The 72,089-nt window shown below is 39.7% G+C and overlaps 3 protein-coding genes across 4 annotated transcripts; all 3 read right to left on the bottom strand.

Annotated features, from left to right (window-relative positions):
- Positions 1-27,067: 27,067 nt before the first annotated feature.
- LOC142365919 (protein LBH-like) lies at positions 27,068-49,142 on the bottom strand. 2 transcript variants are annotated; one of them, XM_075447671.1, is made up of 5 exons: positions 48,957-49,142; positions 33,642-33,717; positions 33,116-33,194; positions 31,004-31,178; positions 27,068-28,124 (listed from the first exon to the last, which is right to left on the bottom strand). In XM_075447671.1, the coding sequence occupies exons 2-5, from the start codon at positions 33,710-33,712 to the stop codon at positions 28,057-28,059; spliced, it is 393 nt and encodes a 130-aa protein (XP_075303786.1). In that variant the 5' UTR covers positions 33,713-33,717; positions 48,957-49,142; the 3' UTR covers positions 27,068-28,056. The 2 variants fall into 2 exon arrangements, with proteins under 2 accessions (XP_075303786.1, XP_075303787.1); XM_075447672.1 differs by lacking the exon at positions 33,642-33,717 and having other exon boundaries at positions 48,957-49,137.
- Positions 49,143-50,562: 1,420 nt separating this feature from the next.
- LOC142402516 (uncharacterized) lies at positions 50,563-57,996 on the bottom strand. Its single transcript, XM_075488049.1, has one exon. It carries the CDS (start codon positions 57,994-57,996, stop codon positions 51,472-51,474), a length of 6,525 nt encoding a protein of 2,174 aa, XP_075344164.1. The 3' UTR covers positions 50,563-51,471.
- A 4,288-nt stretch (positions 57,997-62,284) lies between these two features.
- LOC142402515 (protein AHNAK2-like) lies at positions 62,285-65,882 on the bottom strand. The gene is made up of 6 exons (XM_075488048.1): positions 65,772-65,882; positions 64,436-64,543; positions 64,159-64,312; positions 62,919-63,079; positions 62,553-62,829; positions 62,285-62,298 (listed from the first exon to the last, which is right to left on the bottom strand). Exons 1-6 carry the CDS (start codon positions 65,880-65,882, stop codon positions 62,285-62,287), a joined length of 825 nt encoding a protein of 274 aa, XP_075344163.1.
- Between the last annotated feature and the right edge of the window lie 6,207 nt (positions 65,883-72,089).

The following is a 72,089-nucleotide window of genomic DNA, read 5'->3' as shown; positions in this document are numbered from 1 at the left end:
AATTTGTGTTTTGGGAGAAAATGTTTTATTTTTTTGGGAGCACATGGACATTGAATTTGCTACATACAGGAACATTGTGTTGTGAAACTGTGTCTATCATCTTTAACAGGTAAAAAAAAATCTGTTTATCATTACCTAAGGGGTGGTGGAGTTGCACAAAGTTGTCAACCAGGACACCGAGGTTGACAAGATATTTGTTTTCAGGTCAAATATACTTGACCTAAGTTATTCAGAAAGGAAAGGACAAAGGAAATGGGATATAAACGACTGACAAACAGGCTCTGTACACTTCCCATGTTGTCAGCATAGCTTTGTTGTGAATGTGTTGAAGGCTAACCCTCTCCTAACATGCACACAAAGTGTACACACATCATGCACACAACAATCCCAGAGAAATCCAGGCCTTAGGCTCTCTTCACATAGCAAGGTCACAGGTTACTTCTAATGCCCCGATCACTAAAACCTCCACCGCCATCTTTATCCTCACCACTGCAATGGTCCCCAACACACATACACACTTATTACCAAACCCGCTATGACTCTGCCTTTTTCAGAGTATAAATTACCCTTAACATGAGCTTCTTCCTGACATGTGCTGCTCCCGTATTGCAGTGAAGTGTTGTCAATAAAAACAGATTCATACAGATGTATGAGGGAAAGAATATGCATTATATAACACTTTAGCAAGATGTCAGTCAGCCCAGTGGTTATTAGTGTCTGTTCTATGTGTTTATAATATGTGAGGGTTATTGGAGGGGAAAAAGTTTGATGAAGAGTTAGCTGAAATGACTTGGTTATTGAGTGCATGAATGTATATTATGTAATATGAATGCACCCACTTTGTTAGTAGCACATGTATATCTTATTCTATATATATTACCAACATCTATTGCAATTTAAAAACTTCTCCTGGTCAGGAACTCAGTGTTAACTCAAAGTTAGTGTTTATTTACTTTTACAGTAACTTTGACAGTGCATGTGATTGCAGCAACGCCTGATCTGATGAGGCTAAAGTTTTACAGAGTCTTCAAGTCTTTTAGGTCAGATTTGGCAGCATGAATAATGGAGAAAACCTGAACAACATCATTACTTCAGGCTGCTGCATGGGTTGATATTTTGTGTGCTGCTAAATAATTTGATTTCCCATGTATGAGCATCTAGGAAGCTCTAAAATCCAACATGATATGACAACCATGCTTTTTTTTACCTTCTGAGGCCTTGATATTTTAGCAAACATTTCGCTACTTGTGCATGGTTCATCCTCTTCCCACATGCTTTAACCAGCTGCAACAGAAAATAATCCCAAACAAATTGATGAGTCGCTTCTGTTTGATTCATTTTACTAAAATAAAAATATATTTTCTGAGCTGTTTTTAAAGATTTACATCCCTCACAGGGCCACAGACAGGATAGGGAAGCCAGAGAGAGCTCAGATGCTGTAACACTTTGCCGCTTTTGGTAATTGTCTTTAGATATTAATGGTATTTTTCTGACCAAATGAAAGATTCTGAACATCCACATGTAAGTGGCATATCCCAGCACCTTTTAATTTATAGGATAACACAGTTGTCCACATGAATTATCAAAATTTGAGTCAAGACAAAAGAGATGCTCCTGCTGAGCTTCACACCAATTTGCACAATCTATATGTCACAACTGTGATAATGAAAATCCCACTTTAACCAGACTTCTCTCATTTCCTTAATAGGTGAAATCAGCAAGGGACTTTGGATTTCTCACCTGCACACACCTGTTAAGTCTAATCCTTTTGAAACAAGGAATAAATAAAAGAAAAGAAAAAAGTGAACGTAAGAGAATATATATTTTTCTTTACTATCCAGAATGGAACGTTTCATTTGACATCACAAGCGTTCTTTTAAAGACCAATCCCCGCCTCGTTGCTGCATAGTCCAAACATCAAACACCAGTTTGGTCTTAGATGTATTTTTATCCCGTCAGCACCCCGGTCTCATCGCCACCACAGCCCCCCTCCCCCCTCCCCCAACCCTTCCACCCCACACACTCTCCTTGTCTACACTGAAAAGACCCTTTTTAAGGATTTTTGTCTGACCACTTTCTTTTTTCTCCCTGCTGATGGCTAATTGAGGTTGTGCAAATTAACAGAGGGAGCTGTCAGACAGCAGGAGGCGGGGGGAGGAGTGAAGAGGTGGGGGGCAATGAGGTGGGGTGGCGGGTTGGATGGCAGCAAAAATAAGCACTTCCTCCACAGTGGTTCCCAAAATAACCCACGCCCCCCGTGGTTTGATTGCCCCACTCCTGAGGGCTGGGTTCCCCAGCTGTGAGACGAGCTGTCAGAGTCACTTTCTTTAGAACATACTCACTGACACAATTCTTCTCTATTACTTATTTATTGCTTCCATCGTGTTCATTATCTTATTACATTCTAAAATGTTGCTTTCTTATTATGCTGCAACAACAGAGTCCACAGATACCTCTCCAAAACTATGTGGAGACTCAACAATAGCATCCACAAATTACAACTGGAACCTGGCTGCAGGGATTTGCTCCGATTCAAGAGATCTGACTGATAGTTGGTGTTTCAGTTTACATTAAAGGAGATAGTTGTGGTGGGCCAGTCTAGTTCCTCTATGCAAACTGTTGTAAGAGAACTAAACTTATTTTCATGAAACTAGCTGTTCCTTGTTTCTTTTTCAGATCTTGGTAAATGCCTGGTAAAACTTTATGTAATAATTGACGTTGTATGTTTTTCGTAGTACATGTGACATTGTAAACTGATTGTCTGACTCATTTCCAACTGAATTTGGAAATACCATAAAAGTGTAAAAAGCAGCGTGAAATGGCTTTTGGTTTTCTAAACAATACAATGGGTAATTGGAGAATATTTTTAGGAAGTAACACAAGAGATTTATGTCCTTTCTAAATGTCAATGCAGAAGGATCTCTAAGATAAAGGAGATAAGCAAATAATTTGTGTGATTAATGCACATTATATTGAGAGCACAGTTCTAATACATATGAAACATTTATTTTGATATATAAGAAACTCTATTAGTCAAGTAAACTAAATTGCTGCTCAAGTTTTAAAGTCTCTTTTTTAAATGTTAAATCCCCTTGTTACTGTATTTTATGAACTCCAAACAAACGTTCACTCTGAAGTGATAAATACACTTGCTATTAATTATACATTTACATGTGTATGTTGGCTGTATCTTTGGAAAGCTGGTTGTTTGACGCATTTGCAAGTTAACTGTTAGGGGACAGCGTAGGAGTAAATTATTGCATGTCCAATGTCCGTGATTTAAAAATGTAATACGTGACCTCATGAAACCACTGTGAATGGCACTTAAGTAGCAGTAACTCACCCCAAAACAGCCACAGTCAAATGGGAAACGTAAGGTCCAGCCTTTCAAACAGCACATACATTTTTATATTTTAGATAAAACAGACCAGTTTGGAGTCTGATTTCATCCTTATCTTTGTGGGAGACTTTTTAACGAAAGAATATGGTTTGGTAAAGACAGAATCCTACTTGCTCCAAGAGAAACCTATATGTACAAACATGTTCACTGCTTCCCTACTCCCTTCATATGAACGAAGAGTGTAAGAATCAGCATGGTGATGCTAAATAAATGCACTTTATTAACTGATCATCATCAAGTGTGACCCTCTCTATGAAATAGAACCTTTATAAAAGCAGATGATTTGGCAGTTTGTTGCTCAGGAGCATTCAGGTGTGTGTTAACACAATGCCGAGGAGGTGAGGCATCAGCAATTACCTTTGAGAAGCAATTGTTGCTGCCCATCAGTCTGGCAAAGCTTATAAGGCTATTTTAAAACTAGAGTGGAGTGCAGTGGACGTCCAAGCAAGTTAAACTTAAGGGTACAGCATGCAATGCTCAGAGAAACTTCAAACAGAGCTACATCTCAGACTCTACAGGTCTCAGTTAACATGTTGAATATTAAAGTTCATTCTCTCTAAAAAGTGGCAGCACAGCTTCGATTTGTAAAGTTGCATCTGAACAAGACACAAGACTTCTGGAATAATGTCCTTTGGACAGGCAAGACCATACCTGAAATGTTTGTTTTAATGCACAGCAGCGCGTTTGGTGACACCACACAGCTTATAAGCACAAACTCCTCATATCAACTGTCAAGCACAGGGGTGAAGGGCTGATGATTTGAGACTGTTGAGGTGACCACAAACTCTACATATATACTGAAGAATTCTACAGTCAAACGTGAGGTCATCTGTCCAACAGCTAAACCTTGGCTGAAACTGGATCATCAACAGGACAATGATCATAAACACAGCAGCAAATATTCAACAGCATGGCTAAAAAAAGAGAAGAATCAAGTTGTTGCAATGATCCAGTGAAAGTCCAGACATCAGCCTGATTGAAACACTGTGGCAGGACCTTAAGAGAGCTGTGCATAATGTAATGCCCACAAATCTAAATGAAGCTAATGAACCCTGGGTGTGATTACAGGTTAGATGTCTTCTTATCTCGCCTGCTTCTTGTTTGCTTGTACCTGAAAAATCTAGCAAACTCTGATTTAGAGAAGGTTACACACAAGTGTGGTCTCTGTTTTTGGTCAGAAAAAAGGAGCATTATAATTTTTTTATTTTTCAGCCTTAAGCATTTTCTAACCTTGTCATCCAGCTGTTTTTTTAAACACTATTTATTCAAGTATGGAGAAAATATAAGAAGTGCCGTAAAGATTGGATACATTTTAAGTTAAAATTAAACCTGAATACAGCAGCATACAACTACAACTACTGTGAAGATACAACAATGTGCCGATGTTCTTACCAGAGCGTGCAGCCTCTCTCACTCTGTGTGCTTTATATTTCCTTTTTAGTTTACGTTTGTCAGGCCAGCTCAGTGTGCTTCTCTTTCAGAGCAAGTGAAGTTGCAACTTTTCCTCCCTTAAAAAGTCACTTCAACTGGTAAAAAACTCCTACAAAGAGGAATGCAGTCTGAGACCAAATGTATCTAAGTTAGCTGAGCCACATGAAGTTTTGACCATAACACCATAAAGGTACATATATCTTCATTATGTTTAATTATTCAAGAAATACTAGAGTTTCACACTAACAACACAGGAACACAACTGTGATGGCTGTATTAAGCACTTAGTTAATCATCATCATTATGAATGAATGAATGAATGAATGAGTTCATGTAAAGGACAGCATGCAATACCATAAATCATTGCCATTTCATGAACAACAACAACAAGATGGTTACATCGGATTTAGCAAGAGTGCTATTTTCCATCCATAGTACTTAAAGGGGGATGGGGTAAGGAGTACAGTTATCAACATTTTTTTTCCTTTCTTTATTTAAAAAAAAAAAACCTAATAACCAGTGGATCTATTTTAATCATTTTAATTTAATCATTTCCGAATTGTACATTTTGATTAATATTTTATTTAATATTTTATTTTTAAAAGTCTTTAAGAAGCGTGATTTAAAAAACAAAAAAACTTATCAGTGGGAGCACGTCTGTTTTAATAGTAGTTGCATTTTAATTTGTTTGGTGAAATCTTTGATGTTTATGCAGGACTTTATGTGTTGGGGGAGTTCATTCCATTCTTTTATAGCTACATATGAGAAGCAGTTTTGTGCAAAAGCGCTTTTTCTTTTTGGGATGGTGCAATTTCCCTGAAGAACTGTTCTGGTTGTTCTTACTGTATGTTCTGAGGCAGGCTGGATGAACTGCTTGAGTGGGGGTGGTGCAGCTCTGTGTAGTATTTTGAATATGAGGGTCAGGTTTGATAGCTTTGATAGATGGCTAATGTCTAGTAGCTTGTACTGTTTTAGGAGGGGACAGATGTGATATGATTTGGGCTTCTTTGTCACTATTTTTATTGCTTGCTTGTAAACTGATTTTAGGGGTTTAATAGTTGTTATGCTAGCTTGGAACCAACTCGTTATACAGTAAATGAAGCAGGATAGAATCAATGCATGATAGAAAGTTATTGCTGCTTCCCGGGAGAGTGAGTTTCTGATGTGTTTAAAAGTGACCAGGCTGTATTTGACACTATTTATACGATGATACGTATAATATGATACGAAAGTTTAGGTTGGAATCTAGGATAACACTGAGGTATTTAGTCTCTTCTGTCACATTAATGGTCTCCCCCCGTACTGTGACTACCGGGTGGTGGCTTGGTCTTGTTTTCGAAAAGAAAACAGAGACTGTTTTTCCAATGTTTAGTGCTAGGCGGGAGGAGTCTAACCAGTTGGCGATGTTGTCCATCGCCTCAGTTAGGGTTTCTGGCACAGTAGTAGCATCTTTGCCGTGTGTGTATATAACTGTATCGTCCGCGTACATCTGGATGTAGGCATTGGTGCAGACTGAGGGTAGGTCATTAATGTATAGGCTGAATAGCAATGGCCCTAATATTGACCCCTGCGGGACGCCAGCATGGGTTTCTCCGAGTGCAGACTTGGCGTCATTAATTTATACACATTGCGTGCACATGGCTTATGTTATGTTGTTTCTTACGCAGTAAGCCAAATTTCATCAGGCTTGATCAAATTTCTTTGATCAAATACAAATTACATTATGACTTTCATTTTCATTGGTGGTGTTTTTTTCATGATTCTAGTAGTTCCACCTGTGTATGAAAAGCGAAAGAAAAATCTGTTTCATAGCACATGTTTCTCCCTGCTTTGAAAATATGGACATTGCGTCAAATCTATTTTGACAGTAAAATATACTGATGGCCTCAGCACTAAAATGAAATGTAGGATTTTGGTATCGGTTTTGCAGAAATGAAGATAGACTCCTTGTTTCCAGCATGATCATTTTGCACAAATAACAATAAAGTCAACTCCCAGAAAAAAAGAAAAAGAAAAAAAGGATCCTCACGGAGCACAGGAGAAAAATGATAAAGCATTTGAAGCAGCAGGTCACATCCCTCTATACATCATCAAATTCCCTTAGGACTGCATGCTCCTAGCCATCCTCAATAGCTGTGTTGCCATGCTGCTTGGGGAAGAATAAGTTGTGAGTTGTCTCCATCTCTGTATCGTGTTTCCCAAATAGAACATTGTGTTCTTGGAGAAATACAGTTAAAGTACTTCAAAAATGTATCGGGTAAGTCCCAAGACTATACCTCATGAGACCTGAGTTTACCACTCTGAGACCACTCTCATTTTTTTCCACTTTCATTTGGTGTGCTTTTCTGTTTTCTGTACACTGACTTTTAGTTCCATATGGTTGCATTTAAGAACCAAAACTACTCGTTCAAGTTTTGGCACAAAACAGGTCAGTCTTAGAAAAAAAAAAAAAAAGTAATGGGTACATTTGCCCACATTTTCAGAATGCAGTAGTATGACAAAAAGGCAGATACATTGGGAAATGAAAACCTTTTTTAATTCAAGGACTGTTCAGGAGACATGATGTGAACCTGTAACCATATATTCATTCAAATGAACACCTAACCAGGTGTGAACTTTTCCCCACTCCAAACCATATTTGTATTGATATCTAAACCTAACCATGTATATTTCGTCCCTGGTCCAGTGTACCTCACAGTGAATTTGAAAAGTGAAAAGATGTTGGAGAATATTGGCTTGGGTGGGACGAAATCAGTTCTCTTGCCTGTCAATTTGTGGAGTTATATCACCGTTCAACTCCCTCCTACCTTCCAATACTCATTTTGTTCATGTAATAGTTGTGCAGTAGCCCATTAGTGGCAGTTTCACATAATGCAAAACATGAGCATGTTACACTGTGTAACAAAGGCAGAGATGAGAATATAACAAGCCTAAAATGACTCTGCTAACTACTTTGTCAGGTATAGGAGAATAGTGTTTTAGTACACTGCTTTACAACATAAACCCAGAGATATGAATAAAGATAAGTTAGCTCCATGACAGCATATTGAAAACTGACGTAAAAGGATTCTCTCTGCGTTAATTTGTGATACCAAAAGGGTCCCGAAAAAATGGGAATCGCTTGAAATGCCATAAAATATGAATAAATTAATAAATGATTGAATGGATTTCTGTGTGGAGTTTGCAGGTTCTCCCTGTACATGCGTGGGTTCTTTCAGGGTACTCTTACCATCCAAAAACATTCATGTCAGGTTTATTGGTGATTCTAAATTGATCCTCGGAGTGAGTGTGAGCATGTGTGGTTGTTTCCCTCGTTTGTCTCTGTGTAGGCTCTGTGACAGCCGCTGGGACGGGCTCCAGCTCCTCCTCCCACCCCACCATCCCGAATTGGATTATGCAGGTACAGAAAACGGATGGATTATTAAATGGGCAAGTTTTGTGTATCAGTGCTGACACGAAGAACATCAGAGGCTGTTGAAAATGTCATTAGTTTAAAAAACATTTGTCGCATTTAAAAAGTTCTTTTTTTCTTTTCAACTAAACATCGTGGTGTTTTGTTTACCTCTGCCTGTCAGAATCAACAGGGCAAATGTAATGTAACCTCCCCAAAGGGGGTTATGAAAGGTTACAGATTAAAATGCTATGACAGTAGGAGTTGGATAGATAGTAAATAATGCATGCCGTGTCATCAGCTCTGTGTCATGTGGATGAGCCAAAGATGCAGCGAGCATGAGAGTCAACAAAACTCTCTGTGACCTGTTGGATCCGCAGGGCTTTGAGCTAGTCAACAAGCAAAATGAGGAACAATTCAGCTCTAATAAGGTGGTGTTTATGTGGTGACACATGGGAAAGTCTCTTTTCCTCCACCCGCATCTCCATCCCCTGCAAATGAAGATTTTACATCTAAAAGGGAGGTAGTACAGCGTTGAGCTTTAAGTTTCTTCTATTTCAGAAAGTTTTTCTACTCTTTAAAATCTGATGCTAAATTTATGGATATATTCAGATGTCACTATAAGAGTCTTCTCGGCCAACTTTTTAGTCCCTCACCAATTCCGTCTTTAAAGCGATTGATTTTATCTGTCTTAAAAACATCTGAAAGGAATTGCTCCTTTTAGGCATAGTATTCCTCTGTGATGACACGTACCTTGATATTATTATTTGATGATGCCACTCAAACAATTCAAATGCAAAATCATACAAGAGCAGTCAGAGACAGGAGGAAAAGGAAAAGTAATGACGTCGCACAAACACAGCTCTTTCACCGAGGAGACTGGGGTTTGTGATAATTATCTGAGGATAGTTTTCATTTTGGTTTTAGTCTCTCTGGTTAAGGTTATTCAACCAAATCTCTTTGTTTTGTATCAAAAAAGATCACTTTGTGAGCAGTCGGACCTCACCAGAAAAACAACTCTGTTTTAAGATAGACACTGGCAGTTGATTTTTACGATCTGTTTTTACAACCAGCATTGACATTTGAAAAATTTTGCAAACTCTACCAGTCCTGCAAACAAGTTAAAGTTAAGTTAGTTTGGTTATCAGCAACTCCTTTAAAAGAGTTAATATAATTTCTCCACGGCTCTCAACATGAGAAATCTGCATGTTCATGGTTTCAACAGGACTTAACTTGATCCCAGCCCCCTTTGGATCTTGTTTTAGTACAAACATACCTGACTGAGGGAAGCACAGAGATCTGGGTCAGCCCCATATCGAGGAGTGAAAGCTTCATCTGCTGGAGTTTGTTTTGTTTTCGTGGACCTGCTGCGACTCCCTGAAGAGAAAATAACCCTGCTAGTTCTTTGATTACGCTCTCCTGTTGACTGCATTTATGTGTTCGCCATTGAGGTGTAACTTGTGGGTGAGGTGTCGCGAATTTAGTAGATAGTATGCAACATCATATTGTAACCCAGCAGGACATCATCCAAAGGCAGATTTGGATTTCAATATATTTATTCACAGTGAGCCACAGGAGGACTGAGCATGATATTAAAGTAAAATCCCATTGTATTTTGTATCGTCTGTTTTTTTAATTATCTTTTTCTCAATCCAAGGTATAGTCAGGAATTTAATAAGCAGTAAAACAAGTTATCATTGTCTGACATTTTCTAAAGTGTTGCCTCAGTGTGACCAAAAAGTATGTATGGCAAGAATGCTGCACTTTCCATTTGTAATTGAAATGTATGCAATAAAAGGGTAATATAAGGTTTTCTTAGCAACAGAAGACTATTAGAGGCGGACTGTGATGAGCTGGCGACCCGTCCACGGTGTACTCTCACCCAGTGTCAGTTGGGATTAAGTAGCATAGAAAATGGATGGGTGGATGTTAGGGGCAGAGGTTGAGGGTTGGAATGAGAAAACTTCTTCTTCTTTATTGCATTAAATCAATTCATATTTTTTCCCTGTATGGCAGTGTTAATCAAAAGAAAAACAGTTTTGTTGTCCATCCATCCATCCATTTTCCATACCCGCTTAATCCAATTTAGGGTCGCAGGGGGCGGGGCCTGGAGCCTATCCCAGCTGTCATTGGGCGAGAGGTAGGATACACTCTGGACAGGTCGCCAGTCCATCACAGGGCCACACAGAGACAAACGAGACACACAACCATGCACAATCAGTTTTGTTGTACACAATGATATTAACATTGGAAGCAGAAAATCGGCTGGAAACTATGACCCCTGGCTTCTAATATTTGTACAGCTGTGGCTCGGAAGATAGAGTGGGTTGTACAGTATGTCAGATATCAGAGGTTTGACCTGCCACTCTACATTTCGAGGTCTCAAGATGAAGTTACAAAAATGGCTCCTCATGTATCATCAGTCTGTGGGTGCTGTTTTAGAGCACTGTATGAAAGTAATTGGGTGAATGTGGCATGTTACGTTTTGAGTTAGTGAGTTATTAACCATGCCCGTGTATTGTGTAGTGGAAAAAGAGTAAATACTACAACCAGTAAATCAACCTTGAAACCATAAGATAACTGTATTTGTACAAACAGTAAAGCTGGACAATATTCATATTTGTTTTCAGAAAAAAATCTTAACATGACCAAATTGGTAAACAATACAACTACTTTATGATGATTTTTTTTTTAACACAAAGATAATTAGTATTATTCTAATTACCTTGATAAGTCAAATCGGTGTTTTACTGTTATTGAGCAATACAAATGTGGGTTTTTATCACAACATTAGGGCAGAACATATCCCATCAAAAGGCATAAACCTGTGTGCTCTTGTGACTGAAAGTGGATCAATCCCTTTTTTCAGCCATCCACGCTGTTACAGTTATGGGAAAAACACTGTATTGTCTTTGAATTTAAGGGTTTGACATTTAGAAAGTGATTAAAAACTCATCTGCTCCTTCAGATCTGAAAATGAGATATTTACAATCCTAGATGGACAACAACATACAACACATTATTATTTCAACAAAAACTAAGCCAAACTTATTTTTAGCTTGTCCTTATTTATCTATACAAATATGAAATGTGAAAAAAAACTAAGCCAAAACGCAGAAGCAGTGTGTGAAAAACTAGGTACGGCATTAGTGCCCCCATAGGAATTATGAGAGTAAGTAGCAGCCAGGTGCTGCTGATCAAATACACTTGATTAGTTGATCATTAAGTGTGAGCACCTCACTTTATATCAACTGCTAAGCACAGTGGTGGAGGAGTGATGATTAGGGATTGTTTTGCAGTCACAGGACCTAGACACCTTGCAGTCACTGAGGTGAATACAAACTTTACATATACACTACAGTATTCTAGAGTCAAATGTGAGGCCATCTGTCTAACAGCTATTTTTTTTAATTGGGCCACAGGATAGTCTTGCAAGCACACTAGCAAATCACAGCAGAATAACAGAACAAGAAAAGAATCAAGGTGTTGTAATAACCCTGTGACTGACTTTGCAGTCAGTGAGTATATCAAAGTATTCTAGAGCTAACTTCAAAGCTGTTTGACAGCTAAATGACAATCCAAACTGAAGCAATGCTGTAAAGCAGTGTGGGACAAAATTCCTTCACAACGATGTGTGACTGTTAGTCCCATACAGAAAATAATGACTTCAAGTTGTTGCTTGTTCTACACCCCATGAGTTTTGCTTAGGTTTTCACACACTGCGTCTGTATTCTTACTTAGTTTTTGATAAATAGATAATGACAATGTAACATGTCATGCATTGTTGTTAATCTAAGGTTGTATTTACACAGGTCCTTGCAAGGACCACACAATTTTTTTATGAAGCTACACAAAGACTTTGAAACAAAAGAAGTTGTACTTTCTTTTTCACATGAGTGTATCCGGGTTTGTTCAGCAGCAGAGGACTGTTCACATCAAAAAGCCTTCATAAAGCCACCTTGCACGGTAGGCAGAAGCACAAGCACTCCTGCAGCTGTTCAATGCCAACCTCCTCTCCTCCTCCCTACCCATTCCAGGCTCCACCTGCAGAGCCGCCCCATCTAAAATTGATTATGGTGACATTTCCTATTCATAGAAAAGGTTACTAGAGTAACCCTGTGCTGTGCTGCATGTTGGAGTGGAACATTACTCCTGAACAAATAAAAAGATGCTCTTCAATGAACAACGGGTGTACCAGGGTTGAATTAGAAACTGGTTGTGTAATTATGAATAATATGCATGTCTGGGATAATGATGTTTTCCCCATTCTGATTATATTTTGAAAAGGAAAGCTGAATAAAAAGGCAACACAGACACAGAGTGTTTAAATTATCATGGTAAGATTAAAATTTTAGTATTTTGAACAAGCTCTTTTCACACAAAACATCCAGTATTCACAAAGAGTTGAATGTTTTAAAACCTTTCTGACTGATTTTAGAATGATTTCAGTTCTCTTAAATGCTGTAAGTACACAGTAAAAGGTGATGGCTCCTGATTACCAAAGCTTGAGTTTAAGCTGTGGATTGTATCTATTTACTTTGAGATTGAAGCAATTTGTCATCTTTTTCATTAAATTGTTAGGTTATAACTGATTATGAATTAATGTTTAATTATGGACACCACTCATACTTGTCACTCTGGGAGATGCTACCAGCATAGTAATGTGCTCTGTGGAGTCCTTCTTTGGAATATACGTTGATCATTCTAACCATTAAGTGCTATTACATGTGTATATTCAGAACAAATGTTCATGCGGTTTCAGAGCATTGCATCAAATTTAAGTTTGAGCTGTGTGTGTTTACATGAGTTTTCAGAGAAAAATTTCCATTCACAGTGCCACGCTGGGCAGCCATGAGTCTAATACAGAGGTGTTTTGCTGTGTGGGCGTTCAGGCTGAGAGGCCTCACAGGAGACAAAGTTCCTTGCTGGCTGCCATCCATACAGCAAAGAGCTCTTCATACAATCAAACACACTGCACCTCGCTGTTTTTAATTCAATCAGAACACATCAATTTTTTTTTCAAATTCCTTGCTGTCTTTCAACCGTTCTGCTTTTCATTAAACCTCCCCTCTGCATGTTTTGTATGGCACATCATCAACATTGGTTACATATGATATGGCCAAACCTTCAGCCTGTTTTAAGACAGATTTGTTCAAGGCAACACCTGAAGTCTGTAAGTAAAAAGAGGTATTTTTATAAAAGTGATGTTTTCACATACTTACAGATGAATAAAGCTAGATTAATCAAAGCTGTTGATGGAAACCCGACATAATAGGTTGTACAATTCAATTTCTCAAAAATTTTATTCAAAGTAGTTATGACAGGGGTATGTTTACCACTGTGCTGCATCACCCCTTCTTTTAATAACACTGTGGAAGTGTAAGGAGATTTGAGAGGACCCATTGCTGTAGTTTTGAAAGCTAAAGTTTTTCCCCATTCTTGCTAGATAAATTATTACAACTGTTCATTAGTTTTCTAGCTTAAATAAGCCCGACCATCCATGAAAAAGCTGTTGTCTGGACGGCAGCATATGTCGCCCCAAAACCTTTTTATGTTGTTCGGCATTAATGGTGCCCCCACAGACGTACAAGCATGCCCGTGCCATGTGTAGTCATGCAGCATCAAGGACGATGGCTTTTGAACTGCGTGGTGAACCTCCTCTTCATCGGATGTGTGTCCATGATTACCAAAGAGAATTTTGAACTTTGATTAGTTACACCACAGGAGACTTTTACACCTCCAGTTGGTCCATAAACAAGACCTGAGAAGAAGATTTTCTGCTTCTTATTTTCATAGTTTTTTAAGAAAGAAATTAGTGTCGGCAGGGGGGTGAATACTTTTAAGGCAGAAGTATATGAACTTCTTAAAAGGTGAAAAAAAAATTATATCTTTCAGGCAGTATTCTAAAAAACAGTTGCAGCATTCTTTTAGAAGACAATTTCCTGCTTTAGCAACACTTTAGGCTTTTATAGTGTTTTAAGAATTGAGCAGATTACATTACAACACACAAACAAGCTATAGAAAGTATGTCTTGGCTCAGATTTGATGCCGTCACTATTTGCCAGTCTTTGACACTCATGCATGCATTTTCTCAGACTGGTAGCAGTTCTTTTGTTTATTTGGTCATTGTCAGTGTTAAGTTTGTCTTGTTCTCTGGTAACTACTGTCAAATTCATTTAGTCATTCTCTAGCCTCATCTTAATCATTCCTGTGTTTTATTTGATTGTTCCTTTGCTTTCCTCTTTTTCAAACATCAGTCAGATATGGTAGTTTCATCTCTCTGTAAAGCAATTTGTTGGGGCTTTTAAATGTGCTCTATACATAAACTGACTGTCAGACATTAAATGAAGACCTTGCAGCCCAGTTGCAGTGTGTTATAAGAGGACAGCATTGGGCTGCTGCAGGCACAGGGCGGGTTCGGATAACCACGGCCTGTCATGGACCTGTTTGAAAACTTGTTTGAAGCCAGCAGGAGTGGGAGATGAAAGTACCGGCACAGCACACTTTGACATCATCAAACCACGACTCCCTCACAACACTCTGCTGCTCTAATGGTTGTGTTAAAAGGTAATTTTAAATACACAGATTTGCAAGTGGCCGCTGGCATCGTCTGTGTGGTCTTTGTACCAAATTGAACATGAATGGATTCTACATAATGAAAAAGGAGAGCAGCCGGAGGACATACAGCAGGGCAGAATAATGGTTATTTCCTGTGATTGAGGTAGACGATGTCCTTGGAAAATCATGGGTTTGTTTTTGAGATTTAGCCAAAAATAATCCTATTGAAACAAGTGAGCTGGTAAAAGAAAATCCAAAATCGTCTGACCTAAAAGTTGGCCTTTTATAAAGAAGAATTAAGATATGGAAAGAAGAAAAGCTGTGACAATTAAATGGCGAGAAAAATAGGGTAATGCTGAAAAGGCTGAAATTAAAAGAAGGAAAAATAAGGGCAGACGAGGGGAGGGAAAAAGGAATGAAGATAGATGAATTGTAATAAGGACAATTAAATTAAAGATGGAAGTGACACAGAAAAGAGGAATATAACTCGAGTAAATGGAGGAATGTGGGGAAATGATTGAAGGGCAGTAGAGAGAGATAGAGACTGACAAAAAAATCACATGTACAATATGCTTCAAAATTTACAGTACGAATAGCTCAGAAATGTTTTTATGGTAAAAAGATGTAAATGTAGTGGATCTTTTAGGCATTGATAACCTTAAGATTTTAATGATGTTTAGACAGTAACATCACTTGGCAAGTGTTTAAGAACAGTGTTAAAAAACCTCACAGTAAAGACTAAAAGACATTCTTTGTTCTCTGCTCCTGTCACATTAATAGATGCCGTTTTTACACTTAATATGCAGTTAATCTTGCAACCATTATAGGTCACATATTGTTTAAACACAATTATAGGTCATCATTACCTGCATGAACAAATGACCAATGGGGTGATTTTTGAGAGGAGAGTCTCGTCCATGGCTCTGATGGCTGAAAGCATCAATTGCACATCAGAATTTTTTGATGGTTAGCACAACATAGAAATTTCACAAGAAATGATGAGATTCCTACTCAGATGCCGACAGTGCAAGCATAAGACTGCAAACGGGACCATGAGGGAATCCTATGATAGACTTAGACAGCTTGTTAAACAGGGTATTATGGTGTCAATCCTTTTTTTTTTCTCTCCTTGGATGGTGGAGGAACCATGCTGCGTCGCACTCAGCAGATAATAAAAGTTGAGAATTGAATACCTTTTACACCCCCTCCCTCTCCTCTTTTATTCTTTTTTTTTCTTAAGCTCGAAGTGGCAAAAACCACCTGTCAAACCATTTGGTAATTTATACTCTACTTTAACTCACATTTTATCTCCACAATCACAAGTTTGTAAGCATTTTTATTGCCTTAGAATTTCTTTTTGTTGTTAAAGCTACTCTTACAGGCACTTTCTTGAAAATAATAAACAGCAGATTTTGTGATCCAAATGATAAATTACAAATTCAACAATGTGTAAATGATGAAACATGGTCCTGCTTTCATTGTATTACAGCTACCTTAATCAAATAGCATTGAAGCTCCTTAAATGACTTCATGATTAATCATTAACATCCATTTTTATGGCTTTTTTTTTTTTCTCAACATCATGGAGTCAATCTGCGATTACAAGTAGAGACTGGAGATAATGACACTTCCTAAATCCATGAAAGAAAAAGCTGTCAAGCTTTCTAAAATGCCAAACAGTCTACTTGCAAATCACTGTTGAAAAACAGTCATGTTGTCGGTTTAAAAGGCGACAGGTGACTAAATTCAAGACCCGATCTAAAGTGCCTAAAATTTTGGCACAGTAATGTAGTCAAACTGAACTTTTCAACACAGAAATGTTGATATCATCTGACATCTTGTTTGCGTGACTCTGTTACAATGTTTAACCGACTGCAGTCACAGCAGCAAATGTCCAAGCTTCCATCTCTGTGAGGACTATATATAAAATATGACACAATTTGTGTGTTCAGGCTGTCTTCAAGAAGGGAGGAAAGTGCAAGCCTTCCTTCTTCTAAAAAGCAGCTTGTGACATTTGAGAGATAATTGACGGTGCACTTTTTCCTCCTCGCAGCCTCTTTCCCTGCAGCACTTCATTCTCCCAGGAGTGACCCAGCCTGCTCCGCTGAAGTGCTCTTCACAAGGCTGTCATCTGAAAGGTCACATCAAGAAAGCGAACAGGGCATGAAAGAAATAAGATGGAGATCCTGCCATCCATCTCCCTGTCTGGATCAAGACACCAGTCTGACCTTTAACAGTGTATCAGCTTCAACAAGCTATCAAAGCGTATGTGGGAGCAGTGCTTGTGTTGCCTGTTCATCTGGGTGCGTATACAAGGTAGAAAAAAGAAAACGAGGAAAACAGTAACAAACATAGATGAAAAGCTTTCGAAGCTCGGCATTTGCAACTTTTATGTGATCATTTGTATTTGATCAACTTTCGTTCTTTTTGTCTCACTGCATTTTCAGAAAGGAAAACATATATTTAGGTGTGAAAATATTTGAACTCTGGCACATTTCTAATTCAGCGGTATGCCAAAGCATAATCAAGGGACAATCATTGAACTAACTTGAAGGCATTCAAAACAATATTGTAGGAATGTTCAGGAATAAACATTTGTTGGATTGTGTCTTTTTCAGGGGATCTAATGTATTTGGCAAAATACCAAGCATAAATAAAAAGTTTTGTTTGAATATTTTGACGAGAACCCTCGAGAACTGGAGCCCATGGGCATCACTGACAGGCCTGTTTTCAGATGTTGATGGTTTTTGTGGGATGTCTGCCTTTACTTTTGCTCTCAGCCGTTCACATTAGGTTCACATTAGGTGACTGACTCGGTCAGTGCAGATTTTTTAACTTCTTTACCCTCAAAACTCTTGGGTTGCTTTCACAGTGCGTTTTGGATTGTTTTCCATCTATACCGTGAGGTGCCCTCTTATTAACTTTGCTGAATTTGGCTTAGTCTGAGCATCAATAAAAGCTTAGTTTATGGTCATTGCTGGTGCCTCCTCAAAAGTGTCGCACAACCTGGTGACGTATGCTATGGTGTCATTTTGCCTCATTGTGCACCTGTTGTGTGCAATCCAAGTGGCATATTTGTAAAAAGTGTGAGTGTGAATCTGTGAGCTAATTGATCTCTACAGGCAACAGTACAAGCCATCCATGAGGAAGCGCAGGTATTAAAGGAATGGCACAGAACTTAAGCAGTTAGCCACAAATCAGATTTAGCTGTAAAACTGACTTGCTGCAAACAAGAAAAGCAGTCTCATCAGTGTCTGAGATGATGATGATTAATGACCACACGTGGGATTGTACCAGTCCCAATGGCGGTTCTACACGGGGGCCTGGGGTAGCCCGTGCCCCCGTAGACATGTCCCTGGCCACCCCTGTGGCCACCCCGTGCTGACCAAATAAAAAAAAAGAATTTATTATGATTTTACACCCGAGCGCCAAAAGCTGAACTAATGCGACGCAACGTTCTACACGGGTAAATTAAAGCGGGGCACCCAAGCACTGTAGTCTGTCACGTTTTTGGCTCGTGGTGAATGACAGCGCAGCAAGTAGCCTACTATTGGGGAGAGGAGCGACGATTTCTCCTGTTGCAAGAGTCAGTAAGGTAAGCAAAACGATTTCATCTCAAGTGACTTGATGTTCTTGCACTTAACCGTGTTACTGTTGTTCTTCACACTGATAACGAAATCAAGTTTCCAAATGTCTGGTCTCGATATGTTTAGAAACTTAATCATATTTTAGCAAACACATCAAAGCAGAAGCTAATATCCAAATGTCAGTAGCCTATCCTTGCTATGTCTGCACAATCTGCCCGTGTTAAGTAGGGAAGGATGGTTAGGCAACGAAATGTAATGCATGCCCCAACGGGTTTTTCTTCTAATAGTTATCATGAAACGAGGACGGGACATGTCTGACATGTTACAGTCACAAACTGTTGACCTGTCAAGAGCTGTTGACTTAGTAAATGCTTTAGTCCAGACATTGAAAGACCACAGGCATTCTTTGGTAAGTTGTGGGATGAAGCATTGAATGTTTGTGAGCAGTGTGATTCTGCAACGACGTCAGTGGGGAAACGTCAGAGAAGTCTGAGCTCTAGACTCAGTGGCTACTGCACACTAAGCACTGTTGGTCAGAGGGAGGTAGAACGTGACAAAGATATGTTTCGCACGTCATTTTTCTATCCTGTAATTGACAGCATGCGCAATGAGTTGGACAGGCGTTTCTCCAATACCAACTGTGAGCTCATGAGAAGCTTACAGTCTCTCAGCCCCCAGAGTGATTCCTTTTTAAAGGAGAGCAATGTTTTTTCATTTGGCCGTTTGTACAATGCAGACATTGATGATTTAGGGCATGAGCTCCATCAATTCAAGAGAGTTTTGGACAGAAAGGTACAGAGTGGTGAAGTTAAAAGGCCATGCAGTACAGTTGAGCTGGTTTGTTTTATGGAGCCATACAGTGAGGTTTTCTTTGAGCTTTTCAGATTGTGCAAGATTGCTGTAACCCTTCCTGTAAGCTCAGCCTCTTGCGAACGCAGTTTCTCCACACTGAAACTGATAAAAAACCTTCCTGCGGTCCACCACTACTGATGAGAGACTCAGTGATCTTGGTGCCCTGAGCATAGAGTCCAGAAGGGCCAAGGCTCTGGATCTTGATTTATTTGTGGACCATTTTGCCAGACAGCACAACCGCCGTATCCTGTTGCTGTAGTGTAGTGTATCAATATTTGTATTTATCTATATTTTGTTTATTGAATTGTCACCCTGGATTTGTACCCTGTACTGAATTTTTTCTTTTTTTATGGCCCTACCTCTCATGCACCTGCACTCACTGTTGTACAAAATAAATGTTTATATGTTTTTAAAGTAAAATAAAGTTCATTTGTTGCAAATAAAGATCATTTGTTGCGATTTTTTTATGTGCCCCTCTGGTTAAACACTGGCCCCTCCTTGGCCCCCCCTTGCAAAAATGGTCTAGAACCGCCACTGACCAGTCCTAAATAAATTGAAACAATTTTATGTCTAAACATGATAAACATCTGTCCATGATAAATTTGTTAATAAGATTACTTTGACTAAAGAAATTCCAATAAGTGGTGCTTGAAAAATCTACTTGTGTCTTCCACTGCGATGTGAATTGCAGCAGCAACGATGTTTGCAGATGTTGGGAGTAACTTCCTAAAATAACTCTGACGCAAGAATCATAAATCAGACTGAAATGAGAGCAGAGTTTAGATTCATGGAGCCGCTTCCAGCTCAGGGGAAGAAGAAACACACCTGAGCTTCTTTCACTGAAAAGGAACAAGAATGAAAAAATATTGTAGTTTTCACTGTTTCTTTTAACAAGGGAAACATATTGAGTAGAGTGATAAAATTATTAATGTAATTATTCGTAGTTTCAGCAGATTCTCTTTTAACCAAGTTTCTAACAAGGCATTGTAGACTGATGTACATAGTTGGGTGATATCATTACATGTAAATAGGACTGCTTCTAATCAAATTACAAAAAAAATTGGAATTATAAATAGCCCAGGATACATTTGGATAAGAAATAAGTATTATCTTTCTAATATTGTCAAGGATCATTGATTACGTTTCTGTTAGATCTTTAGAAAATGTGGCAATTCTAAATGCCTTCTGCATGACCCAGTTTTGACGAAGCTTTAGCTGTCAGACAGATGGCCTCACATTTGACTCAAGAATACTTTGGCATACAATATAGAGTTCATAGTCGACTCAATGAGTGCAAGGTGTCCGAGTCCTGTGGCTCCAATTAGTTTTCACTAAACATGCTGCTGTCCATTATGACCAAACATCTTCACTTTGGTGTCATCTGTCCAAAGGACATTGGGCCTCAACTGTTAATATAAACAGATTTGTTCTTAAGTCGTGCGTACGAGTGATTTTAGAGAATTTGCGCATTCACCAATTTTTTTGTATTTTAAGTTTTCTTTCAGTTACGAACAGGATTTACGAGAGATCCAAACCTCGTAGGAGTTTCTTAAAATAGTTTGCTGTTATTCGCAGCAAGTTTGCTTGACTAATGGATTGTATATTTAATTACTTTGAAGCAAACATCAATAAATATATATATTATACCCCATAATTATGCTGACATTATTCTGTTTGACTTAAATTATGCACTAACTGAAGGTTAATTTGACTCTATAAATAACAAGGTCAATGGGAAGTGTAACCAGCGGCTGACTTGATACTTTTGGATGCCTTAGCGCATCAGGATCTTGGAAGAGAGAGTATGCTCCGAGACCGTATAGATATCCTTGCGGAGACAGACGAATGGCTGACATCATGATTTAGATTGCCAAGGACTGTGCTGCTGCAAATATGCAGCTTGCTAGAGCCACAACTCCAGAGAGAAACACGCCGATCAAACCCTATTCCACCACACGTCCAGGTCCTCACCATTCTTGGATTGTTGGCCACGGGAACCTTTCAGAGGGAGATTGGAGTCAGAACGGGTGTGTCCCAGTCCTCTGTGAGTCGTGCACTCCCCTTGGTCATCAAAACTCTCATCTGTTTATCACCCATGGTACATCAAATTCCCATACACCGCTGTCCAACAAGTACAAATTAAGAGGGACTTTCATGCCTTGGCTGAACTGGCAAACATAATCGGAGCAATAGACTGAACACATATACGCATCAAAGCACCCGTGCCGTTGTGGAGCGCACTGAGCTGAAGGCCAGGTGGGTGTGTCTCAATACAGCGGGGGGCAAACTGCTCTATAGCCCAGAGAAGGCATGCCAGATTTGCACAATTTTGCCATGAACGAGGGTCATGGACCGTCCCATCAAAGAGCCATCATGATGAGGCAACAATTGATTGCACGGCTTTAGTTGCAGTCATCGAGCGCCTGGCCATTGCGAGACGTTTTTTGTTTTTTTTAAGCCATTTTCACTTCAAACCATTTCATCTTTATTTCGGTGACATTACGAACTACAGGTGACACGGAATTAATAGCACTAGTAATTGCTTCCCATTTCTTTGCTTTAGCAGGTCCCGTAATTCCACTGCTGACACTGCTAAAAATGACAGATTTTCCTTTCTGGATCTCTGAAAGCAGAACTTCAATCTCAGAGCCCTTAAAGTTGTTATTTTTGCGCCTTGATGCCGTTTTCATAACTCAACACTCAACACTCCCTGGCACAGGAGAGAGGAAGCGTAGCCTTATATGGTATCATTTTGGCCGTGGAGTATGCAAATCTACTATCCTCGTGCACGTGCACTTAAATACCCATGGGTGGCATTCATCATTTACGCAGGTCGTTTACACACATTTTCCGAAATTAATGGCGTGTTCGTACGAGACCTTCTTACGAAAAAAGTAAGAGAAATTTAGAATCAAAATACAAAAATGTTCTTGCATGAGGCCCATTGTTCAAGAATCCAATCCAATCCAATTTTATTTATAAAGCACTTTAAAACAACCTCAGTCGAACAAAGTTCTGTACAGAAAAATAAAAACAAAAATTTAGAGAATAAAATAAAAGAATACATTCAAAGATATAAAACAGCTATATAATTTAAAACAATAATAATACTAAAATAAATACGAATAATTATACATTCAACATCTCACATCGTGTTGAAAACCAAGGAGAAGAGATGTGTTTTAAGATAGGATTTAAAAGACAGAGAGGAAGCCTGTCTGACGTGGAGAGGCAGATCGTTTCACAGTTTAGGAGCTTAGACCGGGGGAGTATAGGGCTGTAGCAGCTCGGAGAGGTAGGATGGGGCGAGACCATTGAGGGATTTAAAAGTAAGTAAAAGAATTTTAAAACTGATCCTAAAATGTATGGGCTGTCATCCAGGCTGTCATCCGCATAACAGTGGAAGGAGATACCATGCTTTCTTAGTATGGAACCAAGCAGGTAAAGTGAGAAGAGGAGAGGGCCTAAAACTCAGCCCTGGGGGACCCCAAATGAGAGATGAGCAGAGGAGGACACAGAAGCCCCTTTCACACTGCGACCCGCTATCTTAGCGGGTCCAAATTGCACCTTCGACCCGCGTCGAGCAATGTGAACGCTTGGCGTGTCAGGGTGACCCGTGTCGCCTGAAGCCGAGTTCAGGGGGAGTTGCCTAGTGGCAGAGCGTCACACGAAACACATAAAATGCTGGGCGTGTACAATGACGTAGGCACAAGCCATGCGTCGGAGGGTTAAATACACCTGTCTGCATAAAATTTTTCAAACAAACGATGGCGGGACACCTTGAGATATCGTTTATGCAATTGTATATGCAGTTCATGGAGATGTTACTTTACGGTGCGTCTTGCTGCGTGGGAAACCGCGCTCTCCCATCTTTCTCGCCAGCCCTTCCAGCAGAGGTCCATCTTTCACCGTCCCCGAAATGTGGCGGAAAATAACGTCCTCTGTTCGGGGGCTGAGGAGCTCGCGGACCTCCTTGTCTCCCCAGTTGGCCATATTAAAAAATGTCTCCAACTTGATGTAGGCTAAAACAGAGTGAAACTTGTCCTCACCTGTCGCTGTTGTTCTGAATCAGCTGTCCATTCTGTCTTTTAAACTCCTCACGTCACGCCCAGGTCCGACCCGCGTCGATTGCGTTCACATCAAACTCGGCTCGGCAAAAAGACTAGGGTCCGACGCGGGTCGAAAGGCGAGTCGAGTTGACGCGGCAGCCCGGGTCGGCAGTGTGAACACAACAGCGGACACGCTAAATTCGCGAATTAAACGCGGGTTATTCGGCAGTGTGAAAGGGGCTAGAGTCACCAATGCTGACAAAGAATGTTCGATCAGCGAAGTATGACCTGAACCACTCCAGTGCTACACCACTGATGCCCATCCACTGTTTCAAACGGGAAACTAAAAGTTCATGGTCCACTGTGTCAAATGCAGCAGTTAAATCTAAAAACTCTTAAAAGAGCTGATTCTGTGCTGTGCAAGGTTTTAAAACCAGATTGGAAGACCTCAAGAATTTTGTGCTCTTCCAGAAAAAACATTAATTGGTTGCAAACTATCTTCTCGAGGATTTTTGCAATAAAAGGCAATTTAGAGATAGGTCTAAAATTTGCAAGAACATCAGTATCTAGGCCTGTTTTTTTAATCAAACATTGCACTACTGCATGTTTGAAATGTTCAGGGACCACGCCTGAGGACAAACTGCAATTAATAAGTGCCAGAACAGAGGACCCTATAGTGGGGAGAACCTCTTTAAATAGTCGAGGAGGGATCACATCATTTGGAGAACCTGAGGGCTTTAACTGACCAACAGTCTTCTGTAAAAAGGACAGAGTCACAGGCTCAAACCTGTCAAAAAGAGCAGAGCAGGCCACAGAGACTGAAGTGTACTGTGCAGAAGGTGAGATTAAAGCCCTAATGGATAAAATCCTTCCAAGCAAGCCATACTTGTTCAGTCTTTTTCCAATTGTACTTAACATGCTAACTGAAGCCTGAAGAATCTGAGATGCAGCTCTTGGGTTTTTTGCCATTTCTCTTCACACTGGATGAACTGACCTTGGGGTGAACTTGCTGGGACATCCACTCCAGGGAAGAAAAACACCTGACTTGAATGTTTTTCACTGTAAAATGATGGACTCCGAGTGTCTGTAAATGCCCTTATAACCCATCCCAGATTGACTGGCAGCAACGATTGCTTCTCAAAGTTAATTGCGGATGTCTTTTTTTTCTTGGCATTGTGTTGACACACACACCAATGCTCCAAACCAGCAAACTGTCAAAATTTCTACTTTATAGAGGGGTTCACACTTGCTGATGATCGGTTAATCAAGTGTATTTGATTAGCAGCAGCTGGCTGCTACTTACCGTCTTAATGCATGTGGAAGCTGTGAGGGTGAACTCTCAAGTTTTTCATACACTGTTGGCGCATTTTGGCATAGTTCTTGTTAGAATGCAATGTAATACGTCATGTTCTGCTGTTCCGTTAAGGTTTCTTTGGCTCATTTGGAGAGCTGGGATGGACCAGATCAATGGGCCTCATGCAAGAACATTTTTGTATTTTTATTCTTTTTTCGTAAGGTCTCGTACGAACACCCCAAATCAGATTCAACAAACACTCCCAACTTCGGAAAAAGTGTGTAAACAACCTGCGTAAATGATGAATGCCACCCGTGCGTATTTAAGTGCATGTGCACGTGGATAGTAGATTTGCATACTCTACGACCAAACTAATACCATGTAAGGGTATGCGTCCTCTCTCCTGTGCCAGGAAGTGTTGAGTCATGAGAATGGCATCAAGGCGCAAAGAGAACAACTTTAAGGGTCTGAGATTGAAGTTCTGCTTTCAGAGATCCAGAAAGGAAAACCTGTCATTTTTAGAATGTCAGCAGTGGAATTACGGGAACTACAAAAGCGAAGAAATGAGAAGCAATTACTAGTGCTGTTAATTCCGTGTCACCTGTAGTTCGTAATGTCACCGAAATAAAGAAGAAATGGTTTGAAATGAAAATGGCTTAAAAAAATGTATTTTACATACAAACATATTAAAATGTTTTTTTTTTTTATTGGGTATGTTTCTAAATCCTTTTCATTTTGGCTTTAATTATGCTAGTTTTTTAATATAAGGTGCACTATATTCTTATTGCAAATAAGCAGGATTGGAAACGGTTTCATTCAGTTATTCGGGTGATTCAATTATTAATTACAAACACTATGTCATTTATATTCAGTATCTGAGTCCCTTTCAATGTAATATGAGGCCTGCTGAGACAATTATGTTTGGAAATAGCAGTGCCCACTTTTGTAATTGTCTGGCCTCAGTTTTTCATCTCTTAAAACATGTGATATTTGGCACTGAGTGGATCATTCTTTTTTCTTTAAAGACTCACAAGGCGAGAAGGCTTCAAACAACTGCTCTTCTGTTATTCTAGTAATTCTAGTAAAACATTAATACGACAGTGTCCCCCGTTAAAACAACTGTTTATGATGCTGCTCTTTAGGAATGACATGTAGTGGATAGATTACATCTATTAATACAATATGCAATAATTCTTTATATAATGGTTAGATGTACCCATTTCAAGTATTAGTTTACTGCAGAACTGCTGTTTTATGTTTTCCCATAAACTGGCAGTTTTTCTCCTCTCCAAGAGATCATCTCTGACATCTTCCAAGTATGTCTGAATATACTTTGAACACTGGACATTATAATAAAGATTACATGAGAGATTTTTATCCTTTGGATTATGAAGTATCACAGAGTTCATTCAAATGGACCAAGGAATTTACATGAAATCTTTAGATTACTATTTCTTCTTATTTTAATCTTGAATGCAATAAGATCCTCTGTTACTACAGTAATGAACAGAAATGTGACACAACAGTGCAGCTCAATAGAAAATATAACACTCAGTGAAAGTTTGAAACAGGATGTATCTGCTACGTTTGATTGAGTTGTTATCCAAAGGATTGAATTTCTTCACCGGCCGCTGAGATGAGGGAGATTTTCTACTCTTACCTTTATTTCTTATTCTTTATATTTTATTTATCATTGATAGGCATTGCATACCTTTTCTTTCTCATGCCCAAAATAGCAAAACTTCAATTCAATGGAGTTGAGTTTTAAGTATGAAAATCCGCTATTGTAGGTTTAAAGTTCCAGTGTGAAAGATTCAGGCCAATTATAAGACATATAGACTATAAGAAATATAATATGATAATAACAACTTTGTTTTGTCTAGAATTGCATGAAAACAAGGATTGTTGTATCTTGCTTTTTAATCAGTTAATTAAATAACTCTGTCTGTACTTTCTGAGAACATTCCCAATGATCATCAAGAGACGGTGGTTTAAACCTCCTCCTGCTTGCTTTCCTCTTCAACCCCTCTCAGTTTAGGGTCTTATTCCAGGCATTTCTTAGGCTTTGGAAAGCTCAATCAGCTGCTGTCGCATGTACATCAAAAGAAGACCCACAATGTTCGCCTCACCCTACAGCAGGACATAAAGACACTGCATAATTTCTGCTTGATGAAGAGGTCCCAGACACACTCATATGGGACACAAATTAGTTGACGTTGTCCCAGGTAGATAGAAGGGGGGATAAACTTCTCTCAACAAATAGGAGCGAAAGTCACCAGCTGATAGAACATCAGGGTTCTATTATTTAAACTGTGTTTTTCTTTTATATAATGATCAAAAAGTAATTTAATTTGAGGTTGTGTTACACTGCAGTCATTGGCTGCAGATGTTTCTTGACGCACCACACAGACTTTCAGAGGACCGAGATCTCAACCAGTCAGAGTGCGTGTAACATTTGCAGTTCAAGCCACAATAAAGGAAATATTTCTTTAAGAATTTTCAAAATGTTTATTACTTGTGCAATAATTTAGGCTTCCAGTATTTTAAAAAATATGTCTGTGCCAAACAACACCCATCTAAAATATACTGGTTCTTTTCACGTCTGTAACAAAATCGACTGCCTTGAAATTCCAGTGAATATATTGCTCCAATATTGTAAGGAAAACAACACAATTACATTCCCTTTAACATCTACTGTATGAAGACAATGCTTACATATAATAATATATTAAGGAATGTTATATAACATCAAAATAAGAGACAGATTTGTTCTTAATCAAATACTTGTAGCTATTATTACAAAGTGAATAGTGAGACCAAGATCACCGAACTACAGCAGTCAACAGCTAACAGGGATGCCATTTACATCTAAAGTTCATGGAAAAACTGCACAAATACAGCAGCTACCATTAGTAGTAAGTAGTATGGCACACATGAGCTAAAAACTTCATACAGCATTTAGAAATATCTGTCAGGACCAGATGTGCAGATGTGCATGGGCATCTGGACGACGAGGGCTTGGAGCCAGAGGGACTAAATTAATTTTGTGAATTTATTTACAAAGCTGGAGGTGTGACAGCATCCATGTTGGAAGGGAAATCTTGACATCAAAACACATCTGCTGCCAAGTTACTGTATTATATCTTTTGTTCATTTCAAAGCAGCCAACTAGGGGGAAAAAAATGTTCAGAATAGATTAGAATATTAGTCCCTTACATTCATCTATATTCACTGATATGTGTAAGAGCAAGCTCCTTCATCAGCACAGATGTGCGCATGCAAAGAAAAACACCTTGTCTGTGTTTACTCTGAAGGTGTAAACACTGGCTCCAAGCCCATGAGCTGGGGTTTGGGAATCTGTTTCTCTACCCGCCTTCCTATGTCTCCCTTAATCTGTCTATCCTCACAAGGCGCTCTTTCATTAGGCTTGTTCTCATTCATCCCAGTCTGGACACACTCACAGTAACAGTGTATTTCACATGAGGAGAGTTGGTTCAGTTGGATTCCTGCATCTCCACCCCTGACGCCTCTTCGTCCACTCCGGCATTTGCCTCCTCCTCATCTGGAAAAACATGCAAATGATGGATTATGTTTCAGACGGGTCAGATGAATTGTTTTGTTCTCGTGAATGTGAAGCTTGGGAGTGAACTGGATTCAAAGCCAAATTTAAACCCTTTACTGTGTAGGACTTATTCAACTTTCAACAAGTGAGCAAAGGAAATAACGGTACGAAGGATGAGACGCTTTCGGCTATTTTTAACAATTTTTGTGTTTGCATATCTGGAGCCAGTGGAGTGACAACACTGTCAGCCTAATGCACTCAAACATTTATGAACACAATAAGTTTGCTCAGTTTACAAGACATTACATTAGAACTCCTAACTCCTAATATGTGCATCACACATGGTGCCAACAGCACAAAAATTACTGTTGCTAGCAGATACATTTCTGAAATACAAAAACAAGACGATACCATTTATATCAAAATAATCTGATGCAGCATTAGATAACTTGTTTTTCCTGCAGTATCAGAACTGTTTAGATCAGCGCTTGAGGTGTGCTGGAATAGCTGCAGTCTTCATCCTTCAACAGTAGGTGTCGCTGCTGAGAAAATGACATTGCTACGTGAGAGGAAGGAAGTAGTCGTAGAGGGAAATAACCACAAACTCAACCAAGCATTTTATTTTTTAAAGGTTTTGTAGCCATTGCTATAATTGTACCCTCTTGGTTTAGGTGGTACACAGTTGCACACACTTTCCTCCATTTTTCAAACGCAACATCCGTTAAGAAAACGAGAGCTGGATAACTGGCCAAAAGGACACCAAAGAGCCCTGAACGGCAGGCATTGTGACATTTTTGAATTTCCCCCATTGGGGGATGAATAAAGTATTTTTCTATTCTATTAACATTGGTGCACGTACTGGCGACCATTGACTTAGCTGAAAGTCCTGCCAATTTATCCTTCCTAACAGCACTTGGTGCCTCTGGGTGGCTTAGACAGCTGAAGATTTTCTCCTCTCTGTTAGCAATTTAGCAACTTTGTTTGCATACTTTCTTAAAAACAAAAAAGGGCAATTAGCATTAAGTATAGCTATGTGCTGGACAAATTGTAGCTCCTTTTTTAAAGGATTTGTTTGTAATTGAGAACCTTGAACAGGGTTTCAGAACTTCCTTTTCTTCCCATACCTCTGCAGATCAGCTGCAGCCTGGCAGCTCAGGCAAAGTCAGGCTATCACAGTGTAAAAACAAGCTATATTGGATGGACTGATTGTAAATTTGGATCTCTTTAAAAAAAAAAGTGTAATCTGTAAATTATGTTATTGAAAACATGGGATATTGTGGTGTGCTTAAATTACACATTATAAATTCTGAAATCTACATAGCTTTGTCTTTCAAAGCCTGCAAGACTTCATGCATTCAAGTACATCTCGTTAAATCTATGCTTAAATGCTCATAACGGCGGTAAACAGGAAAGTGTTTCTCGTTATTCTTCTTCATTGACTATAAATGCATCTGTCATTTATTTTTTGTTCCTTCCTCCATCTTTATTTGCATTCATGCAAATAAAAACAACCAGAGGCAAATCCACACTGGACGGCATAAACTGAGGTGCAATGTGAGCCTTCAAACAACCAACCACCTGGAAAACTGCATTTATGTTGACTTGTATAACTCCAATACCTGATACATTCATTGTTCAATTCATGGAAGCCTTCAATCACAAAAGGAGTACATGTCTACTAATGTCTACTCTTGAGTATTTCCTCAAGTGAGAATGAAAGTAACATGTGCCCATAGAATAAAGAACTATAACAGGAGGAAATTACAGGAAGTAACCTTTATAGACACAGCATGAATAAACAGATGTTAACTTCTGATGACCAGTCAGGAGTGAAATATGCAAATTCACTGACACAAATAGCAGCAGGTTGTGATCTCGACTGGTATGAACACCAGACAGGAAAGCTATAAGAAGATGTATTAACTTATAGTCATGAAATTCTTTACGCTGCTTTATACTCCAGTACATTCAAATACAAATATTGTTCTTTTTTCTGTACTGTGTATGCATGACAGCTATATTTATCAATGTTTTACAAAACAAGGTACCTTTATCTAGAATAATCTGTGCCTCGTTGTGAACAACAAAAGTTTAAAATTCAACCTCTCCTAAACTGTGTATGGTACTTTTGCTTTCTTTATTGTGAATGCATTACTGTGTTTATTGTGTTTAGTGTTCCAGGCTGCTATAAGAATAAAATTTCCCCCTGGGATTAATAAAGCCATCCATCCAGCTATCCATCCATCCATTCATTTCATCCTCACAATTTAAATAACGACAAGATCACACCAGCAATAGTTCCTTATGTCTCCTCTACAGCATTGGCCCATCAGAGCAGCGCATGTGTATTCACACCACCGACCTCTCTGCTGTGGCTCCGCTTGTTCCTGTTGTTCTCAGTATACTAGTCAACACTGCTTGATAAGAATTCAAACGAAATGCTTCAAGGTTTTAGTCTTTTTTCTTTGAAAATAAGTAGTAAATATAAATCATTTAAACAAGTTTAGACTGGTACAGCTACTCCACCACACAGTAAAGATAAGTAAAAGACAAACAAATGTGTACACAATAATGCACAAGAGCTTTTCTTCCTTTTTTTTTTTCTTTTTTCCTCAACTTTTCAACTCCAAACATATTTTGGGAGCCTTAAAAGGATCCCAAACCCAAGGTTGGAAACCACTGCGCTAAACTTTGTGACTGTGTAGAAATAAGTTAAATGTAACTGCACCTAAAACAGCAACAGACAATGTGGCTGATGAGTCCGTGTGATCTTTGTTTATTTCGTCTAGTTCACTTGTTATTGACTGGTTTGATTCTGCAATAATTGTAACTGAGCCAAATACAAAAGAGGAACAGGGCCAGCTTTTGTTCCTCTTCACCTGCAGTTTGTTTGTCTGCAGTCCGTCTCTCAGTTTGTGCTTCTGGGGTGCTGGGCTCATCTGGCGGCCAGCGGAGCTCACCACTCTCAACCTCCGCTGCATCTATTGGCTCCACCACGATAGAGGGAAGCCTCTTGGACAGCTTCGGATACCTTTCATGGGTATCTGGGAAGATCTGTTTAAAACTTATGTAAGGTTAACAGGGGAGTTATCATATTTGGAGGGATTAAAACATCCTGCATGTGAGAGTACAACGGTGTGCAAAAAAAAAGATTAGTTAAACTACAACTGTGTGCATCAGATGGATTAACTCATTATACTGATGGTTAACTTAAAGAATTTGATTGTGTTTCAGGCACTTTAGCTCAATATGTAATATTACATTTTCATTTTTGTTTAAGCTGTATGTAATCTAGAGATAAAATTTAGAATAAAAAACATATTTACAGAAATGAAAAACTTCTCAACCAACTTTAGCCCAAATTGTTACGAAGAAGCTTATGCCCCTTTTCCACCGAACATTTTTGTACCAACACAGCTCTACACGGTCCCACTCTACCCTGGTTGGGAGCTTTTCCACCGCGGGTTGAAGGTGGGACCCGTTACAATTTTGAGCCCCGGCAAGTACCTGCTTCAGAAGTGGGTCTAGTAGGTACTTGTCGGTGCTAAAACGTCACATGATCAGTGCTGTCCACTGATTGGTCAGGTGAAATTACGTCATACACGCAACGAAGCTCGGGGAGCTTTATGTATGAAACACCCGCCATGTATGAAAACACAACTGCGAGAGAACCAGAGAATAAACAGAATTGTGAAGATGGAAGACTAGAGAAAGAAAGCCAACCCATGGACAGTGAGCGAGGTGCAGACCTTTCTGTGTGTGGTGGCTGAGGACCGCGTGCAGAAGGAACTGGACGGAGCGACATGAAATGAGAAGGTGTTCCAGGATATAACCAAGCTGATGGCTAGCCATGCTATCACCGGAATTCTCAGCAGTGCCGAGACAAGCTGAAGAGCTATTACCGGCAGGTAAAGGACCACAACAGCCGGAGTGGGTCAAACCGAAAGACATGGAAGTGGTTCGACCAAATGGACGGCATTTACGGTCACAGCCCGGCGAACGGCATGGATACGGCGACGTCTTTGTTGGAGGCGATGAAAAATGGTAAGTTGTTCTTATCCCATTGGTGCAACGCATATGTCTTAACAAATGCATGTTTTATATCGTAACAAATACATGTTCAAGTTACACAGACGTCTCATAAGTTGTTCTGAGTGAGCTAGCAAACAACGCTGTTTTGGAAGGCTAGCACAGTGTCTCACCTATGCGGTTACGTGTATGCGTTTCGTATGTTCACACTTTTTATTTTTTTTCACTCAAGACTCGGTTTGTGCAACCGATGAGTGTTCGGTTGCTGAGGTCAGCGAAGATCCTCCAATCCCGCAGGCTTCAGAACCGACACTGGCATCGCAATCTGCAGCTGAGGCAACAGCTGATCTGCATTCCACCGGCACCAACACTGGCGTCGCCTGTATCTGAGAGAACTCCTGCTGTTTACTTTTGTGCTGTCTTTTTTAATAAAGAGCTTGGTTTAACTAAACAATATGGATTGTCAACTGCATTACACATTACACTCCATCTTGTGTTTACTTTTGACTAACCGCGGCGTGACACTTTGTAGTCACCTGAAACCGACGTCACGTTAGTGGTGAACGGGCCGACTCCGCCCACTTCCAGGCCACAGTTTGGGTGGAAAAGAAAATGTTACTGGTGCCGTGTCGTGTAGTGTAGTGTTGGGCTATATCGAACCGAGTAGAGTAGGGCTAGCTTGGCGGTGGAAAAGGGGCATTAGACACCACGTGAATTCAGACAGGGAAATGTGCAAAAAGTCTACAAAACAAAAAATTTCCAGTAGATATTGAACTTAAACGTTAACTCATCCAAAAACATGCAGGTGTTTGTGTAAATTAAATGCTTACATTATAATGTCTAGCTGCTCGCAACGATGCTACTATGTAAAGTCATTAGTTCTGGAAAACTAAAGTTGTTCCAGTGGCGGAGCCAGTTAAATCAGGCTCAAGTAAAACACACAGACATAGTAGGAAGGATACTGAATCCTGATCTCCTCCTGCTCCTCCCCCACTGAAGTCCTCCGTCCCTGGCTCCAGAGAGTTCATTCCCTCAGTCATCCTGGAAGAAAACACATGCTGACGATCACCAGTCACGAAATTGTCGACACTCTTCCTCTGCTCATTATCACTTAGTCTTTTTTTCCTCAAACTGGCTAAAGTGACACTCTGAACATTTAAGGTTCCCGATAAACTCATTACACTCACAGCTTATGGAATGGTGCAGAACATTGTTCAAGTTGTTCGAACTACGTTGTTCAGCGGGAATCATTTTTCACGCCATTCTTCACAGGTCTAATCAGTAAGGTTTGTAGAAATTAGCCTACAATATTGGCCAATTAGTGCAAATGATCCTAAACACACCACAAAAGCAGCAGGTGACGGTCAATCACAGACACTGAATGAACTAAGGAGCAACTACAACAGGCTGCCAGTTCAATATGCGAGCGCCTTAACATGCATTTAGCCACCATACCTGTCTCATGTAATTTCCATACTGTTTTAATACCTTGATTTGATGATGAAAACGCTGTCCATGGGAACAATTAACTGGAAAGGCAGTAACTTTGGAAGATGCATTTAGTCTGTCAAACACAATAAAATCAAGCTCATCCCCTTGGAAATGCAAAAAGTCAAACACATGATAAGTGAGAGTTCTGTGTGAAATGCAAATCATACAGAACACAGTGATTTGTTCACAAACACTTAAACCTAGTATTTAATTTAAAAAGTATAAATGGAAATACATGTTTTCATATTAGGGATGTCCCGATCCGATCACGTGATCGGAAATCGGGGCCGATCACGTGGTTTCAGACTTTATCGGAATCGGACGTTTCATCCCGATCAGGGATTGGATATATGGCCTATATCTATATAGGTATATTTATTCTCATAATTTTTTTTTTATCAGAACTTAGGGGTGGGCGATATGGAAAATTTTTTTTTGCATAAAATCATGATTTCGATTTTTTTATCACGATCTTCCATCAAAAAAAAAAGAAAGACCAATTACAGTAGAGTTAAGTCGACATGCTGAACCACAGAAGAGCTAAGGAGTAAAAGAAAGAATTTGGCAATCAACACATTGTAATTCAACTGTAACCCAATTCAAGATGAAAAATAATGATCTAATTGATGACATCTGACACAGTGAGAGTGAAGCAACCGGAAATAGAAAAACGAACCACTGATGACGACTTGACTCCACCTCATGATGCCATGAGGTGGAGTGAGCAATGCTGCATGTTCATTTACTGCAGCCACAGTCACGCACTGCCATCACCAGAGCGCCCTAAAGGAATACTTTTCAACTGTGTAATGTTTGTCACGGTCGCGGTGCATCCCTTTTCTCTTGCACCGTAGTTGGCTTACGAGCTAGCGGTTTCCTCATCCAACCCGAGAGTGCTGCTGCTGGCCGTGAGTTTCTCCCGTGCGCCGCTATGGATGTGCTGTGGATGGTGCCGCTGCTGCTGTTCCCATTCCTGATGTGGACCAGCAGCAGTGGGTTAGGGTAGAAGAAAACCCAAACCAATTCCAAATTACAGAGGTGGATTTCCTCTTCTTCACCAGCTCGTCGGCTTGCCTTTCAGCCATGGCTGTCCATGCGTTTTCTAAGTTTTTACAAACACAACATGGAGGCGTGTAAGAAAGTGTCACGACGCACAGTTCGCTATGATTGGTCGGTTAGGTTAAGGACGCCCTACGTCTGCCGCATTGGCGGGAACCAACATTGAAAAAAAAAAAAATCATTGCGCTGATTGGCAAAGGCGATCTATACGGTTTCTCTAATTTGGTAGATCGCCTGCGATTCTCCACTCTTCCTCGCCAGTCACGATTTTATATCGTCAGATCGCGCACCCCTATCAGAACTATAATATTTCAAAACAAATGGGAAAAAATAACAGCTTAGTATTACTGTTATGTGGTGGTACAGAGTCAGACCGTCTCAACCATAGACATAATATACGTAGACGCCTCATAGACTGACGGTTGGAGCTGACGTATCAGCGCGGCCGCCATCTTGGATGGGTCTCCAATGCCTCCACATTGCATTTAGTTTGACTGAGGAAGGTGTATATCCCCAACTACAATAATCATAACTCCCCGAATGTTTATGTCTTTGGTCTAAACTCCACACAGAAACAACGCATGCGCCATGATGTCACTTTGCTGCGTGCCGTAAAGCGAAGCAGAACACGGCAGCAGCTTGAAGCTGGGGGCACGAATGTTCCTTGGTGTGGAGCTATTTTAAAGTGGATGACAAAAACGTTGCGATTGCAAACTGTGAGTTATGCAAACTTGGGATTTCAAGAGGTGGCAAGGACATCGCTAACATCCTTGATGAGAACAGGAACAGGCTCAGACCTGACAAGGTAGAGATGTTGGTTTTCATCAAGAAAAACGTACATTTCCTTCTGTGAAGCCAGAGGAGGAGGGTAAGATATAGGAGTGCAGTTCCGAAAAAGCACATTACTGGCCTTTCTTTATAACACTGTGCCACTTTTATTTGCTTATTTGTTTACATGCCAGCCAGGTATTTCAAGTAGAGCTGCTGCTGGTTTTATATTAGACATTGTTGCACTAAACTCCAATGTGAAGAATTTGGTATTACTTGATTACTTGTTTTATTCTAGCTACCTCACAGAAGTGCTCTATTTATAAGTGTTAAATGATAAAATAAGTGAAGAAATAAATAAATCGGGGATCTGGATCTGTTTCTTCCCCGTTCTTCATTTTTTTAATGTACTGTAGAAGTATCGGATCGGGACTCGGTATCGGCAGATACTCAAAATCAAATGACTCAGACTCGAACTCTGGGGCAAAATAACCTGATCAGGACATTCCTAATTTCATATATATATATATATATATATATATACATATATGATTTCAGACAAGCTGAGCAGAAAGCTGCTAGCATGAGGATACCTTAAGAGACAGCTAATGTGACTATTGGCTAATTGCTGATAGTTACACTGCTAACATTAACGTATGCCACCAGCTGAGTTAACATTTTTGATAACTGTTGTTTAAACGGGAACTTTACTTAGATCTCAGGATTCACCATAAATACCAGAGTGTAGGGCCCATGTCCACATAGCTCTTTTCTCTGGCAGAAAAGTGCACAGAAGTGTGTCAGATTTTATTTCTGACAACAACATCATAACATCATACCTCCACTTTACCAATACAGCTCTAGCCCACCCTTTTAGCCTTGTAGTATTTTGTCCAAATACGTTTTGTGAAACACTGTTTAGTTTGCAATGAGCGGCAAACAAAGCACTCATACTGACAACTGAATGAGCTTTTCTCTACTCAGTCTGACAGCTGTGGTGTAAGAAGAAACTGGTGTCTTACACAATTTGTCAAACTCATCGGTATGATGAAAATCACAGTCTTGTGTAAGAACTATTATTACATATCATTATGAGAGGGAGCCCGATTCTGGGGCTTTTTTAAGGTTTATCAAAGGCCAATTTTAAGTGGGACTCCTTTCAGAAGGTTCTCGGTGCAGGAGCACATTCAAAGACGATTAGCTCCACAGAGCATCTCTGTCCTCCATTGTCACCCGAGAGACAGAATACTTTTCCTTTTCATTTCAACAAGTTTGGTTGCCATCACGTTATTGATTGGTTACTATTACCATCAAAATTCAATGTCGACTGATCTGCTCCCACAGATTTTTGTTTTTTTTTCAGATATTTATGTCTGACATGTCATAGCTTGGAATGAATAGACACTGTCTGCCTATTTGCAGCAGTGTTGTGTGAACCCACGTGTCAACTGGAGGAGACAGAGACAGCAGTATTGGTATCAATGCTGTTGAAAATGAGTATCTAATTCATCACTAATTTTTAACATTGATTAGTATCTAAGTACTAATTGTTTTAATAACCCTAAACGGGGCACACAAATGAGATACAAGTTGCATATCTATGCAGTCAGCAGTGATACTGAACAATATATACAGATTTTAGATTGGTAAACCATTTCACTCTCAGAAATACAAGAGTTTGTTCTTAAGAGAGGAGCTGGTATTCGTTAAGCTGTATTTCCTTTCCCTGCTCTCCCTTCGTCTCTCTGTCAGTCACACATCTCTCTCACATAGCCTACACACACACACACACACACACACACACAGCCCCTCCCCTCCGTGCACACCGCGTGTGTCTCCATCAGCGAGATCATCCCTGGAAGCGTGGAAGCTGTGCCTTAGTGCAGAGAAGACGGCTGGCGAAATTCACGAAAGGTTGGTATCACGTGCACCTTTATAAAATCACACATTAAAAAGTCCTATGAAAATATTTTATATTTTGAATACAATGTTGTCCCGTCCCGACCTATAGCAAACAAGCGATTACGCCTTCTTTATAAAGTTAACTAGTAGCAAGTTTGTTAATTAATTTGTTTACAATATTCAACCAGTGCTGCTCAAGCAGAAAGACAGGGTCAGGGGGAGAAAGAGATAGATTCGTTAGGCATTGAAGAAAGAGTAGGAGAGGAGGACAGCATCCAACATGCTGCTGTGACTGAGCCAGCTGAAACAACAGGTGAGGTGGACAAACAGATGTAGAAACAGGCAGGTAAGAAAGCAGGTCTCAGTTCAAGGGAACTCATTTCTATTGTTCTGTTTCTGTTTAGATGGGACTTTGGCAACATCCAAAAGCGCCAAACACAGGGCCACTGGATTCAACCCTGAGTGGTTGAACATGCCTCAGTTCAGTATGACCAATGAAGGAATAGGCTGTTAATACAAAATGTAGTATGGCATAGTATTTTGTAGAGGTAAAGACATTTGAAGATGTGAATATTAATACAATAAAGTTCTGTGTGACCAATTATTAACGAAGGAATTATTTTGAAGAATTTTTATTTTTTAACCCCCCTCCCCACCGGTGGCCCACCACCACACATTGCCTTCAGATCTGTGGGAAACACTGGGCGCCCCATGTACAAGCGGCTATAGTCCTCACTGCAGCTGGCCCCGGTTCAAGTCCTGCATCGGACGGCCCTGTGCTGTTGCTCCCCCTCTCTCTGCCTCCTGCTTCCGGTCTCTCTGAACTTTCCTCTCCATTAATGGCACAAAGGCCCCAAAAAAATGTAAAAAATTGTATTTTATTTTATTTTTTTAAAAACTGCGTTAATGCGAGATAAAATCTTTATCGGCGTTAAATAATTAACGAGTTAACGTGATAATAACTCACCCAGCCCTAGTTTTTTCTGATTCTGATTTCAGCAATTTGCTGAAAAAACATTTTTCTAAGCTGGTAGCGTTTTTCTTTTTTTTTTTTACAACCGTTATGATGTGTGACATAGCAACGTGAAAGTTGTTTACACTTATAACTACTGCTTACAGCATTAACAAGACCAGACAGGAAAGAAATACAACTCAAAAGAGTGCTTCCATATTGGAGGAGATGTTGTTATCAAGTCGTTCAATTAAAAAGCCACACATTCTACAATGGTGATGTGTTGTTTACTGGCTAAACTGTTGGGGGAGACAGGACAATGGTTCAGGGAGCAGTGTCAGGAGGGTTTGTTGAACACAGCTGCGGTAAATCTCTGATTAGTCTCTGCTTCTTGATAATGCAGTAGTGTGCCAGGACTCAAGAACAACTGGAGTTGACAGATTTCTGTGAGCTGCTTTAAAAACATTTGTCTTGAAAAACTGTTGGACGTCTGGGTCTCTCTGCTAAAGCTGCTGCCCCCGCAGAAGCGGATGATAATGGATGGATGGATGGAAAACTGCTGTGCATGAGTCTCTGTATTGGCAAATCCATAGTAGTAGGAACATTGCAACATCCACATAAACAGGAGAGGGCGGTTGGGGAATATCACAGTAAGGCATGTCACTTTAAAGTAACACGAGAATTCACAAGTTATTTTTGCTCTTTGGCTACCCCCACATTTGTCAGATGGAACACCACCGTCATGAAAACAAATCTCCTTGTGAGCTCTGCAAATGTATAGCCACACACATGAATTTGTTGTCAAGCTGAAAGGCCCACAAAGACGCCATCAAAAGCCCACAAAAATGTCAAGTGATCATAAAGCAAAATGGTATGGTGCAGGGCTGAAACCATGAACTACAGAATCTCAGCCCCTGGGTGTTCCTGGGCTGTTACAGGCCCTGAAATGTGCCTAACAAAAGTCAGTGTATTTCTAAACGTGCAAATGCACATCATTTTAGGTTTCACAGCTTGTTGTTGCTTTAAACGCTTACTCATTCATGTGACATGCAGTGGAGATCTACATGTGACAACTATTTTAATACATGTGATTTTTGGTCAGTCTAAAAGACGACAACACTTTACTAAAAAGCTTCAATCCCTTCCTGGTTGGGTTTAAGCAATAGCATTACTTGGTTAGGGCGAAAAAAAACATTATGGTTAGGGCTAAAATATATTTTTCTCCTATGTAACCAGGACCTTCATTGATGTTATTTTGCTGTTGCCATGGGTACATGTACACATAACATGTTAGGACTAAACTATAACAGTTCTTGTTTGGGTTTAGGCAATAACATCACTGATAGGACGTAAGGTGAACCCCGTTTTCGTTTAGGCTCGCTCCGTGCTCTCCGAACTACATGCCCCTTAGCTGATAAAAATTACCAAGTTATTTTGCACTTATAAAAAAAGTTACGCGTCACAGAATCCTGTACTTTTTTTAAACCGAGACGTTTTCTGAAGAAATATTTTCCTCGGCTGAATGACAATTTTGACGTCACAAGACACCACGTGACCGCGCTACACCAATCACGTTGCCGATTTACGACAACAAACTGGAAAAATGACAACCTGCCTGGTGCTGTCAAATCTAACCTACAGAAAGGAATCTCGCAAAATATCATTTTAAAGTGAACATAAAATTATAATTATCAACGATAATGCTCATTCATGTATTTCTGAATTGAGCCAAATAAATTCTAAATAGTGCTTTATTTACAGCACGAAGCACAATTATAAGTGACCTTTCATGTTGTCATTTTGATCAATTAATGGAATTCCAATAATTATTGATAACCATCCACGTGTTTGTAACGTGGGCTAAATTAATTCCAAACGGTGCTTTATTTATAGTACAAACAACTATTGTGATGATAAGGTTACCTTTTCATGTTGTCATTTTTTATTAATGAATGGAAATAATTCTAATTCTCAATTATAAGGACCATTCAGGTATTCATTTATTGACTTATTCACTAATAACTATGCAACACATAAAAAAGTCAAAACAAGTAGGGCATACACATCAACCGGCATAAACTTATATACATATATACATAACCATAATAAAATGAATGATACAAATGGAATAGAATAGAGGTAAAAAAAAAAAAAAAAAAAACACACACACACACACACACACACACACTATTCCTCACTGTCAGTGCTGGATTTCTTGTCATCCATGTCACTTGAAGATTTCCATCTTCCAGATGCCAACCATGTCCAGTGGGAGATGGAGCGCCAATCTTTTGCTTTACACATGACCTCATTATTTTAGCCTGATAATTTGTCCTTTTGCAGTGCTGGTGGAGGGCATCACTTGTTGGGGGATAGATAATTCTGGCAATGCTGATGATGCCATACAGAAAGCTTTGTACTTAGCCTCATTGATGTTTTCTGCGGTTGGCTGATCGTATAAATGGCATACATATTTGCAAAGTAATGCAAATGTAGAGTGGTCCAAGTTAAATTCAGTCCCCAGATTTCTGAAAGTTCAGGTAGACATCTTTCTCGCATGCCACCGCAAATGTCTTCTTTTTGCCTTGTGGTGTCACACCCAGTGAATGTATGGATCCCAATCAAGGCTGAACACACACTGGCCCCGAGAGCTGATGACACCTTGGTAATGTCCATTATGCGTGTTCTGTTGCCCGTCCCTGTGAAAAAGTACAAGCTGCATGGCAAATCTTTCTGCAGACTCACAGCAATGACTGCTACATCAGTGTCAGGGCTCTTAATAATGACAGTCTTATGTTCCTGTGCAGCATGTTGTGCATGCAAAAACACCAGTGTCACATTCTTCGTGGTCACACTGCAGTTCTTCCACAGCATGAACAGACTGCACACCTTCCAGTACAGTCATACAATGACATTGGTGTTGATGTGCTATGTACAAGCTGAGGTTTCTTCCCACTGCTGTAAGATCAGCATGTGGCCACGCATCGTATAAGAACTCAGCAAGTGCTTCTTTATTTGTTCCTTCTGATTCCTTCCATCCCACCTTGTGCACGTGAAATTCTGTGTTTCCTCATGCTTAACAGAAGATATGTGCATGTAACAAATCTTTCGGTCGAAATTTCGTCTTCTTCGGTACTGCTGGATGATCGTGCTGCTACTGCGGTGCTGTTTCTGTTTACCAGCTCAGCTGACATGCCAGCTATCCGATTCGTCCATTCTGTTGACGTCTCAACCATGGCACCTCTCCCGAGCCAAATTGTTATTACGCCTGCCGAATATGTACATACGCCTTGCCAGGCACTAATTATTCCTTTAAACGTTGCAAACTAAAAAAGTACTGTGTTCTGAGCGGCGAAACTTTTTTTTAAACCTCAACATAACTCAATCTTTTTATGAGCTGAAGCGTGTTTGGTACGGAGAGCGTGGAACAAGCCTGGTGTTCTGAAGGAGTTTTCACCTTACGGCCTATGAGTGAGGGTTAGAAATCAAAACTTCTTGGTTAGGGTTAGGAAAAGATTATGGTTAGGGCTAAAAAGCATTCTTTTTTAAATGCAACCTTCACTTTCATGGATCCCATTTTAACACTTGACACTTCTCTTCTGACAACTAGAGGTTGTTTACTTTTCAAATGTAAATAGGTATATCAGCCTGCATGATCATGTGATTTATGGGAATTTTTCCACAATCTGCTGCAGTCAACACTTTGAGTTTGAGGTTGGCGAAAAATAACTGACACAGACATGTTTTAGCCTCTAGTTTTAACAACATAAAAATAAGTTTAAAGCTTTAGGAAACTAAAAGTAAATTCTGGAGACAATTATATCGGCTCATTGATACCAACCAGAGTATTCAACTTTATAAGGGTCACAACAGTCTCACCAGTGAATGGACATTGTGGTTATGACTTTTTATGACACAGTGGCTGCATCTGTACTTTTTGCTGCTGGGGCTTTGGAAGCTCAGAGAGAGACAGGAAGAGACTGAGCAAGCTGGTCAGGAGATATCACGGAAAACCCATCTCACCTCCTGCACCACACTGTGGGGGCTCTAAGCAGCTCCTTCAGCAACAGACTGCCGCTTCCACAGTGTAGCATTGAACGTTTCCGTAGATCTTTCATCCCATCAGCCTTCAACAACCACTGCTGATGGTGTCTGTAACAATGCTCTCTGTGTGCATCATGTTCAGTTTGTTCTCTACCTTACTTGGTTTGACAATATAGCTTATAATGAATATTGACTTTTTTTTATTTCTAGATTGCTACTCTCTTGTAAACATTTTCTTTTTTATTCTATACTATTTTTTCTTCTTACAATTTTTTGGTCTCCTTTTGGTCACCTGCCATCTTGTATCCTGCTGCTGTGACAAGAAAATTTCCCCTGCTGCGGGATGGATACTGACTTTAATGCATCAACCAATATTTTCTGACACTGAAACACTTGATACTGAGTGCAAAGACATGCAAATTGAAATAACTGGTCATTCTAAATGAGCCATAGGTATAAGTGTGAGCATGCATGGCTGTCTGTCTCTGTGGTAGCCCTGGTATCTGAGTGGTATACAGTACAGGGTACCTTCTATATCTTGCCAACAGTGGGTCATGGTAAACAAATGAGAAGAACAATGGACGGCTGGAACACCAAGTTGTGCTTATATTGTTAAACTGACACCACTTTTAAAATAATACCATGAAGTGATTCATCTTTCATCTACAAACCAGCTAACAATAACAGCATGCTGAGTGATGAAAGACAGACTTTTCATGTGACAAGTTATCAGAGATGCCACTTTTCTACAATCAGACAGGCAGTTGCTGTTGCCATGGGGACGAGCAATTGAGATTTTATGCCTCTGATTGTCTGAGTAGTGCACTTTGCCAGAACACACGAGGCTGAGAGCTGATTTAGGGTTATTCATGTGTGCTGTTGCGCAGCAATTACCACCACCAGGACAGGGTTGTGTTGTTGTGAGACTTCTCTGTGAAACCTGGAATTGCTTCTGCCCTTCATCATCATCTCAGCAAAGAGACAATACAGCCTTTATTCCTCATCAGAGGCTCGTATTGTTCCTCTGGAGGGTATCGGTGTGGTCAATCTGGTTGGTGCCTGCTCTGCTGCTCTGAAGGTAGCAGTTGGAGAGGCCAGTAGGGCTCTGCACATGATTTGTGTCTGATCATTTTTATGCAAAGTGCATTCACTCTGCGGTGATATGAAGCGTAACAGAGTCAAACATTTAAATACTGATGCCAAGCGTGACGCTGCAGACATGCCTCTTTTTGTAGCTAAATAACGACTTGTTTGAGCTCTGAACGTAGTTGCTCACGTGTTAATGTCAGCATTTACAGGAAGCTGCTTTGCTTATGCCTCAGCAGAGACGTGAAATGTTAAAACACTTTTCTAATCACCTTTTTTGGCAGGGTCAAACTGAAAGAGTAAACGTTTCAAGTGGTTACTGGTTACAAAGTGTTTTTGTCCAATAAAATCCGTGGCCCTTGCAAAGATGTGACTCAGGATTTTTAGGCTTGAACCTAGTTATATTTTGGATTGTGCAACATTTTAAAGTAAATGCCACAAAAAGGGAAAATTTCTTGTACCTTCATTAAGAAAGCAGATGGATATCAAAAGTACTAAGCAGTCATTATAGAGAAGAGTTAGATTTTCTTTTAAATTCTGTGGACATGTAAGGACAAAATCTAACACTACTGAAAATTATGTTATACAGCAGTAAATACTGTTTTGTGCTACTACTGATTTGATCATTCGGTTATAAGTGGATTGCAAGCTAAAATCTATGGAGTGTAACAAAAATGTGGGCATTGGAGGATTTATTTTGATACGTAAAGGATTAGTTGGATATTTTGTGAGAAAGGCTGGGGAAACAAGTATTTAACACCCTATACCTTGTCTAAACAAACCCTAACCCAGTCCCAAGGAATTGCAAGTGGGAGTTTAGTAAAATGGTGGAATGATTGGAAGTGAGTGCAGAATGAGTTTCAAACTAGCAAGGACTCGTGTAGATTTGCGCTTTTAAGCAGTGGACAGTGGACATCATGACATAGGAACACATGTAGACATAAAACATTGACATGCTGACAAATTGAAACTTAAGCTGTATCTGCATATTGAACAGAGTAAAGAAAATTTAGCAATTGTACAATTTATCATGAGATGGTGATATGGAGAAGGACACCAAGACCCCAATGCAGACCGACAAGGCAGGAGGCAGCAGGTGATGAGCAAACAAACAGATTCTGAAGGAAAAAGAAAAAAAAGACTAACTAAAACCATGACGAATGCCACACAGGAGTTCACACATAAAGATCTGACCGAGAGCTACAGAGACCAGACAAAAAATATACAGAGAGAACTCATGACAAACCGGAGGTGAGACAGCAATCAGCCTGCGGCCTGTACTCAGAAGCATGTTAAACATATCCAGGGTATCTTTCTGTTATCTGGCTTAACTCATCCTGACAATAGAGATCACACTAAGCAGTACTACAATGAAGATATCAACTCTGCAGGTCAACCCAGGCTACCCGACACTGGATATGTATGTGTTCATGTAAAACGGGTGGAGTTGGCCAATCAGGTGACCAATCACAATTGTATATTTCTATCAGTTAGGAAAGCAACACAAGCTGCTGCATCCAAAGCAGGAAGAATAAGCTGATCGATGGAGAATATCGAGAAAATCTAATGATTTAAGATTGCGTATTTAATCAAAATAATGTGTTACAGGTGATTTCTTGAGGCATGTGACAAAGACTTAGTCTAAATTCTGTCAGATATAACACTGTTTTAATGGTCTTTTCAACATATACATAATGTACATAAAATATGATTAAAACCCTTCAATGGACTTGTGAATGTCGACGTTCATTTTTTGTCATCCAGGCCCTCAGTATGGGATTCAGTTGTCCAGTGATTTTAATCAAATAAAAAATATATATAAGATGAATGTGGATATGAATCTGAATGTACATGCATATGCTATTGAGTGAAAGTTAAAGAGTGTATTCAGTCTGATATACGTTTAATTTTTTTCTCTGATATCAGAATCTAACCTGCTCTAAGGTTGTGTTTTCAGGATAAGTTGCCATGGTGATACAAGCCAGTAAGAAGAGAACCAGTTTCATGGTATTGGAAAATCCAGAGCTGAACCTGAAGTTACCACACACAGACAAAATCTTGCTTTGAAGTACAGAGCCATGGTGTAAAGATTTAGGCGTAAAAGTAACTGAAGTAACTCCTCAAGACAAGCTTTACAAAATAAAACAGGAAGTAGAGTAAACCAGAATAGGAACCATGGGGAAAACTCATGCAACAGATGCACAGCAAAAGCAATGACCAGAATTAAACTAAGACAACTAAGAAAACATGGTTTCAAAATAACAAGACAGCAAAAGACAAAATCCAAACCGGAACACAAAACCAACAGACTATTACAATATTTGGAGGCTTTGTTGTGAAACTGTAATGTTTTTCACAGTAGCCCAACTTAGTTATTTCATGTTGTGTCAGGAGTTTCGGCTTGAACTATTTTGTTGAGCAATATAAGCCGTGGGTAATTAAACCTGTTACAGTCAGGGGTATTATCATAAGACAATCACATGTTCTGAATTTGCAGAGATACAATCATAGTTATAGAAGTTAGACAAATGTCTTGCAGTAAAAAGTACTATATTATCCTTTGAAAACTTGCTAAAAGTAATCGCCTCACACTCTGTGAGTACAGTGTTTGAGTTTTTCTACAGTCCACCACCACAAAAACATAATAGACTGACCTAGAAATGGCTAATAATGCATGTTTAAAAATGCTTTATCAAAATGATTACAGCTAAAATAAATGCACTTTAAGGTATGATACTTTGGCTAAGATGTTACCTGTTATATAATTACATAATTATTCTTTAAGGGCAACATTTGACCAACTGTATTTCAATGAGAATCCATTAATGGCGGGGTAGGGGATCTTTTTCTGGAACATTTTTTTACATATTGCTTGAAATATTCTTCACACCCCCATTGCAACCAATTAATTAAAAGTTTTGACATTAATATGAAAAGTTTTAGTGGCCTCTAGAACGTACAATCTAGGAAAAACAGTATCCAATCATTGTGAACGGTCCGTTCACAATGATTGGATTCTGATGCCGTCTATCAAACTGCAATCTGCTCCTCCCTCCCCCTCCTTCACCCTGTGCGCGTACCCTGCTCCGTGAACGAATTACGCGTCCAGAAGCTTGGCAGGAAGCTAAACTAGAGCCAACTTGGCTAGCACCTAGCATTATTAAACGTATAGTTATCATATACTAAATACTAAATACTAAATACGGCAACGATCGATGCTTGCTGTCAGAACAGCGCTCGTGCACCTTCGTGCTCGTGCACGTTCATGTACTCTAGAGGCGTGCCTTCGGGGGGAAAGTGAAGAAAAGGGTTGGGACTTTTTACCTGTGTATTTTCAAAATGCAGCTTCGCTGGACTCAAAATCCAGGATCTCCTACCCTACCTTTAAAGCAATACAATGTAACTTCTCAAAAAGCCCACTCTGGAGCTCCCCCTACAGGCTTGGAGGTAATGTACGGTTACACTGTCATAAATACAACACCCTTTCGCTTTCACGTTTCACGTTTGTTGACGAACCGGCGAGGAGTCAGAAGGTGCAAGCTATGTCGACCGTGAAGGTAAGAGTAATCAAATGTACCTGGGAGCGCAAGAGGGGTCTATTTGTTTTTGCGGTAGGTGTGCCAGAAAGTAAGTCGAAGTACTTCCGCTCAGCTCCCGGGCCGCTACCGGGCCGGTCCAGCAAAGTTACATAGCGCAGTTTTTCCAACTTTGACCCCCGAAGGGCATAGGAGACAGGCCAATCGTAATATTAAAACTCATTCTAGCCGCACAATTTTTTTCGAGCTGTTATTTTAAGGTAGAAATGTTACATAGTATTGCTTTAACAATGTCATAGACTAGGTTGCAAACACAAACATTACATTATCATGTGAGCACACTTTGGTTTGAGTGAAAATGAAAAAGTTATATGTAACTTCTCAAAGGACTTTGAGGAAGTCATTTGTGGATTTACAGCTAAAGAGTCTCAGTCAAAGGTGCTGACAACATAAAGGATGTAAAATAAGTTCAAATGATAATTTATTCATTAATGGCAGTTCTATCTATGACAGTTGTTTGATGAAAGTGTGGAATCCCTGAATCCCTGGACTTCCAGGAGTTTTTATTTTTCACTGAAAATGTAATTCACTTTCAAATACATCCAAACATAGTCTCCTTGATGAACAAACTGTGTAAAAAAAAAAAGGCCTTAAAACTGTCATGATTTAGGTTGATCGAAGAGATGTTTTGTCAAACAGGTGCTTTAATTAAGCACTGCAATTATGTTTTCTTTAGGCACTTAAAAGAGATTAAGTAAATTAATTCGATTTTTTTCCTTTCCCAGTTCTTTTCTTTTGTCCCGTGTTATCATTTATTTGAAACAATTTGTCTATTTTACATGCTAATGTTATCAGTCAGAGCCCTGCAAATCTGTAGAGAACAAGACTCACATAAACACAATGAGTAGCACAGTTGAGCAGATGAGTTTCAGATGTTTGTAGCAAACCTACAAGGATAGTGGGCTTTTTTTTTTCCCTCAAGATTTCCACATGGAGTAAATCCTGATTTTAAGAAAACTACTCAGCCAGCAGCTGCTGTCTCCCTCTCCATCATTTCATGTTGCTTCTCGAATGAATAATGTAAGCAAAAAAAAAAAAAAAAAAAAAAATCCTCCTCTCCCTTCTGTCCATCAATAGATTCATCGTCGGGAAGACTTTCCGAGGTGGGAGCCTCTGGCGCTTCCCAGCAGCAACTTTTAAATGAATGACTTCACTTTTGCAGATAAAGGGCATTGAGAGAAGGACACAGGTATGACCGCCCCGATCTCTCCTCTCATTGTTACCGCAGCTTCAACTTCAAACACTTTTTCTATTTCTGTTTTTAAATCGCAGCCAGGGGAGCCAGCAGCACCCCCTCCTCCTTAGATAAACCCAGTAAATTTGGACAGCCCAAGGTCATGAGGAAAATTCAATCCAGGGCCAAAAAACATTAGTACACTGTATTACCTGTACACTGTACACTGTATTAGAAATGGCTCCATTCCTCTGTTCCTGTTGAAGTTCGGTTTGATTCCTCCTGTGTTTGTTGCCCCAGTTCAGATCCGCTGAAGCTTAACTGCCCCAGAAAACTTGTTTTTGTGCATCTGATACACATATAAAACGTGTTGAATCAACACATGTCTAGACCGTGTGGGTCAGGGAACACAGGTTTAGCCTGACTGTGTGCGCACAACAGGTAGGCGGCAGCTACTAGTGATAGATTTAAAACAGCTACACTTACACACACCACACAGACGGATTTGTGCTTTTTCTGCCCACAATCCAACTCTCTGACCCGCTGCACCGTTGTAGAAAAACTCCATCTATAGCAGCTTTTGTGAATTTCCCTACAGTTTAGACCACCGGCGTGATCAGTCGTTCAGCTACTTTTTTTTTTTTTATCAAAATAAGAAAAAGAAATCAAATGAAAAAGAAAGCGAAGTGGACGTTTTCGGGGTGTTCAAAGCGCAAATGAAATCTCCGTACCTGTCAGCGGGCTGGTCCAGTGTTTCAAAGCTGGAGGGTCTCCGTCCTCTGTTTCATCACACTGATGCTGCTGCTGGCGACGCTGGAGCGGATGGTGATGATGATGGTGATGATGGTGATACAGGCGGAGGGGCGCGCTGGGCTCTTCGGTTAAGTTACTGCTCGCAGGAAAGTATCTGGCGCATGCGCAGTGGAGCGATACCAATGTTGCTTTCAAAGAATGTCGGGGGAAAAAAAGCTCATTTTGAAACGAAGAGGAAGTAGGAAGAGTAAAGTAGACCTATGCCAAAAATAATCAGATGTTTCTTTTTCAGGTGTATCAAAAGCGTGAGGGGATTACAGTTCCCTGCAGCTGAACAGTCTTTTAGTATGCATTTGAACCAAATGGCGATCTTGGCTGGATGGGAAGTTCTCTCTGGTTCACACAAGTGGCTTTGACCTAAAACTATGATGTGCTTTGAAGTTTAAACCATAAGAGCTTGAATAAGGGCAACTGGACTTATTCACCTCTTTCACCTCCCATCCTTCTTCACTTATAAACTATAGAGTGGAGGGATCAGGGTGTTCAGTGACTTTTGATTAAAAATCTCTCTGCTTATAAGCTGGTACTCCCCAACATCTAGTTTAGATGTGAGGAAGCCTTTTGGATGAGAGGTGAAACGTATTTAATATCCAAGAAGAGGTCCAGTTGCCCTTATTCAAGCTCTTGTGGTTTAAACTCCAAAGCACATCATAGTTTTTGGTCAAAGCCACTTGTGATTACCATGACCTGGATGACTGAGAATCTTCATCAACATTTTGGAGTTTAAAGATGGCCTACTCATAAAGGAATACACTCACCTTAGGTCACTCTTTATTCGTCTAAAACTTTTCATTTACCCGATGCACATGAAGGCAGCACTAAAGAAGAGGTGGTTGGTCATTTTAAAAACTGCTAATGTTATCAGCAGTTTGCTGTATTTTTCTGTTAAGTTGTCATATTAAAATGGTAAAAGATGGATTTACAGACCTGAATATGTCGCTTCCTTTTACATATTGCAATTTTAATTTTAAGGTAACGTTTTCGAAATGCTTTACGTCGCTACCTGTTTAAAAGTAGGTCCGTGTTGCTGGAAAATATTCCTGCTTTGTCTAATTAAACGACCGCAAATAGATTTCGCTGTGTCACGTAAGTAGCCCTACTGTATATATTAGCTGGTCATTTTCACCCTGTCAAACATGTTGGAAAATATTGCTGTGAGCTGTGTCTCCATCTAGTGTTGCAAATGCATTAATGCCTCCAGGGATTGGTTGCATTAAGCTTTGTTGGGATTATGAAACTGGAAGGGTGACTTTATATTTGAGGAGCGCATCCCTTTTTTCCCAAATTTGATAACTCTGAAAATGTTTTCATTTTTAACCAGGTAAACTGAATTGTTTTTTTATTTATTTATTTTTTAAATAATGTTTTAATTGACCCTTTTTCGGTCAATCAAATCAAATAGATTAAGAACATTCGAAGGTTTGACAAGTTAACATGAAATACGAGCTGCCATCATCAACCCCAGACACAGTTTGACCTTTGATAGTATTTATTTATTGTGTATCACTTTGCAAACACGTCGAGTTAAAGCCTATCAGAATACAAACAGGGGCAGTGACCAAAAAAATAACTCATAGGCCTATAAAGCTATTTACACGCCCAGTTCAATATTTCTATTTTTACAGAGATATTGAAAGAAAATCGATTAGACAGATTTAGTCATTGTTTTAGCAAATTAGATTTTACCTAGCAAATTATTACAAATATAGTTGCAGCAGTGCACGAGCTGAATTGAAAATTTCATTTTCAGTTTTGCATTGCTTTTGTCTCTTTACATATCAGCTACAACAACATATGAATGATACATGTAAATATTCACTTTTCTCATATGCCGCTTGGCTCTGTTGTAGGTGTTCTCTACCGTAATCTTTATAGTCAAGTTCCCATTTACACATCTCGAATTGTCAGTGACATCGAAAACAGTCTCAAAACAGTCATATTTTTTCAAAAGAATCCAGAGTTGAACATCCTGTGAAGTATTACAAGTGTCTTAGTCAACATTTTACATTACAAATCACAAACTGACAAAAAAAGATTCACATGTTTTTGTAAGCAAAAATCAAAACGTTCTGTAGCCTAAGCAAGAATATGTTGTGAAGCCTTGATATATAATGTAGCAAAGGCAATCATTTACACAACTTATTAACAACATCATCACATTGTCCCCCCTTGCTATAATAATCCATTTATTTATAAGTCAGTAAACATGCAAGGTGACTTCAGATCATCTTGATCATACCCAGACATTAACTAATCACTTCCTGTTATTGGTCAGTATAACCAGTCAACGATCTTTTCCTTCTTGCCAACATGCTTCTTCTTTCGCTTTCACTTTCCATTCACATGATCATAATTAGTCAAATTCCAAGCCCATCAACCGTGAAGGATGGGCTATGAGGAATTGTATCTTTGAATATGATATTCTGTTGTATCTCACTTCTCAGCCTCATCAAAGAACCTCATTTTTTCGGAGTGTACAGAGTCTTTAAGCCGTTGTATGGATGAAGCTGTGTCTCCTGAGATGGGCTCGGAGGTGCCAAATATACGTGTAATTTGTTTAGTTATGACAACTGTCTGTTTGCTGTCACTTCTTTCACTTGACGTTTCCGTAAGTGAGTGCCTCTCAAACACTGTTCTCTTGCCACTTAGTGAGTCTCCGCCAGTCCATGATGCAGCTTCGTTTGCTTCAGATTTTAAAGGTTGGCCTCCACCTGACTGGATTGGGACGGCAGTCAGTAGCTTGGCATGCTGTGTTTCTGGGGTCGCGTGTATATTTGATGTAATGACATGTATTTTTCCTGATTCCAATCTGATTGTATCTTCAGATGAAGACGAAACTCCAGAGGATAGAATGGTGATTTTCTCAGGCAAGTTGGGCACATCTGAGATCAGCTCTGTTTTTGTGGTAGAAGTAACAATGTCACTGTGAATCTCTCCAAGGCCTGCAGCAACACTTGGATCAGTGTATTTGACAGTAACCTTTGTTGGGGAAGACAAGGACAGACCAACAAGCTCACTTGTGATTGTAGAACTTATATCAGCAAAGGCATCTGATGATTGGACAGAACAGGTGGGACTCACTTCCTCATCCCCGGTTTCCCCTACCGGGCTCTTCTTGGCTGGTTCTGATGGGGAGGACAGGCCAAACTTTGGAAATTTAAACCAACCTCCCCTCTCAGGACTTTTGGCGGTTTCTTGCTTTGACTTTGTTTCATTTTCCTTTGCTTCCGAATGCTTTTCATCTGTTACATGGACTTCCTTTAAAGTTTCCAGATTTTGTTCGTCTTTGTCCACTTTCAGAACATCAAATTCAACATCAATAGTCTTGAGGATCTCACCAAATGATGTTAAAGACAATTTGGGTGATTTACTCTCTCCTCTTGGGTCAGCCTCCAGTTGATCTTCTTTATGTTCATTGTCAACAGGGACGTATTCTTCTTCAGGTTTCGGTTTTGAAAAACTCAGCCTCGGCATTTTAAAGGACGGTAGTCTGAATTTACTTGGAGATCCATGAGTCACGCCTTCAGTCTCTGCCTTTGGTGTTTCAGAATCTAATATTGCTGCTTTGGAAGCATCTGTTTTATTAGCTGTATTTGGATCTTTGATGATGACAGTAACATCCTCCTTCAGCTTAGTTTCATCAGTTTCATCCACCTTTTCCTCACTGTTTGCTTCTCTGGTAATGTCGTAAGATGCGCTGCCAAATTTTGGCATTTTGAATTTTAATGGTGATCCTATAACATCTCTTGAGTTAGCTTCAATCTCAGAACCAGTCATTTCTACACCAGTTGAATAATCTTTGACTTCATCTTCGGGCAGTTTGACACCAGCTTTTTTCTGAGATAAATTCAAATTAGCTTCAGGTCCTTTTGCTTTTGGTCCTTGACCATCATCTCCAGCTTGAAACTCAGGACCTTTAAGTTCCATTTCATGGGGTTCAGCTTTTACTCCTACATCTGGAACAGAAGGTTCTTTAATGCTTGCCTTTGAAAAGGAAAACCTGGGAAGTGAAAATTTAGTTTTTTTTAAGTTTGTATCAAGTTCTGCAGCAGTAGACTCTTCCACTGACATAGTCCCTGAGGGTTCTTTGACATCAGTTTCTGGAATACAGACATCTGCTTGGATCTCTGGTGATGTGACATCTACTTTGGGTGTTTCAATGTTGATATCAACGTCGGGGGCTTTACCACTTGTTCTTGAAAATGAAATCTTTGGGAAAGTCCAGGATGGTCGTTTTAACGCAGCCTCAACACTCTCGTCTACTTTGACCTCAACATTAGGAAGCTGTACTTCAGCACTGGTTTCTGGTAGTGTAACATCTACATGTTTCTTGGGTTGACCTTCTTTAGATTTAAGTTCAACATAACCTGCTTGAGCTTTGATTTCCGGAGCATTCATTTTCACTGCAGCAGAAGGTTGTTTAATTCCAACATCCGGATGTTGAACTTCAGTCTTGATTTCAGGAAGTGTGACATCTACATCCTTCTTTGACATGCTCAGATCTTTCACTTTTGGCATTGTGATGCCAAACTTTGGCATTTTAAACTTGCTTTCCCTTCCATCTAATTCTGTTTCACTTTCTGGCAGCTTCGCTTCGAAGTCAGGTTGGCTAACTTCTACCTTTAACTCTGGAAGAGACACATCAACATTTGGCACATTGTCATCAACGTCAGGTTCTTTTGTGCTTTGCTTTGAAAATGAAAATCTAGGTAATGAAAACCTTGGCTTTTTTAATTTAGCATCAATATCTATCTCAGTTCCCCCATCTATTGAAGTTCTTGAGGATTCTTTGATGTCCATATCCGGAGGATGTAAGTCTGTTTTCGTGTCTGGCATTGTAACGTCAACTTCAAGGTTGATATCGGTTTCAGGGGCCTTAGTGTTTGCTTTTGAAAAGGAAAATCTTGGCAACGTCCAGCTTGTCTTATTCGCTTTAACGTCCTCTTCTATCAGTGGTGCATCAGAAACTGAAAAAGATTTTTCAACATCTGAAGGCTTGACTTCAGCTTTTGTTTCCTCCACTTTTAGACCCACTCCATCCACTTTAACATCTTTGTTCATATCAGGTCCCTCCACACTGGTTTGAAGTGTACCAGCTCCAAATTTTGGTAATTTGAATGTCGGCATTTTAAATTTTGATGGTGACCCTTCAACATCACTTGCCTGAAAATCAACTTGGTGTGCTTCACTTTCGGAAGGTTTTTTTAGCTCGTGATCAGGGAGTTTGACATCAACTTTGGCCTCTGGCAGGCTTAAATCAACATCTGGGCCTTTTGCTTGTTGCACAGAGAAACCAAGACTTGGCAGTTTGAATTTGCTTCCTTTTCCTTCATGTTCTGTTCCTTCAGTTTTAAAATCCACTGATGGGCCTTTAGTTTCAATACTGGGTGCTGTAATGGTAACTGTAAGAACCTCATCAGTTTCAGCTCCCCCTTTTTTGATATCTTTGTCCAAAGCAGGTACTTCTACTGTGGAACTTGGAGTGCCGAGCCCAAATTTCGGTAATTTGAATGTCGGCATCTTGAACTTGGACGGGGATCCTTCTACATCCTTTGTATCAATTTTGATCTCTGAAGCTTTAGTTTCCACATCAATAGAGGGTTTTTTCACTTTAATATCAGGGAGTTTGACTTCAGCTTCGACCTCTGGTAGTGTCAAATCTACATCTGTCTTTGACAAGCTTAAATCAACATCTGGGCCTTTTGCTTGTTGCACAGAGAAACCAAGACTTGGCAGTTTGAATTTGCTTCCTTTTCCTTCAGTTTTAAAATCTACTGATGAGCCTTTAGCTTCAATACTGGGTGCTGCAATGTTGACTGTAAGAACCTCATCAGTTTCAGCTCCCCCTGTTTTGACATCTTTGTCCAAAGCAGGTACTTCTACTGTGGAACTTGGAGTGCCAAGCCCAAATTTCGGTAATTTGAATGTTGGCATCTTGAATTTAGACGGTGATCCTTCTACATCCTTTGTATCAATTTTGATATCTGAAGCTTTAGTTTCCACATCAATAGAGGGTTTTTTCACTTTAATATCAGGGAGTTTGACTTCAGCTTCGACCTCTGGTAGTGTCAAATCTACATCTGTCTTTGACAGGCTTAAATCAACATCTGGGCCTTTTGCTTGTTGCACAGAAAGACCAAGACTTGGCAGTTTGAATTTGCTTCCTTTTCCTTCAGTTTTAAAATCTACTGATGAGCCTTTAGCTTCAATACTGGGTGCTGCAATGTTGACTGTAAGAACCTCATCAGTTTCAGCTCCCCCTGTTTTGACATCTTTGTCCAAAGCAGGTACTTCTACTGTGGAACTTTGAGTGCCAAGCCCAAATTTCGGTAATTTGAATGTTGGCATCTTGAATTTAGACGGTGATCCTTCTACATCCTTTGTATCAATTTTGATATCTGAAGCTTTAGTTTCCACATCAATAGAGGGTTTTTTCACTTTAATATCAGGGAGTTTGACTTCAGCTTCGACCTCTGGTAGTGTCAAATCTACATCTGTCTTTGACAGGCTTAAATCAACATCTGGGCCTTTTGCTTGTTGCACAGAAAGACCAAGACTTGGCAGTTTGAATTTGCTTCCTTTTCCTTCAGTTTTAAAATCTACTGATGAGCCTTTAGCTTCAATACTGGGTGCTGCAATGTTGACTGTAAGAACCTCATCAGTTTCAGCTCCCCCTGTTTTGACATCTTTGTCCAAAGCAGGTACTTCTACTGTGGAACTTGGAGTGCCGAGCCCAAATTTTGGTAATTTGAATGTTGGCATCTTGAATTTAGACGGTGATCCTTCTACATCCTTTGTATCAATTTTGATATCTGAAGCTTTAGTTTCCACATCAATAGAGGGTTTTTTCACTTTAATATCAGTGAGTTTGACTTCAGCTTCGACCTCTGGTAGTGTCAAATCTACATCTGTCTTTGACAGGCTTAAATCAACATCTGGGCCTTTTGCTTGTTGCACAGAAAAACCAAGACTTGGCAGTTTGAATTTGCTCCCTTTTCCTTCATATTCTGTTCCTTCAGTTTTAAAATCTACTGATGGGCCTTTAGTTTCAATGCTGGGTGCTGCAAAGTTGACTGTAAGAACCTCATCAGTTTCAGCTCCCCCTGTTTTGACATCTTTGTCCAAAGCAGGTACTTCTACAGTGGAACTTGGAGTGCCGAGCCCAAATTTTGGAAATTTGAATGTTGGCATCTTGAATTTGGATGGTGATCCTTCTACATCCTTTGTAATAACTTTAAACTCAGGAGCTGTTATTTCTACTTCTGTAGACATTGTTTTCAGTTCGACATCAGGGAGCTCGACTTCAGCTTTGGCGTCTGGTAGTGTCACATCTACATCTGTCTTTGATAGGCATAAGTCAATGTCAGACCCTTTTGCTTGAGGTACAGACAGACCAAGCCTTGGCAATTTAAACTTGCTTCCTTTTCCCTCATGTTCACTTTCTGTAATTTTCACATCTATTGGTAGCCCCTCAGTGTCAAAACAGGGTGCTGCAGAATTAATTGCTAGAGCCCCTTCAGGAATCTTTATGTCAGCTCCATCTATTTCTACATCTTTGTCCACCGTAGATTCCCCCACAGTTGCACTTGGGGTTCCAACTCCAAACTTTGGTAATTTAAATGTTGGCATTTTAAATTTCAAAGATGATCTCTCTGTGTCCTTTGTCACAGTTTTGATCTCAGGAATTTCAATTTCCTTTTCAGCAGAAGGTTTTTTCACATCAGCATCCAAGAGTTTGACTTCAGATTTAGCCTCCGGTATAGTCACATCTACATCTTTTATTGATAGTCTTAAATCAGGCCCTTTTGCTTCGGGCGTAGATAAACCAAGACGTGGCAGTTTAAACTTGCTTCCTTTTCCATCATATTCAGCTCCTGCAGTTTCGATATCTACTGATGGACCTTCAATGTCAGTGCTGGGTGCAGCAATGGTAACTGTAAGAACTTCCTCAGAAATCTGAGCATGAGCTCCCCCTATTTTGGCATCTTTGTCCAAAGCAGGTACTTCCACAGTGGAACTAGCACTGCCAAGTCCAAATTTTGGTAATTTGAATGTTGGCATCTTAAATTTTGATGGTGATTCCTCTGCATCCTTTGTCACAACTTTGATCTCAGAAGCTTTGGTGTCGACTTCAACAAAGGGTTTTTTCAGCTGAACTTCAGGGAGGTATACCTCACTTTCAGGTAGTGCCACATCTTCATATTTCTTGGATAAACTTAAATCTACTTCAGGCGTTGCTCCCTTTTGCATTGTGATTTCTGGTGCTTGCATTTCTATTTTCAATCCACCTTTCACTTCAATTTTCCCCTCTGGAATTTCAACATTCTTGTCCAGAAAACTGGCATCAATTCCCGAGGCCTTAACACTTGGTTTTGAAAAAGAAAATTTTGGCATCGAGAACTTTGTCTTTTTCAATTTTGCATCAGCCTCAACATCTTGCTGTGGCTCTATCACAATACTACTCAAGGGCTCTTTGACTTCGACCTCTGGCATGGGAATTTCTGCTCTAACTTCTGGCACATCAACATCTGCGCTTGGTATAGACACCTGCATGTCAGTTCCATCAATTTTGAATCCCTTTTCTGTATCAGGTACTTCAGCAATGACATTTGGTGTTGTGACACCAAACTTTGGAAATTTGAATGTTGGCAATTTAAATTTTGATGGCGATCCTTTCACACTGGTTGATGGAGGTTCAATCTGAGCAGCTTTGATGTCCACTGTAGCTGAAGGCTCTTTTATATAAGCTGCTTTGGCCTCTTGTAGTGTGATGTCTGTTCCTGTCTTTGATAAACCAAAATCAACTTGAGGTCCTTCTAATTTTGACTCCAACTTTCCAAATGTTGGCGTTTCAAACTGGGTAACTTTTCCATCAGGTCCCCCCTTGGATTGCTGGAGTTCCATTTTCATATCTGGTTTTTTAATCTCTACGTTGACGTCTGGAATTGAAACATCCATCTTTCCAAGATAAACATCACATTCAGGGGCCTCTGGGAGTTGAACATCAGCTTTACCCTTTGGTAATTTTAAGCTTAAATCCTTTCCAGCCCCATGAACTTTTGGCAATGAAATTCCAAATTTTGGCGTTTTGGACTTGCTTTCTCTTCCCTCACCTTCAGTTACTGTCATTTTCACCTTAAGAGATTGATCCTCAATATCAGTATTTTGTGCCACAATGTCAACTGTAGCTTCACTTTTAGTCATTTCAAATGTAGATTCTTCAACTTTTATTTCTTCCATGTCAGGCATGTCTGCACTGACAGCAGCTCTAAATTTTGGAAATTTGAATGTTGGCAGCTTAAACTTTGATGGCGATTGTTCCACACTTAACTGATCTTGAATTTCAGGGGCCTTGATTTCCACTTTGCCAGAAAGGTCTTCGAGTTTAGCGTCAGGCGTTTTGACTTCAGTCTTTGCTTCTGCCAGTGTCAAATCTGCACCTTTCAAGTTTAAATCAATTCCAGTACCTTTCATTTTTGGCTTTGCAATTCCCAACTTTGGCATTTTGAATCTGCCTCCTTGACCTTCAGTTTTAACATGAGCATGCAATGGTTTGATTTGTACTTCAGGTTTTTCAGCTTCAGCTCTTCCCTCTTGCATCATAACCTCAGCTTTTCCAACACTGACTCCAATTTTAGAAGCTTCTGGGAATTCCACATCAGCTTCAGTGTCTGGTCGTGTGGTATCTGTTGCTCTCTTTGGTAAGCTTAGATTTATATCAGGCCCTTTGACTTTAGGAATAGAGAAACTGATATTTGGCATTTTTATATTTTCTTCTTGGCTGTCACGTTGACCCTCAGTCTCCAGGGCCTGCATTTTCAGTTCAGGTTTTTCAATGTCTACAGAGGCCTCTTGAATCGAAACATCAGATTTCTCTAGCTCAACCTTTGGAAGTTTGACATCACCTTTGGCCTCAGGTAATGTGACATCTGCTTCTTTTTTTGACAGACTTAAATCCAGTTTAGGTCCTTTTACCTTTGGCATAGAAAAGCCAAGATGTGGCATTTTAAACTTACTTCCTTTGACTTCAAGTTCAGTTCCTGTAGTTTTTACATCTACTGAAGGGCCCTCAACAGTCATGCTGGGTCCTGTAATGCTAACTGCAAACTCCTCTTCTGGTACACTAATGCCAGCTCCAGTGATTTTTACATCTTTGTCCATATCGGGTATATCCCCAGAGATTTTTGGACCTTCAGTCTGAAGTGTTGATAGTTCAAATCTTGTCATCTTAAATTTTGATGCTGATCCTTCAACATCCTGGTGAACTGCAACCTCGGGAGCTGTGCCCACCTGCTTCATACCCAGATCTGTCTGTTCAATATCAGCAAGTTTTGCTTCTGCTTCAACTTCAGGCAAAGCAATATCTACATCTTTTTTTGCTAAGCTTAAATCAATTTTAGGACCTTTTAGTTTTGGAAGCGATACTCCAAATTTTGGCATTTTGAACTTGCTTGCTTTTTCATCTACTTCAGATGCTTCTGTTTTCACATCAAGAGAACCCACAATAGTTTCTGATGTTATTTCAGGGGCTGTCATTTCAACTTTAGCAGAGGATTCCCTTAGTTCAACTTCAGGAAGTTTGATTTTTTCCTGAGCCTCTGGCCATGTAACATCATCATCCTTCTTTGATAGGTTAAAATCTACTTCAGGCCCTTTCACTTTTGTCACTGAAATTCCTAACTTTGGCATTTTGAACTTGTGTTCTTGTCCATCAGGTTCACCCTGAATTTGTAAAGATTCTATTCCAAGTTCTGCTTTTTCTACTTCTGTCTTTTGCTCTGGCATAGACACATCTATGTTAACATCTTTCGCCTGTACTAGTGTGACATCTGCATCTTTCTTTGACAAACGTAAATCGAGTTCAGGGCCTTTAAATTTTGGCATTTTGATTCCAAACTTTGGCATCTTGAACCTGCTTCCTTGTCCTTGAAGTTCTACTTGAGTCCCCAAAGCTTTGATTTCCATTTCAGTTTTTTCTACATCAATCTTTTGTTCTGCATGTACTCCTCCAAGAGAAACATCTGCCTCAGGAGCCTTTGGGATTTGGACCTCAGCATGGGCCTCTTGTATTTTGACATCAGCATCTTTGCTTGACAGGCTTAATTCAGCTTCAGAGCCTTTTATTTTTGGCATTTTGATTCCAAACTTTGCCATCTTCAGTTTACTTCCATGTCCATCAAGTTCCCCTTCAACACTCAGGTTTGTTTTGACATCTATTTCAGGCTTGCCTACATCCATCTTTTGGTCTGGAACAGAAACATCTACTCTTCCAAGAGAAAAGTCAGTCTGATAACCCTCTGAAGGTTTGGCCTCTGGGACTTGGACCTCTGCTTTAGCATCTGGTAATTTGACATCATCATCTTTCTTTGACAAGCTTGCATCAAATTCAGACCCTTTCAATTTTGGCATTTTGATTCCAAATTTTGACATTTTCAATTTGCTCGCTTGCCCATCAAGTTCACCTTGAAACTCTGGGGATTTTATTTCCAGTTCAGGTTTTTCTGCCTCAATCTTTTGCTCTTGAATATAAACATCTTCGCTTTCAAGAGTAACGTCCATCCCAGGGGCTCCTGGAAGTTGGACCTCAGCTTTACCCTTTACTTGTGTGACAGCTACATTTTTCTTTGCTGTGCTTAAATCAATTCTCGTTCCTTTCACTTTTGGGATGGAGATACCAAGTTGTGGCAGTTTAAACTTGCTACCCTTTCCCTCTTTCTCAAGAGTTTTTATGACAGCCTCATCAATGCCTATATCCATATCTCCACTGAGCAACTGCTCACTTTGCTCCTCAGCTTCGACAACCTTTTCTTCACTTTTGATCTCCGGAAAGGAAATGTCAGCCATTGGTTTTGCTGTTAGGCCATCTTCAGTGTTTTCAGTGGTGTCGATTCCTCCAGTCTGCTTCTTGCCTTTCTTTGTTTCAGTTTTTGACTTCAAATCTTTTTGCTGAGAGATATTTTGTTTTGGCATGTCAATCCCAATGTCAGGTATCCTTATGTCTGGTGTTGTTATCCCCAAACTAGGCATTGTTAGCTTCGTCTTCTTTGATTTCTTATGTGGCTCCTTTGTAGCTGCCGATTCATGTTCAGATTCCCGTTCATGTTCTTGAAGAATAGCGGCTTCTTGTGGAGTTCCTTTTCCAAGTGTTATGATGTCTTCTCTTTTGAAGGGCTTAGTTTCAGTGTCTTTGCAGCTTTCCTTTAGTTTAATTTCATGTTCCTTTTGAGTTTTTTTTAAATCTACCTTGGTTTCACTTAAAAGTTCCTCAGACGTTAAACCAACAGATGTGATCTTTGGTAGTTTGACTGTGGTTTTGGAGATTTCTGGAGAGACACTCATGTCAAACATGGTCAAGTTTGCCTCGTGTTTTGCTACCACTTTAGTAGGTGTTTTTACAGATATTCTTTGAGCATTTGCATCTATAACAGTAACTTCTTCGGGGATAGGCATCCCAGATGTGTCAAGTTGAGGCAGCTTGTATCCAGGCAATTTCGAAACTGCCTCTTTCACACTGTCAACATCAATTGACATTTGTACAGTTTCAGCTTGGATTTCATCATAATGTCCTGTGAAATCAGCTTTAGGCTCTTTCATTCTTTTGGCTGTGGCGCTCATGTCCTCCATACCTGGAATCTCAATGTCTTCACGTTTGGGAAGTTGTGTTGTGGAAACTCGACTTTCATAAGGACCTTCTTTGCCTTTGTCACCCTCAGTTGTAAACTGCTCAGTTTTAGATGTGGTTACGGTAACGTTCACAATTTGCATATCTTCCTCTGTAGTAATGTCACTTGGGCCTATTTTAGGAATTTTCAATGTTGGGCCAGGCTTTGTTGCTTGCTTTTGTTTCGTGTCCTTGCCTTTCTGTGTTTTTTCCTCACCTTTCTGTTGAGGCTTCCGCACAAATGAAACATCGGATATATCAAGCTCCACCTTTGGTAAACTTATGTGTGGTATCATAGATTTGGTTGAGATTACCTTCACACTTTCACTGCTAGTCATTTGGTTATTAGCATCAACTGCAGGTTGATCTACCTGTAGTTTTGTGTTTAACTCCAAGCCTGATGTAACACCAGATTTTTCAGTTTCAGGTTGATCTTCTTTTTCAATACTTGCTCCAAGAGTTTTTAGCCTTTTCGGAGATGATTTTGCTTTCCCATCTTTCTTGTGTGATTTATCCTTCCCCAAAATTTTCATTTTTAATTCGGACTTCTCTTTCTTCTTTTTCTTCCCATCAGGTGACTTGAGATCAGAGGGGCTTTCCTGATCAGCAAGAGCCACAGTTAGATCTGTTGTTTTCAAAGTGCTATCTACACTGATAAGTTCCACTTTGTGTTGAACTGTTTGAATTAAGTTCTCCTCTTCCTTCGAATCCTCACTCACATATACTTCTGGTGTTTCTCTTGGGGGCCCTTCAAGGCTTTCAGGTGAAAGCAAATCAGATTCTTGTGTTTGGTGAATGTCACTACTTATCTGGCCAGTTGTCGGAGCGTCTGTGTCCTGGTCTTCAGACGAACTTATGCGGCTTCTCTTTGTTAGAGCAGAGAGCTTCATCTTATGTTTCTTCTTTCCTTTGAGAGCATCCTGAGACTTTATAGGTGACTCTGTGTCACTTGTAGTTGGACTAAGCTCAAGCTTTCTCTGCTCATCAGCTTCTGAAGAACTGTGGGACCTTGTAAAACGTGATTTTCGTCCTTTTCCAAAGGAAGGAAACTTTGGCCATGAAATGCGGGCATCCCCACGTCTTTTGGTTTTTCCTTGCGCCCTCATCTCTGTGGAATAGATCTCTTCCTCCTGTTGAGCAACAGAAATATTGGATATGAGATTTTGACCCATTATTACCTCTCGAAAACAGTATGAGCAGACAAATTGAAACTACCTACAGGGATAGCATCAGATTCGATGGCTGGTTCAGACTCTGTGATGTCTGGTTTGCGTTTCAGGCAAAGCTTCAATTTGTAAGCCTGAGCGTGCTCCAGAATCTGAACGGCATCCTCATATGACACGTTGTCAAAATACACAGTGGCGCTCAGAATCTGATCGCCTGCATAAAACAGAGAAAGTATTACAGAAACTTTTAGAAAAGATGACTGTTGGACTGTTTTTGTAAATGATAAGGCTAAATGAGCTAAATCACGGCATAGTTAGTGATCGCCCAAGGTGAACAGATTTTCATTGCAAGCTCTAAGTCTGTTTGCAGTTCGAAACTTGATTCCTTTCATGAATGTTAATTTCAAATTTTAAAATATGTACAGTGAATAACAGGACTTTTACTGTAAGAACCATGGATTCATTCAGTAGCCCCAGTTAGGGGTATCATTAAAGGGATAGTTCGCCTCTTTTCACATGAAGTTGTATGACATCCCATATTAGCAATAACATTTATGAACATTGATTTACCCCCCGCTGCGTCCTGTGAGCCGAGTTCCAGCCTCGTTTTGGTATTGACGAAGGTAGTCCGGCTAGTTGGCTGGGGCTTAAAAAATAAAGCGTCTTGCTTCTCAAAACAATATGCGTTCAAAAGAGTAATACATTTGCATCACAAAATCGTCCATCCAGAAAAAGTCAGACCTCACAATCGCTTGGCGCTATTTCTCTCTACCTTTGTATCACTGCGTGCTGTGTAAACCTTGCAGACCGAAGAGCAGACCGAGCAGTCCCCTGCTTTCGAGCAGTAAACACTATAACAGGTGCAGCTATCGGCAGGTGGCTGAACACATTGATATCAAGGGAGGCAAAAAAAGCGCCAAGCAATGTGAGGTCTGACTTTTTCTGGATGGACGATTTTGTGATACCAATGTATTACTCTTTTGAACGCATATTGTTTTGAGAAGCAAGACCCTTTATTTTTTAAGCCCCAGCCAACTAGCCGGACTACCTTCGTCAACACCAAAACGAGGCCGGAACTCGGCTCACAGGACGCAGCTGGGGGTAAGTCAATGTTCATAAATGATATTGATAATATGGGATGTCATACAGCTTCATGTCAAAAGAGGCGAACTATCCCTTTAATACCACATTTATCAGTGCTGTAATATGGAAAAAATTTGAATAAGAATGATAAAAATGAAAATAGATTTAATGTAAACTCATCAGTTGCTTCATTTCCAGCTGATCATTTACCTTCTTTCACTTTTAAACTTTTCGAGGCAGGAGACTCTGGTACCACTTCCTTAATGAAAATCCCCTCTTTTCCACCTCCACTATAAACAAGACCCTCTGCACATCCATCTTTGGCTGTTTTCACAATCACCCCGGCCTCAGGGCTGTCAGCTTCCTGTCCACACATCAAAAAGAGAAAGAGAGGCATTCTTCTGTAAGCTGTGTTGTTCTCCACTTCAGCACTGCTTGAAGGGATTCACAGGCACAGTACAGAGAGGGGAAGGTGTGAATGTCTCACCTTTAGTTTACTCATCTTTGGAGTTGAGCGCTTTTCAAATATGGACCCAAGCCCGGACTTTTTAGTTTTGTGTCCACTCCCACTTTTGAGATCATGCTCCGCTTCACACTAAAAGGAAAAGTGTCACTGAAGTTACTGGACTTTAGATGGAAACACTGCACTCAAATTCTTAAAAGAGAGAAGCACCAGATTTTAATGAACCTGCTGTGGCTGCTTTTCATCAATCATTGTTAATATTTGTCCATTATGTCCATTGAGGCATATCAGGACTTATGGTCTAAATATCAAAGTATGTCCACATATCGTAGTGTAAAAAGAGAACAAATGTAGATGACATCAATATTTCTATTGTGAAAGCATTTAGGGGGATGAAACGGATGGTCGATGATTTCAGTTCCCTGGCCTTAATTTGCTTGATTTAAGCAATTTGATGGACCAAAATACTGAGTGACACAATAAAATTATTAAACATTTTTTAAGTTTTTAGCTTTTCCCATAGAAGACCAAGCAGTAAATGTTTGTTTCTCAGTAGCATCATTAAGGTTCTGAGGAAACAATAAGAGACCAAAGAACCTCAATCAAAGAGTTGGGTAAAGATTCATTTTTACTGTGAGAGCCGAACACAGCAGCACAGCTAGCTTTACGATATCTCTCTCAACAGAACAATGTGTTATGGTACTTTTTACTGTCTGCTTTTACTCATTGTGAATATGACTGCACAATGACATATTACGTTGATTGTTTCCAGTGGAGAGGGCTTGTAAAAAAGGGATTAATAGAATATTTTCTAAAACACAGGTTGTGTTGTTAATACAAATTACACATTTAATGCAAATTCATGTGGATACAGTGCAGTAACAGTAATTTTCCATTTCACTAACTTTACTTTAGGCATTGAAGACACAGCTTCTGCTTTATGATGGAATTTGCATAATCTTGGCTTTGTTATACATAACATCCATAACTGAGCCAACTATACAACGTTGCCTCTCTTGGTCACAAGCTTGTTCCTCTAACTTCATTTATCTATGGCCTGAAAAAAATAGGTCACAAATAGATATTTGAATGACTCAGTGTGCTGACGTGCAATGAGGTAACCAAGTTATGCTTTGCTCTCTGTAGTAACCTGATTTGTTAAATGCAATGTTAACAAGAAACACTGAGGTGAACGCTGAAGTCGAGAAACACATTTTTGCCAGAGGAACTTGTTTTCCTGGTCATATTTATATTGGAAATGCAAATAAACTGTTTTTCTTATTTATTTCCTTAAACTGTTTTCTTTTTATGCTCTGTTTTTTATGTCTGTGTAACTCAGCGGTATTTTTGTGCACTGTACCTCTTTGTCAGTGTATTTGGCAGCTTCAGGATACTCCTCGACGGGTGATGATCCTTGCGGCCGCGGTCTCTCCCCCTCTGCGAACTGAGGTGGCTCTTCACATAGCTGCATGTACAAGGTCAGTTCATACCAAAACAAAGCAGTTGCTGTCACTTCAAAGAGATATGCATATTGTGGTAGTGTGAAGAGCACTATACTTATTCGTCTGTCACTTAAAACATTTTCTAATGTTAAAACAAATGTAGCTGCAACTGCAGCACAAACAACCATGAATTGAGTCATTTGCACCATAAGCCCCTTTCACACTGCGACCCGCTATCTTAGCGGGTCCAAATTGCACCTTCGACCCGCGTCGAGCAATGTGAACGCTTGGCGTGTTGGTGACCCGTGTCGCCTGAAGCCGAGTTCAGGGGGCGTTGCCTAGTGGCAGAGCGTCACACGAAAAACATAAAATGCTGGGCGTGTACAATGACGTAGGCACAAGCCATGCATCGGAGGTTGGGTTAAATACACCTGTCTGCATCAAATTTTTCAAACAAACGATGGCGGGACACCTTGAGAACTCATTTTTGCAATACAGTTCATGGAGATGTTACTTTACGGTGCGTCTTGCTGCGTGGGAAACCGCGCTCTCCCATCTTTCTCGCCAGCCCTTCCAGCAGAGGTCCATCTTTCACCGTCCCCGACATGTGGCGGTAAATAACGTCCTCTGCTCGGAGGCTGAGCAGCTCGCGGACCTCCTTGTCTCCCCAGTTGGCCATATTAAAAAATGTCTCCAACTTGATGTAGGCTAAAACAGAGTAAAACTTGTCCTCACCTGTCGCTGTTGTTCTGAATCAGCTGTCCTGTCTTTTAAACTCCTCACGCCACGCCCACGTCCGACCCGCGTCGATTGCGTTCACATCAAACTCGGCTCGGCAAAAAGACTAGGGTCCGACGTGGGTCGAAAGGCGAGTCGAGTTGACACGGCAGCCCGGGTCGGCAGTGTGAACGCAACAGCGGACACGCTAAATTCGTGGATTAAACGCGGGTTATTCGGCAGTGTGAAAGGGGCTATAGATGGTGTGACCACAGTTTGCTATGCCAAAGGTGATCCTGACAGGGAATTCAAATGGTTGATATCTAATGATCACATTAATTCAATTCAATTTAATTCAGTTTATTTATATAATGCCAAATTACAACAAATGTCATCTCAAGGGACTTAAATAATATAGTCCAATTCAAGCCATTGTAATCATAATTCATTTCAAAATAATCCATTCATTCATATAGAGCCAATTCAAAAGCAATTTTCTAGCTAAGGAAAAATTAGAAGTGTGTTTCCATGGAAAGTCTGTCAGTCAAACGTTTTGGTATAGAGCAAAGCATCTCCAAAAGAATTCTTCTAATATTCCCATAACATTTTGTGCTGGCGTAATTACCAACTGATTTATTGTAGAAACAATCTCAGTTTTAAAATCTAGTTTTTGAAAGATTCTCCACCAATTATCAGATACAATTAAGTTAGATAGCATTGATATATGATGTTTTTGTTGAATAATGATTCTCAACACAACTGTGTAGCGGGTGAAGAATCAAAACCGATAGACACAAAATCAGGCTTTTATTTTAATTCCACTCACTGAATCGTCGTCTGTGGCGGGCTCCGGAGCTCGCAGCCTTCGCCCAGCTCCTGTTCACAAAAACACAACGCAGAACATTACAGCCAAAACATCCTCTCTTTTGATTTCTTTAGATGTTGTACAGCCTCATTCCTCCAGGTTCTGCACACACAAACGTTTTCTTGGAAATATTTTAAATCTTTCTACATGAAGCTAAAAGTAAACTAGCTTTAACTTGATTCAGTCATAGCCTGTACACAAGAATAGTTTCATTTGTTCTTGCAGAATGTGTCTGGGTTTGATTTAATTACAGTTCGGGGGAACAACGTCGAGACAAGTTAATAAACAACTAGGATGGTGGCCGCTGATGTGAGAGTTATTTGAATCAGTTTAGTGCAAAAAAAAATTGAATGCTGTTTTCTGTAAAGGAGGAAGTAAAAACAAACAGAGATTTGTCGCTTTCTGGTTTTAACTGCCGAGCACTACTTAACATGTTTGCTTGCTCTGATTGGTTTTAGGTCTATTCGTGGCATCTAAAGGCATTTTGTTTTGAGTCTGTTGATAACGCCAAATGGAAACCAGAATTGAACAGGTGCCACAGGAATTCATGTATATGCATGTTTGTCTGGCAGCCTGAGCCCAGCCACACTTTACTGTGACTTCAAAACTGCAAATGTGTGAAGTTTTTGCAAATTTATTTTTTCAAAAAAGCTTCTGGCAAAGGATGCTTTTATACCCAGTCAATGAGATGCATTGGACAAGATAAGAAAGGTAGTTTTGTGTTTAATCGTAGACACAAATACTATTCAGAAAACTACACCTTAAAACTGATGGAGGCCACAGAAAACTGAAAAAAGCAGACTGATGTTTGTCTGTGTTTGTATTTTCCCAACAGTAAGCTCAGACTTCCACCCAGTCTGACTACTAGCACCTGTTTTGAGGCTCAGAGAGACACTGGAGCCGATGATAAGACTATTTAGAGTTCTTCCTGGCAATAATTCCCCCAGAGACCCACTGCCTCATTCTTCTGGTAAGTGATCCACCTTATCGATCCTCACATTAAACTCTGCTGTCTCTCAGCCCCGCAAGGTTGCCAAAAAGGGAACGTCTGACTCCGAACAAATCTGCTTAGCCAGATTTTTATTGTTATTACCCACTCTGATATCTAATCTATGTTTAATTTGATGACTTTATAAATACTGTTTTACTCTTTCCATTCTGTATCAGCATCCGTGCTAACATGAAGTTCCAAAAGTTTCAGATAAAGAAAACAGCAAACCCTAAAGTTTATAGATTCATTCAAATGAAGGCCTATTGAGAATAAGATTAGACTTTGCACATTTTGCTTTTTTCATTCCCACATGGAAAATCTGATTATCAATCTACAAATGAAGTGTTTGGCCTTTGAACACCTGAGTATTCTTTATATAATGCATGATCGCTGAGAAGTTAAACTGCATCCTTCTGAGACATTAAACTCTACTCCAATCAAGATAATAAATACCCATATGTGGGTATTATTCCTGTCAAGATCTTTGAAGATTTAAGTGACAAATAACTTACGATTGAAACCAAGACAAATTAACAACTAGATTATATGATTGTTTTGAAATATGGACAGCAGTCAACAGTAAAAGCTGAGAAAGCAGGCGATGCTTGAAAGTATGAAGCAGTAGATGCTTCTGCACAACACAGCTTTTTTAACCAACCATCACACTCCACCCTCTGCTGTACAGTAATGTATGTCACATGAGGAGCTCTTACAGCTTGTGTAAGTGCATTAGAGGGAAGTTAAGGCAAGAGCGTGAAGACTTCCTACCTTATCAGGGTGTGTTTTTGTCTCAAGGTTGATCATTCGAATGCTTAAAAAAATCATCAGATGCCATCACAGTTCTGCTGTTTTATTGCTGCCCATAAGAAATTAATTCCATGTATCATCATCACGACTCACCCTGTGAACTCACACTGACTTACCTCACCAGTCTAAATGTGCTTGGAAGCACAATAATTAGAAAATTTCCTTCCAGCTGCCTACACTATTAAGTCATGTAAGACTTCAAGAATCCTTGTCATGCATCAACTACAATCCTTCTCTAGTTTCCCTGACACAATCGGCTCAGATTTTCTTTTCTTTCACTTATTAGGCCCATTCAGCAGAATCCCAATCAACACCTCACCTACCTTCAGCTGCTGTTTTTCTAACGCCTGAAAGTAAACTGATGTGTTAGTAAGACGCTATCTTATCTTCCCTTAAGCCGTCCTGGTGTGTGTGTGATAGCCAAACTGGCTTAAGTGTTATGCTCAGCCTCAGATGAAAGGAGGCGGGACACTTTTAGGTTGCAGTTATACATTATCTGAATTTGTGTCACTCCCAAACCCAATTTAGTGTTTTCTAAAGGTCCTCATTGTGACTTTGGCTGAGGAGTTTAACTCTTTGCACCTCATGAAACTAAAAATAATTCAACATTTACAGTTATCTCTCGCTTATCTTTACATTATGTTTTTCAATTTAATTAGTTTAATCTTTGATGTCTTTAACATCTCTTAAATTGAACTGGTTTCATTAAACTACTTTAATCTTTTTTCCTTTCTTTTTCAGTTGATGAGGGTATCATACAGCTTACAGACTTTGCCATTAAAACAAAATGGAATGTGGGTTTCTGTAATTCAATCACTTTAAATCTTTTCACAAAAATAAATTTTACCACTTTTTATTACCGAATTGAGAACAACTGAGAGTAATCACTGTCTTATTTTATAATACTGAAGAACCTTAAAAGTGCAGCATATGGCCTAAGGAAACTCATGGATGCAGCACTGCAGTCCCAGGATTATAGACCAAAGCAAACTGTGCCAAAATGAAACCTTAAAGGGGTTCAGCAGCTTGTCGGGCTCTCCTATGAGAGCTAATCATATTTGTTTTGGTTTTTTTCCCACTGTTGGGACTTTGACCAGACCAGTTGCAATAAAATAATGCCAAATACACCCAAACTAAGAGCATTCAGCCTCAGTTGTTATTTTTTGCTCAGTGCAAACAGGTTGTTAGTGCAAGACACAAGTGTTGCCACATTTAAGCAGGCGAAACTGAGATGTTAAAGGGAATTTGCTTAACATCATGTTAGCATCATTTTGAGCCTCACATTAAATATGCTTGAGACAGATACCTTATAGTTGGATAAGCACTACAATTATGGTTGTGAAAGACAAAAAACAAGGTTTGCTAGGTAATGCTAAGTCTGCTTCTCGTATGGTACACACAAAATGAAAAAAAAAACACTAAGCTATTGCAACCTTTTGCAGATATATGCATTAAAATACTTGAAAGTCCATCTTGAAATGCAAATTGATCAAAGTCTTTTGTGCAGATATGGGGTCATATTCATGTTCATTTTCAGTCATAAAAAACTGATTACAGATGATGGAAGTAGTTAGTTAAGGTGTGAAGGTTTCTGCAGAGATACTACAGTGTTGTAGTACTGTTTACAGCTGAACCTCTGTGGAATGAGAAGTTCAAGAAGCTAATCTGTGGATGATTAGATAAATCTATTAAGTTAACTGGAACTCTGGGGTCACACAAGGCTAAAATGTATCATATGAAATCTCTCAACTAGACATATAATGTAGTAATCAATCATAGTTTTAACGTTCTTAGTAAGCTTTATTGGGGTTTCAGACCCTGTTTGAAATAATTGGATGATGAATTTCTTATTATTCACCTCTTCATTTTAAACGGATGTTCAGTTTTCCCTGGACCAACTATTGGGACAGCACATGTAGAAACTCCTTTCTCAAATATTTGTCATGTGGTTGCTGTACAGGTCACAATAACAGCACCCACTTGTGACCAAAATATCCAAATAGAATCACAAAGCAGAGCCATGAAAAGAGAATCTACATACAGCGTAATGAAAAAAAACTACGATCCTGAGTCCTGAAATATGAAATCTAGATCTGTGGGGGGATTGTTCATCAAGTTACAACCACATTGACAGAGGGATGAAATTTATAATCTCATTCAAACTAGGAAAATATAACACCCAGATACACGTTTTTGGCTTGTATTTAGCATCATTTGTATAAACAATAGAAGTAACATATATATATTCATAAGTAATCAGCTGGTGATATCAGTCATTTAGTATCAGTGTCTTGCCTTATCCAAATAACTACACTGTTATTTTAAAAAGCGGTAGTTAGTGTTTTAAACAGCACTTTCTGAACCCAAAGTGATACTTCATGTCATAGGTGAAAAAATATGAATCTGACCAAACTTCTGCTAAAGTGTCAGTAACTCTGTAAACCCCTATAGTTCATATATTTGGGATTTCAATGTTATATAGATACATTTCCCACCAGAGAAAAAAAAAGGTTAATTAAGATCTCGAAGATGGGATATCTGTTCGATTTCAAATGGTACGATCTCAGACTGTTTGCCTGATTGGGTTAGATCAGATAGTGTAAATATTTATAAAGCTGCGCCCTGATGTAGTAATTTGACTTTGATTGCAATATTCTGCAGATTTGCAAGCACAAGCAGCGGCTGAGTCGTTGGTGGCTGAGGTCCTGATGATTCATATGTGGGTGCAGGGCGTGGCTCATCCCTCAGTGCCTGTGCAAACTCTACAGGGAGCTTAAAGGTTGGCTTATAAATTGTTTGGGCCACCCGTTTTCAAACTCTCATGTGGACAGTTAAACTCATGTGTGGTGAAACACT

Source organism: Odontesthes bonariensis, chromosome 17, assembly GCF_027942865.1.
Source record: "Odontesthes bonariensis isolate fOdoBon6 chromosome 17, fOdoBon6.hap1, whole genome shotgun sequence".
Classification (NCBI taxonomy): Eukaryota; Metazoa; Chordata; class Actinopteri; order Atheriniformes; family Atherinopsidae; genus Odontesthes; species Odontesthes bonariensis.
The sequence above is the reverse complement of the archived record's forward strand: the minus strand, read 5'-3'. Positions and strand labels throughout refer to the sequence as shown.

Coding starts and splice junctions, on each gene's coding strand:
- LOC142365919 (XM_075447671.1), bottom strand. CDS start 33,712: ATGCATCTTCCAAAGTTACTGCCTTTCCAGTTAATTGTTCCCATGGAC. Junction 31,179..33,115: donor CAGGAGGAGATCAGGATTCA/GTATCCTTCCTA, acceptor AGTTTTAAACAG/ATCTTCCCAGATACCCATGA. Junction 28,125..31,003: donor TGCAGACAAACAAACTGCAG/GTGAAGAGGAAC, acceptor ATGTTTTTCCAG/ATGAGGAGGAGGCAAATGCC.
- LOC142402516 (XM_075488049.1), bottom strand. CDS start 57,996: ATGGATGTTTCAATTCCAGACGTCAACGTAGAGATTAAAAAACCAGAT.
- LOC142402515 (XM_075488048.1), bottom strand. CDS start 65,882: ATGCAGCTATGTGAAGAGCCACCTCAGTTCGCAGAGGGGGAGAGACCG. Junction 64,313..64,435: donor CAAAGATGAGTAAACTAAAG/GTGAGACATTCA, acceptor ATGTGTGGACAG/GAAGCTGACAGCCCTGAGGC. Junction 62,830..62,918: donor TCGAATCTGATGCTATCCCT/GTAGGTAGTTTC, acceptor GTTGCTCAACAG/GAGGAAGAGATCTATTCCAC.